We start from the raw sequence: 72,089 nt of genomic DNA, 5'->3' as shown, positions 1-72,089 counted from the left end.
CTGCTCTGTTGCAATGGACTGACTGCCTCACATTCACCACCACACGTAAATATAGCGGTCACGCCAAAGATGGTAAAGCAGTACTAGTATCGATAAACGCTGCTGCTGCCACTGACAGAGGCAAGTCAGCGACTCGTTATGGCACTCACTCAGGGAGCAATAAGACGCCACTCGATTGTGAGAAAATGCCAAAGAAGAAATGGCATGAACGCAAGCCGGACACGGCTCACTGTTCTTAGCGTAAGTTAATTTAAGTTAGTTTAAGTAGTGTGTAAGTCTAGGGACCGATGACTTCAGCAGTTTGGTCCCTGAGGAATTCGCACACATTTGAACAGTTTTTGCTATTTTGGTGATAAAATTTGAGGTCGTGAGTTGGATTTTTGGCTAAAGGGGGTACAGGAATGAGTGAGAGATTCACTGTTTAAAACTATGCAACTAAATACCATCAAAATAAATAACAAAATGCAATACTTGAACCAACAAGCAAACGTGTTTCCAAACTCAGTGCTGTCAATATAGTCATGTAATTATCATGTTAAAGGAGAAACGTAGATGTATACCGCAGTTTTATAGGGTTCTGTCTCCACTTTTGCATAATTTCTTCAGCGTTGTTAAATGTGCTCACTTCCCTTACATGACAATACCCAACTGTTGTGTGGTTTCGTAGTTTTGTGTGTCCAGTTATTCTGTTAAAGGCCTCCCACAGTATCCTATATGTAACGTAAGAGTTGGTTATCAATGTTCATTACTAACGACGTCTTACATCAGCGACTTCCGTGACGCATTTTATTCCATCCCTGAAAAGAGTGAGCAAGATGCTTTCATTCTGAAACACCAAACATTATTAAGAGGAAGAAGAAGCAAGGGATTAAAGGAAAAATCCACTACTTTTAAATACAGTATTTTCAACCAATGAGGTAATATTCTGTAAGTCTATCGTGAAACATTACTTAAAGTGTTGACACCAATAACCAATCACAGGATCACAGGGGTTTTCAGAAATTTCCAGGAAGTTAACTCTCACGGCCCAGTAGAAGCCCGAGGCATAAATCACAAGGACATAAAATTTGGCCCACTTAGAAAAGCGGTGAGGACCTGCACTTACTGTCTAAATTCCAGTGAATTGTATATCCCATGTTTACGTGCCAACAGATCTCTGCAGCAGCATACATTGGAGACTATTAAATGCAGATAAAGACGATCAAGAGAAAGTCATTCAAGCCTTTTTCAGAAAAGTTCTTTGTACACAGTGTAACACAAGAATTTCTTACCGAACTGCAGATGAGTGTAGCAAATGTATTGAACTGGGGAACAGAAGAATCTCATTGGAACAAAATGATACTGCAAAGATAGGACTGAAAGTTAAATTGAAGCAACACAAGAAACAAGCTTAAGCTTGTTTCCAGCACTTGTGTGTAAAGCCAACTGATTGGTTTTCCTTGAGCTCTGACTGTTAAAAGAACTTTGTTCTCCCTAAGGTAAAGCACCAATTTGACTGCTACTCCAGACAGCTTTATTGCTGTTCAAGGCTTGTCAAGTGATTGTCTAAATTTTGCTATTGTATCAATATATTACTGGACGGAAGAAGAAGGCAAGAAATCCTCCAAGGAGGTGGCTCCCATTGTATTCAATTAATTGAAAGCTGTTGATCTCTCAGATCACGACACCATCCTCCAGGTGGCGGATAGTTGTGCAATGTAAAACAAGTGTATCAATATGTTAACAGTGGTGAACAACAAACAATCCTGTTGGACGAATATCCGCAACTGAGAATTATACTAGAGGTTGAAAATACCGCTTGAGTTGTAAATTTATTTTATTATCACAACAGGTTTCGGGCTCTCACAAGCCCATCCTCAGGAGCACTCATAGGTAGCAAACCGCTCCTTGTACACGTCCACCGTGGCGCTTGGGGGCCACAACACAGTTGCGACACCTGAGAATGGATTTATGAGAGCCCGAAACCGGTCGTGATAATAAAAGAAATTTACAACAGAGGCGGTATTTTCAACGTCTAGTGGCGAACAAGTTCCCAGATACTTACGCACCAGCAAACAAAACGAAGATTGGCCACTATGTCTTCCCTTCAGACAGTGTGTTTGACCTAATAGAAAGAAATTAATGATCCTGAGCATTACAAAGGTTTTGAGTAGTATGGAAATCCGAAACTGATTCGAATGGAGACAGTAAAATAGTTCAAATGGCTCTGAGCACTATGGGACTTAACATCTGTGGTCATCAGTCCCCTAGAACTTAGAACTACTTAAACCTAACTAACCTAAGGACGTCACACACATCCATGCCCGAGGCAGGATTCTAACCTGCGACCGTAGCGGTCACGCGGTTCCAACTGAAGCGCTTAGAACCGCACGGCCACACCGGCCGGCAGAGAGACAGTATTTCAAGATTGGGATCTCATATCGGCATGTCAGCTCCAGTACAGGCTATCGGCTCGCACGAACTCAGGCAAAGGTGTGATCAAAGAAAAAACTTCTTACAGCATAGATATGGGACAGAGAGACCAATTTCCAAATTTAACAGCAAACCGGAAGAGATAACTAGGGAGAACCGATAGAAGTACTCAAGGTACCCTCCGCCACACACCGTCAGGTGGCTTGCGGAGTATGGATGTAGATGTAGATGTAGATAAACTATCAGTACATTCACATTGTTATGCCAATCAAGGCAGAAAAACTTCATTATGTTGACAGGTCGCTACTGAAACGTTTTGAGATAGACTGAAAGAATCTTCCACTTGTTGTTACAAAAATGTACTGTGGAGACCAATACGTGACTCAGATTTGCCTGATGATTGATGTGAATGAGAAACACAGCAGGTTAATATTGACAGTTATCTCGTTTTAATATCTATTTGAGATCAGAGATAGATTTTCATATATAAATTGAAATTTGAAGTGCTTCTGACAATTTCCTCATAATCTGAAAATACAAACAAGTTTCTTTATTACACAAAATCCTGTAAATGAACAAAACTTGCAGTTTTTACTTTTTCCAACGATAAAATAGACTTTAAAACTTAATTTTCTTTCACTTCATGTTCAAATACCGACAATTATCCAGCTGATGCTGTTGTAAAAGATTCACAGCACTAGGAGGTGAATTCCTCTGCGTCAAAACCGGACACCTGCAAGCATGTTCGCATCAAATGTGACACGCTCACATTTGGGTTTCTAAGATGGAGATCTGTATTTTCAAATACAATTTTAAATGGTTGATCTAATAAAACCGGTATTGGGTACTTCTAAGAACTATTTCTGCAATATTAAAGTTGATGATGCCTTAAGCAGTGTGGAAATATATTGGCTCCACACTTCGTAATAAAAATGACGTTTATCTTAATTTCTTGCAAATGACAGATGTCTATCTTTAATAATAAAGTACTCAATTACGCTACAATCCGGGTGACATAAATACCGAAAAAAGTGAACTTTTTGTGCTTACTGATCGTGCATAACGGTGTTGCCCATATGATATCTAATCCGAGAAGCAATGCAGGGGTATAATTTTTTTGCTCGTAAATATCATTATGGAAGTCGTTCCTTGTGAAGTTCTTTTAATGAGATTTAGGTATCGGAGGAAATTTATTGGTTTATTGGTTCACTTCAAACTCCAGCTTGGAGAGACCTTGGCCACCAAGTGCGAAAAATTTCCACCAGTTACCACGTTGGTGCTTGCCGAAATACTCTACTGATTTGAGGAACGTAAGAACGGCAACATCGCCCTCATAAAGAATCGTTTTGGCTTTATGCTAACTACTTAAGTCACATCATTTGACCAATCACAGGGCTTTTAAGAAAGGACATAAACACATATATCTCCCAATTTCAGCCCAGAATCAACCATTAAAACGGAATAGCCAATCAGTGTGCCGCCGCCTTATAGGTAATATTCACAGCTACTGAAAAGATGTGAATTTGGCGGCATTTCTAAAGTATCCGATTGACCCGGTTTGCGTAAATTGGTGCACATGTTCAAAAGCCTCTGAACGATATGAATTTTCGCAGTGTTCAAAAGTAGCCGACAGATCTGAATAATGCACCTAACGACCTGAATTTCGCTTAAAGTGGCGCTCATGTTCAAAAGCATCTGGATGATCAGAATTTTCCTTCAAGTTTAAAGCATCCGAAGGATACGTGTACCATGCTCAAAACTATGCAAACGACTTGTATTATTTATCGAAATAAGTAAGCTTCACCTGAATTGTGTAAATTGCTTCCACGTTCAAAAAGAACGGACTGAATATTTTGTGCCATATTCTAAAGTATACGCACAGGTTGAATTACTTTGATGAGCAGTTAATATCTATGAGTGAATTGTAGTTAGGCGCCGGCCGGTGTGGCCGTGCGGTTCTAAGCGCTTCAGTTGGAACCGCGTGACCGCTACGGTCGCAGGTTCGAATCCTGCCTCGGGCATGGATGTGTGTGATGTCCTTAGATTAGTTAGGTTTAAGTAGTTCTAAGTTCTAGGGGACTGATGACCTCAGATGTTGAGTCCCATAGTGCTCAGAGCCATTTGAACCATTTTTTGTAGTTAGGCGCAGACATAGTCACAAAAGGCAGTGAATACTTGAGAAGGGAAGAGTACGTGGAAAATTGGAAAATGAAACATTTCTGCTATCGTGACGTTATTAAAGTATAACACTAAATCGACTGCACACAGCGCAGGTCCTGCCGACAGCAACGACAGCTTCCTGTGAAGACAGCAGGCTGTTGGCAGCGGCCTGGCGAGCAGCAGGCGATATCGTCCAGTTATCAGAGAGCAAGCTTCGCTTATCACCACTCGATGACATGCATGGGCAGCAGGAGTTAATTTCCCTGCGAAATTATAGTTACTGCTATAAAACCCTCCGCGTAAGGAATTTCGTTTATTACGGAGCATAGAGGAAAGAGCGTGACACATGCATTTGAGTTGGTATTACCGGTTACTTGAACCTATCTGATGGCGCTACTGCATTCGAAATTGTGTCTCTTGTTCCTTGACTGTGCAAGACGCGGAAGTCCACACGTGATTCACTCCGCCAAATATGACGATTCCGTGAATGCAGACAACGACAAGAGAGTACTTGTTTTCTGACATATGACAATTTGCTGCCTAATCGCTTACGCTTGTCGGAACAAATTTGAACTAGAGAGAAAGTTCTTATTCATTGTTAGCAACATGAAGCTTTTCTTTTTTCATGCAAGTTTCAACTCCTCTACAAGAGTACCCTTCAAGAGCTTATGAAGGTATGCTGAAGAAGTAGTGTTACTGAGTAAAATTCCTGCGCCTACATTTGGCAGGCCATGTCACTGAATAAAGAGTTTTCTAGCATTATGATGAAGAAGAATTGTTGGTTAAATTTCTTTCGGCCAACATCTGTGTACTTTCCTAACTGAATATAAGCAAAATGATCTGAGCAAATGATGTAGAATGTTTACCAAAAACACTGTTTTTCCCTGGAAGTTGATTGTATTCATCGCTCGCTGTGGATGGCTGTTACCTTCCTTAACAGCGGGAAGCGGCGAAACCGGAAGCCTGTAGCCATCTTCTCTACTGAGGTGGATTCGTTCCAGGTAATCTCAATCACTTCTCCAAATTTCCTTCTACAAAAGTTTGTTTCCTCGACCAGAACACGTATATTCTTGAAATAAATGAGTTAGCTGTATTTCCGCATAGCCGCGCGGGATTAGCCGAGCGGTCTGGGGCGCTGCAGTCATGGACTGTGCGGCTGGTCCCGGCGGAGGTTCGAGTCCTCCAGCGGCCATTTCACACACATTTAAACATTTTTTTTAGTTCCGCATATTTCATACATAGCTTTAGTTGTGTGTGGGGTTTGTGACTCTTCATATGTTCTTTTGTAGTCCTTCCCGTTTCGTCTAAATACACTCTGCTGCAGCTACAGCCCATTTCATAGACTACCATAGTGTGGAGCTAATAAAGGGCGTCTTCTCAGCTTTGGCGAAAATCTTGTATTTTATTCTGACTGAAAAAAATGGTCTGCATAGCATTTTTCCATTGAATTCTGGTAATGCTCTCTGTAACTGGAGCAACGAATGGTAACCGTAATAGAGTGAGGAGTTGGTTCCGCTTCCTTCCTGTTAGCATAATTAATATTAAGCCCTAATATTGTCAAATCATCATAACCATTGGCCTTCATTTTCTTCTTTAAGAATTATACCCCTAATACCAAGGCATTATTGTGCCTGATAAGAGAGATGAAGGCAGAGTGTTGGGCAGTGCTTGCTTCTGAGCTGTGTGGTGTTGGGAAGTGGCACCTAAATACCTATTTGGGCTAGTAGGCCTTTTTTACACACTGTGTCCCAGACTGTTGTCAAACGTTCCATGTCCCGTTACGTGAAGAACCTCTCTACCTACAAGGTCTTATGAATATACTGACGGTGTAGCTATAGGTTCGACCTTGTCACCAGGACAAGCGGAAATTTTAATGGAACATTTTAAACAACTGACATTAAGTACTGCGCCACTAAAGCCTTCTTGTTGACTGCACTCTGTGGATGACCCAGTTTTTATGTGGCCACACAACAAAGAAGAACTTGACTGATTACAAAAACTCTTAATTGGGACTCACAGTAAACTCAGCTTTACCTTGTGGAGTGAGGTCGATCTCTTGTTCCTAGAAGGGTTGGTGTATAGGAGAAATGATAACACTCTAGAAGTTTATAGAAAGACTCCTACTATAATTAGGTATTTAGATGACACTTCGCACCACTACACAGGCCAGAAGCATACTCAGCTCTCTGCCTTCACAAGCCTTCTGTATTAGTGTCCATATCAGTTTGGAGTCAGAGCTGTATTACTTAAAGAAGAGAATGTAGGCCAGTGGAAACGAAGTTTGTCCATTGGTAGGGCTTTTGGATGTAATATTAATTATGCTGTTGGGGATGGAAAGTGAACCGCACGATGATGGAGGTTGAGAGTGGTGCTGGTGATATAAATCGACCTGCGGACATTTTTGGTACAGAGGTGTGGTCGCCGCTAAAATGGAGGCCATTGACGCCAGGAAGACATAGTGAACTACAAAAACTCAGCTAGCTGCCCTCAGCAGGACCGTCTGCGCAGGGATGTGCACAGGCAGTGTCACCTGTTGACGTCACCTCGACGGCAGTGTAACTGACATGAACTGCACATCGCGGCCGATTAATTGCTGCAATGTCGAGGCTGCTTGCCCGCTTCGGGCCACGTAATATATCACAGGGAAGGACAGGACTCAAACCATAGCCCCCATCACTATTGGCGTCGAAGGCGTATACCAACTCGGCTGGTAGTCAGCGACAAGGCGGTCCAAAAGGACCTGACTGCAGCACGAGGGTAGTAAGGCAACTACCAGTCTGCACTCGAACACATATCCCAACAGGAAGGTGGATGTTTTCAGTACATAATCTCTTACTGGTTAACTCGGCAGTGTCAATAGGCTTGCATATAATCTTCTGCTCCGGTGGATGCCTGTAGCTCTTGGAACCTAAGTCCAGAGTACGTGACTAGGCACATCACTGTGTACTGCGAACGGTCGTCGTCTCTCGCTGGTGGCGTAGTTTGGCATCGCATACACACCTGGATATCGTTGGTGAACGTCTGAGCACGCTGGGAGAGATGGTCTGACTTTCTCCAGGGCTTCAGGCCGAAAACCAAATCATTTAGAACGTTCGCTCCCTAGCGAGAAGCAAAAATTTACTTAATTCACTTAATTCACCTGGCCTGCTTTTCTCGTCCGGTCGGCTTTCTTAGACACCCTGTCTTAGCTGAAAAGTGTCTCAACTTCACTTTTCAGAAGCGGTGGCGATCGTAATTTGCTGCATCGCAGCACTCTGCGTAGGTACTCATGCACTCTGAATATGTCTTCTACTTCACGACAGTACCTGACTACCTATGACTTCATTTTGCTCCGATTAGGTCTTGCTGGAACAATGTTAATAGGCCATCTCAGTGTACTATATTAGCAATCGTTTCTGGAGTTACTGAAAGTATCTGCAGAATTCTACGGAAAGGTGGTGTAAAAACCACTTTTTCAGCCACAATAAATGCTAGACGTATTCGACACAAGAAGGACGCACCAGATTACCTCTACACTATGGGATTCTACGAAATGATATGTAGCTGTGGCAGAGTGTACACAGGTGAAACGGGAAGAAACATAAAAGGACACATTAAAGAACACAAACATCACATGCGATTAAAGAAGCTGAGTGTGAAATATATGCTAGCTGAACTTCGAGAGAACTGCAGCCAAGACACTGATTTTAGAAATGTTCATGTGCTGGCTTAGGAACCACTCTTTTGTAGAAGAAAAGTCAGGGAAGCTATTGAGATTCCGTAGAACGGATGTATCTTCAGTATAGAAGACGGCTGCACTCTTCCGGCTTCGTGGCTTCCCGCCATCAAGGAAGGGAATATGAACCTGTGGTACAGGAGAAATATAAACAATGTGCATAAAGCCACCCCTGTGGACAATAATACTGTTGATAAACATATCCCTCTTCCTCTGCCCATGTAGCTTCTATCTGATGACTATGACAAACCAACAACAACTGAAAGGTTTCTAAGCAGTAACTCTTTATCAGCAGAATGCGGTGGCCCACCTTTGGCAGACGCAGAAACTTTACCGAATAAGCCAACTCCTTCAGCATAAGTGCGGCATAACACCTTTTTGTAAGAGAAAATGGCAATGGTCCTTGAAGGTGTTCGGCTAACCGTGAACACTAAAGGATCCTGCGGAAGATCCCACTAGAGAAGCTGAAACATCTATGGTTTAGAAGAAACATAACACGGGGTAGCAAACCAGAAGATTAAGCTTTAGTGACAATGATCACAAAAGCCTGAAGACTCGCAGTTTTGAACAGGTCGCTTGGTAGGAAGGTGAGCTAAGAAAACGAAGGCTACCAATTTGAGTTTAATATTATTAATGCTGAACTGCTCTTCAACGGTTTCTTTGGGCACATGGATAACAAACATGTCTTACGTATATACTACTTCGTAAATCGAACCAGAAGTCATCGGAAAGATATGCGACCATAAGAACAACAACTCTGAAAATGAGTTTATAAATGCTGGTAAACATACAGATCCAGACGATATTGATTCTTTCCTTTGCTCATGACGCGTTTCAGGCATAGCCCATCATCAGGTGACTTGATAACAAATAGTAAAGAGAATTGCAAATAATGGTACCACATAGTACAGCTTTACCGAGGAAATGAGGTTACGTAAATCTCAAATGAAATTAATTGTCCACATTTTTGAAGAATTTGATTACACTGACATTTGTGCAGACATTATTCATTGTCTGTCAGTTTTTGCAAGTACATGACCGTAGATGTTATGTACTTACGTTCTTCAAAATTGTACACAATTAATTTCATTTGAGATTTATATAACCTCCTTAGTTTTGCAAAGCTGTACTGTATGATATCATTATTTGCACTTCTCTTTATTATCTAGCACCAGGTCATCTGATGATGGACTATGCCTGAAATGAGTCATGAGCAGAACAAAAGATTAAATATAATATGCATCTGTTTTACTTATACGATTTACCTGAATTTTTAAGTTCATGTGTATTACTATTGACAATCTTACATCTTTCACCTGCTGATAACTTGCTGTAGTGCAGGGGTGCTTTTTACTCATTATGAAGTATCCGGGACTTTTAACATTTCCACAAAAAACACGCGAGCATATGGTTCATTCTCTACGTTTAAGAACACAATGAATTCAACACAAATGATCTCTGTTGACCGTCACCAGACAAATAACAAACCTTGTAACTATTTCCTAACGTTAAAGTAAGCTCACGACTGAACGTTAGTACTTAGAATACAAGTCTTCGTTGAGGAAGCGACACAATGAAAGCTTCTACAGTAACAGTTCTTTCTCCACTAGTTTGACTACCAAATGATTAAGTCTTCGCTTTCCTAGCGCGGAGCACGTTGGAACAGCCAAGTTACGGTCTCTACACAGTTTCTACGTTCTTGCCAAATGAGTGACAGAATACCAACAAGTTCGCGAGACGTTCTGAGGTTCCTTGGTCGAGGCAGCGCCGGGTCAGGAACAGACTTCTTATCTTGGCCGGCTGATCGGCGAGGGCGCGGTCCCAAAAACCTGCACGGTGGAGGTACACGTCCTCCTGATTGGCTGGACTTGGCACAAGCGGATGCAGCAAAAGGTTCGAGGCAAGAGCGGCCGCTCTTGCTGATTTAGACGCCCTCCCTGCTTTGGTATACGTGTACGCGAAAGCCGCCTGCAGGTCGCGCTGCAAGTGGCGGAGCTCGGACGTCGCGTAGTCTCAGGGGCTGAGATGGCAACCACCTTGACGGCGGTGTGTTGCAGAGTAGCGTCGGGCCTGATGGCTTTTGCGACACGCCACATTCAGTGCTGCAGAATCTGTTAGCAACAGGTGTAGTCTCCTCGAAAAATATACCAGATCGTGACGAAGTTCAGAGCCTTCAGACACACGTGAAACTCTCCAGAAATGTAACTCTGACATATGTTACCATTAACAGTATTGTGCCTTTCATTGTGGTATACAAAGCTCCTTCCAATTTTTGCTTGTCACCCACGGTCTCAGTATTTCCTCCAGTTGTAGTCTTCTTCAATTCATATTATGCACCACCTGCTCTGTTCATCTTGTTCGTAGCCTTCCTGGTGGTCTTCTTCGAGATTCTGTCCATTATAGAGCTTTTTTTCATAGTTTTTTTATCATTCGTTTAATGTGGTCAAGCCATTTATGTTATTTCCTTTCATAGTTCCTTTTAAGGGACTGATCTCAAAAGTTTTTCGCATTGTTTCATTTCTTATCCTTTTCATTATCGCCTGATCCAGGATCCATCATACAAAGCTCAAAGCTAAAGTCTTCTTTGTCAAAGTCTGACTCATAGATCAAAATTGGTAGATAATAAGATCTTTGCTTCTACAGATATTTTATGATTGCTGATGATGTGTGATATACCAGGTGATTATAATGAAACTGAGAGTGCTCCGAGTCCTGCAGTGTGGGTTGCATACTTCGCAGGACGCTGAAACATCATAGGTACAGTAATTAATCGGTTCGCTTCTGGATTACATTGAACAAAATAGCTTTACTTTCTGCCACCATGTGGAAATATTGGGCTGTAAGCAGTGAGAATGTGGTGAGGGTGCAGGAAAAGGGAAGGAACGATCAAGCACATGATAATGGTGGTTCTGGGACGTTTACTATGATATGGTCACAAGGTAAAAAATGTGTACGGCATGGTCTCTCGACTAAGCATCTGTAACACCGTCGGTATAGTTTCTCGCAGCACGTCCGTTGGTATCAGACCTACGAGGCCTGTTCAGAAAGTAAGCTCCGATTGATTGCCAAATTGAAACCACAGTGAACATCAGTAATGTTTTACTTGTAACAATTAGCTACACCTTTCAGCTACTTCTCTACGTAGTCGCCGTTCTGACTTAGACTTTTGTCACAGCGTTGTACCAACTTTTCAATAGCCTCATCATAGAAGGCAGCCGCCAGTGCTTTCCGCCAATTCTCCACGCTGGCCTACACCTCGTTGTCTGTGTCAAAATGTTGTCTTCAAAGACAGCGGTTCATGTGACCAGAGATGAAACTCAGGGGGAGACAATTGCGGACTGTATTGTGGGTAATCTAACATTTCCATTTGAAAACGATGCAGGAGAATCTTCATTGCCCCTGCAGAATGCGGCTGAGAATTGTCTTGAAGAAGAAACAGCACGACAGTTATGTAATGTTAGCTGCATAGCTTCAGGTGAAATTTCTCACCAGGCCCTCGTACTTGGCGGCAGACACTATTTTCTAGACATCTTTACGCACTCACTGCGAGCTCAGAAATGAGAAGAGCGACGTGATGCTAACTGGGGTTATACTAGAGACACTACCCAACACATCTGTGCAAAGCTTTATCGGATTTTCATAGTCGTTTCCATTTCGCGACCGATCGGAGCTTACTTTCTGAACGCCCCTCGTATATGTCCGCCTATGCTACCCTTCATATCGGGAAGTTTCTGGATACATAGCTGATAGAAACGCATTTTCAGATATCCTCACAGCCAGAAATATATGAATTTAGGTAGGGGGATCTGGAAGACAACGTCTCTTTAAATTGCGGTCTTACCCGACGGTTACTCGAAGAAAATCTTCCACGTGGCAAGCAACACATCGTGAACACCCATCCTACATGAAAATAGTGGTGTGGACATAGTTACGTTCTTGCAACGCTGGAATCATGTGTTCTACAAGGAACTTCCTATAGCGTGCTGATGTCATTGTACACCTAAAGGGCCTCGAAGAAAATCGGACCGAGAATGAAGGAGCTTGTGTAATCAGACCGCAAAGTGATATAAGCTGAGTGCAGTGTACGGTCCTGTATAATACACTCCTGGAAATTGAAATAAGAACACCGTGAATTCATTGTCCCAGGAAGGGGAAACTTTATTGACACATTCCTGGGGTCAGATACATCACATGATCACACTGACAGAACCACAGGCACATAGACACAGGCAACAGAGCATGCACAATGTCGGCACTAGTACAGTGTATATCCACCTTTCGCAGTAATGCAGGCTGCTATTCTCCCATGGAGACGATCGTAGAGATGCTGGATGTAGTCCTGTGGAACGGCTTGCCATGCCATTTCCACCTGGCGCCTCAGTTGGACCAGCGTTCGTGCTGGACGTGCAGACCGCGTGAGACGACGCTTCATCCAGTCCCAAACATGCTCAATGGGAGACAGATCCGGAGATCTTGCTGGCCAGGGTAGTTGACTTACACCTTCTAGAGCACGTTGGGTGGCACGGGATACATGCGGACGTGCATTGTCCTGTTGGAACAGCAAGTTCCCTTGCCGGTCTAGGAATGGTAGAACGATGGGTTCGATGACGGTTTGGATGTACCGTGCACTATTCAGTGTCCCCTCGACGATCACCAGTGGTGTACGGCCAGTGTAGGAGATCGCTCCCCACACCATGATGCCGGGTGTTGGCCCTGTGTGCCTCGGTCGTATGCAGTCCTGATTGTGGCGCTCACCTGCACGGCGCCAAACACGCATACGACCATCATTGGCACCAAGGCAGAAGCGACTCTCATCGCTGAAGACGACACGTCTCCATTCGTCCCTCCATTCACGCCTGTCGCGACACCACTGGAGGCGGGCTGCACGATGTTGGGGCGTGAGCGGAAGACGGCCTAACGGTGTGCGGGACCGTAGCCCAGCTTCATGGAGACGGTTGCGAATGGTCCTCGCCGATACCCCAGGAGCAACAGTGTCCCTAATTAGCTGGGAAGTGGCGGTGCGGTCCCCTACGGCACTGCGTAGGATCCTACGGTCTTGGCGTGCATCCGTGCGTCGCTGCGGTCCGGTCCCAGGTCGACGGGCACGTGCACCTTCCGCCGACCACTGGCGACAACATCGATGTACTGTGGAGACCTCACGCCCCACGTGTTGAGCAATTCGGCGGTACGTCCACCCGGCCTCCCGCATGCCCACTATACGCCCTCGCTCAAAGTCCGTCAACTGCACATACGGTTCACGTCCACGCTGTCGCGGCATGCTACCAGTGTTAAAGACTGCGATGGAGCTCCGTATGCCACGGCAAACTGGCTGACACTGACGGCGGCGGTGCACAAATGCTGCGCAGCTAGCGCCATTCGACGGCCAACACCGCGGGTCCTGGTGTGTCCGCTGTGCCGTGCGTGTGATCATTGCTTGTACAGCCCTCTCGCAGTGTCCGGAGCAAGTATGGTGGGTCTGACACACCGGTGTCAATGTGTTCTTTTTTCCATTTCCAGGAGTGTATGTGGTGAAATACAATCCCATAAGTGACAGTCTTGTCATTGACTGCACCATACAGAGTAAAATGTACCTCGTTCATCCAAAGAATATTCCCCAGTCACATATTATACATTTCCATGCATACCAATAATCGATGTGCAAAGTCACGGAGCCATACAGTATCTTGAGGCTTCATTTGGTGCACATACTGAGTCTTGTAGTGCTACCAGGTTAAAATGCACTGCAGAAATCTTTTGAACTGATGACCAGGGGAAAGGCAATTTCCGTGACACAGGTCGAGCACTGGCTGCAGAATTTGAGGAATGTCCTGTACGGTTGGCTGTAGCTACAACAACTTCATGAACAACTACCATGGGAAGGGGCAGCCGCCTGGTCCCTGTTGTAGCACCTAACTGACTTGATTCTCTGGAGAGAGCACACTTCCTTGTCGATCCCTTCTATCTGTTCTAAGCCATTCTGATTCTTTGTCATCTATTATTTTACAGTTCAAGCATTTGTTATACATGATTCTGGTTTTGAGCTGAATTCTTTGTAACAGTTCCAGTCTATTCAGACGTTGCTCTAGCGCTTTCCTTCCAAGAGTCTCATAAGCCTTATTTATGACTATGAATGCAACTACAATGTGATTAACTTCTCATGGACGGGATTCACAGTTATGTAGAATTTTTTAAACAACATAAAATTCCTCTTTAACTGTAAAGATTATTTATTTCACAGTCGCAATTTTCAAGTGGTACTGCAAATGATTTAGTTTCAATACAAGTCAGACTTTAAAATGTAACGTCAAAAATAATTTCTACAATCAAATTTCCTTAAAAAAATCAGCTACAATGTCTTTCTCAAATTTATCCACTAATTCCTTGTTTGGCTCAGCGACGATTTTTTTTCCACATTCAATGATACAGAATCTTGAAATAGGTGTGAAGGGAGAGCAGTACTTGCCATCCAATACTCGATCAGAGCGGCGAAGACTGAATATCGAGAGACAAGTCTCAGTAGGCTGAATATCATGGACATCATCGACTGTTTGCATAAATACAGATCTAACAATATTGTAATATTAATGAAGTTTTTTGCAAGAAATTAGGAAACAACTGACTTTGTCCTTCGAAGCCTCAGATATAATAATCTGTTTGTACTTGGTTTGCAGTAATGCATGAACCATTTGTTTGCAAATTACCTTAAATTAAATGCAAATAATGAACTTGAATGGGTTTCTGCTGAATATACAATCATGCGCAAAACTGTCCGAACGACCTGAATTGTGATCCGCCTGATTTGCAAGCAACCAACATAACGTAGCTGTCTAGCGGTCCCTCTAATCGCTTTGCGGAACAGTCGTTCGACTATACAAAATGGATACCACGAGAGATCACTAGACAACACTGTTCTTTAAGGCAATCAGTGCGCTGAAACATCACACCATGATACTGCAAAAACTATAAAAACACGTAATTAGAGATGAGTTAGACCCTAACACTTGTACAGGTTACAATGATTTTTTCAAAAGATTTACCGTCTCATTACAATCTGAAACAACTAACTATGGCAAATAAACTATGTAGCAATCCTTAAACAAAGTAAATGTTTGCATGAACAAGACATTCTGAGACAATGTCTGGACTAATAAAGATCTGTGACAGCTCTTTATAAACCGAAATACACTCCTGGAAATTGAAATAAGAACACCGTGAATCCATTGTCCCAGGAAGGGGAAACTTTATTGACACATTCCTGGGGTCAGATACATCACATGATCACACTGACAGAACTACAGGCACATAGACACAGGCAACAGAGCATGCACAATGTCGGCACTAGTACAGTGTATATCCACCTTTCGCAGCAATGCAGGCTGCTATTCTCCCATGGAGACGATCGTAGAGATGCTGGATGTAGTCCTGTGGAACGGCTTGCCATGCCATTTCCACCTGGCGCCTCAGTTGGACCAGCGTTCGTGCTGGACGTGCAGACCGCGTGAGACGACGCTTCATCCAGTCCCAAACATGCTCAATGGGGGACAGATCCGGAGATCTTGCTGGCCAGGGTAGTTGACTTACACCTTCTAGAGCACGTTGGGTGGCACGGGATACATGCGGACGTGCATTGTCCTGTTGGAACAGCAAGTTCCCTTGCCGGTCTAGGAATGGTAGAACGATGGGTTCGATGACGGTTTGGATGTACCGTGCACTATTCAGTGTCCACTCGACGATCACCAGTGGTGTACGGCCAGTGTAGGAGATCGCTCCCCACACCATGATGCCGGGTGTTGGCCCTGTGTGCCTCGGTCGTATGCAGTCCTGATTGTGGCGCTCACCTGCACGGCGCCAAACACGCATACGACCATCATTGGCACCAAGGCAGAAGCGACTCTCATCGCTGAAGACGACACGTCTCCATTCGTCCCTCCATTCACGCCTGTCGCGACACCACTGGAGGCGGGCTGCACGATGTTGGGGCGTGAGCGGAAGACGGCCTAAGGGTGTGCGGGACCGTAGCCCAGCTTCATGGAGACGGTTGCGAATGGTCCTCGCCGATACCCCAGGAGCAACAGCGTCCCTAATTTGCTGGGAAGTGGCGGTGCGGTCCCCTACGGCACTGCGTAGGATCCTACGGTCTTGGCGTGCATCCGTGCGTCGCTGCGGTCCGGTCCCAGGTCGACGGGCACGTGCACCTTCCGCCGACCACTGGCGACAACATCGATGTACTGTGGAGACCTCATGCCCCACGTGTTGAGCAATTCGGCGGTACGTCCACCCGGCCTCCCGCATGCCCACTATACGCCCTCGCTCAAAGTCCGTCAACTGCACATACGGTTCACGTCCACGCTGTCGCGGCATGCTACCAGTGTTAAAGACTGCGATGGAGCTCCGTATGCCACGGCAAACTGGCTGACACTGACGGCGGCGGTGCACAAATGCTGCGCAGCTAGCGCCATTCGACGGCCAACACCGCGGGTCCTGGTGTGTCCGCTGTGCCGTGCGTGTGATCATTGCTTGTACAGCCCTCTCGCAGTGTCCGGAGCAAGTATGGTGGGTCTGACACACCGGTGTCAATGTGTTCTTTTTTCCATTTCCAGGAGTGTATTATTGGAGTGCCCAGCATGTTATCGGATTGTTAAATAAGTAAAATCAGATGTTAGAAATCGAATTTACTTAGCAGCAGCGAGCTGTATCAAAACGAGATGATGGTACAATTTGCTAGGCTTCCCCGGGAATCGAACCCGGCGCGTACTGTGGCTGTTTTCCATCCATAAATAGACGTCAAGTATCAACTGCTTACTCACCAGTAGCGAGATGCTTACGTGTTTCACCAGAAGTAACGGTATCTATCGTTATTGTTGACTATTCATGAACAGATATTAGATATGCAAATTATTTTTCGGTGGTAGGTCAGTGTGCGCACGCTAGGGCTTAAAATGAAATTATGAATGTGTTTGTGCTGGACCAGGATTGCAAGGCAGATACGTTCCATTTCTAGAGATCCGAATTCGAATTCCAGTCGAGGACCAAAAATTGCAACGTCTCAAGTTCAAATATGAAATATGAAACTGGGAACGAAATAACAATTACTAAATTAAATGAAATAAACCGTCTGGTGCTAGTTTACTGGCGAAAGCGTTTGTGCCTTCGGCGGCTGCCGCCTTTGTTATGGCGCCATTTAAACAGGGTCTGACGCTGTTGGTAGTGAAGGGGTATTGTGTTTAATTTTGAACTAATGTGCGACCTACCATTCTGGACGTGGCGTTACCAAAGGTGAATTAGATCTTTTCGTGAATGTTAAAAACGACGCCATGAGTGGGAATCGAACCTATACCCCGAAATTATCAAACTACGATCAACCCAGCAGACTACTGCAACTCACCTATGTAGCATTTGTTGTGGGGGAAGACTAACCAAAGACTGTGTTTTATTGGCACTACACTTAGAAAATGTGACAGATCTACTTAGGACTCTGCCTATACTACACTCGTCCACTCTCTTTTAGAATACTGCTGCGCGGTATGGGATCCTTACCATACAGGGCTGACGGAGTACATCGAAAAAGTTCAAAGAAGGGCCGCACGTTTTGTATTATTGCGAAATGTAGGAGAGATTGTCACAGAAATGATACAGGATTTGGGCTGGACATCAGTAAAACAAAGGCGTTTTTCGTTGCGACGGAATCTTCTCACGAAATTCCAATCACCAACTTTCTCCTCCGAATGCGAAAACATTTTGTTAACACCGACCTACACTGGGAGAAACGATCACCACGATAAAATAAGGGAAATCAGACCTCGCACGGGAAGATATAGGTGTTCGTTCTTTCCGCGGGCTACAAAAGAATGGAATAATAGAGAATTGTGAAAGTGGTTCGATGAACCTTCTGCCAGGCACTTAGTGATTTGCGGAGTATCCATGTAGGTGCAGATGTAGATGTAGATGTAGCAAGCGGCGCTAGCGCCAACGCCGGCCCTGCCCTTTCTGTGTTGCGCGAGCTTGTCCTATGGTTACAAGCTGAAGAGATTTTTCGCGTTAGCAGGCGTCTTCTGCTTGTCACCAGGCTAATGGAGAATTGGCAACATTGCAGCATAGATTTGACAGCAATGTGGCCTTCGAATTACTTCCTGGACTGGCGCAAAAGTTTCCTTCTAAATTCACTCACTAATATATTATCATTCTCATTAAATATCCTGAATGATTCGCCCTTAGAGGATGATAGAGAAGGTATCAAATGAATAATTTTGATTCCAGGAAGTTCGTTTCAACAGAAACTGCAGCTGGTTTCGCTATTTACGTCGCTGTTTAGCTGACGAATCTATAATTGAGGAGACAAGGAGGCAAGGTTTGTTGCAGATGGTTGCTAGCGTAGGGGTAAAGTGTTTGGACATGAAATTGCAAACTGCGCATGCTATCTGTTCAAATACTGGAGGCGACAATACTTTCTCCCCCTCTGTAAAATAGTGTCTCGAAGGCAGATCAACAATCAGTAAAGACATCGAATAAAACCCTCTCCGCCATTATATCGCTCTCTATTCTCTAGTCCGTGGGTGTATAGACACAACATTTACAGAATTGCACGCATGTTAGTCCCTTTTTTTCTGCTTCTGTCAATAATACTGACTAAAGTGAGGCACAATGATTTTTTAACTTTCTCTTGCTAATTTGTAATGATATGGGATATTTTGCCTTAACAAGGTAGACCTTTTTGTACCGTTATCATGTTACGTTTTACTCAATTTTTACTACTATATTGCATACTGCATATGGTCTTTTCGGTAGTTTATTAAACACAACACACAAAAATGAGGGAGATATTAATCAGCAGCAATGTAACTCCCATACGATTCACAACAGTCTGACCAAGTCATCTGTAAAGCATACACTTGACATTTAACGGCAGACATTAACATACCCGCATTTTGAATAGTGTTTTACCTCCAGATTTCGCATTTTACAAGCATCATTGCTAAGCGCGAAAAAATAAAGAAAAGCAACACGATTTCTGCTCTCAAATAAAGTTTTCAGCAATTAATTTAATTTTAATGTAATTGGAGATTTCCGACATTAAATCGAAAAGTATTCCCTATACATGGAAGGAACTACATAATTTCTATATTTGGGCAGATGGTTCTAAAAATGATCAAAGAGCATATACCTCTCCCTCGATCACATGTGTAGTAGCAGCATAATGAAGATAATAATAGCAATCATGACAGTAATCATCGAATTATCTGGTAACATCACACGCTGCAGTTGTGTTTCTCGAACTAAAACATTACTTGTTACAGAAAAAAAATTCATATTGGCATCAAATCGGAGCTATGAACACTAGAACGGTTCGTATATCACTCAGTCATGAGATTAGAGTAATACCCGCATTAGAAACTAGCAGGTAAATCGAGAGAGCCGGATTTTTTCACAGCTTCTAGGCGCGTCGTTGGACACAACAACACATTCAGGACGTTGCCAACTGCGAGTTGTAGTGGTCTGGGTTGATCGTAGTTTGATAATTTCGGGGTATAGGATCGATTCTCACTCATGGCGTCAATTTTTAACATTCACGAAAAGATCTAATTCACCTTTGGTAACGCCACGTCCAGAATGGTAGGTCGCACGGTGCTTCAGAATCCGCATTAAACACAATATCCCTTCACTACCAACAGCGCCAGACCCTGTTTAAATGGCACCATAACAAACGTGGCAGCCGCCGAAGGCACAAACTCTGTCGCCAGTAAACTAGCACCAAACAGGTTTATTTCATTTAATTTAGTAATTGTTATTTCGTTCCCAGTTTCATATTTAATTTGAACTTGAGACGTTGCAATTTTTGGCCCTCGACTGGAATTCGAATTCGGATCTCTAGGAATGGAACGTATCTGCCTTGCAATCCTGGCCCAGCACAAACACATTCATAATTTCATTTTAAGCCCTAGCATGCGCACACTGACCTAATACCGAAAAATAATTTGCATATTTAATGTCTGTTCATGAATAGTCAACAATAACGATAGGTACCGTCATTTCTAGTGAAACATGCAAGCATTTCGCTACTGGTGAGCAAGCAGTTGATACTTAACGTCTATTTATGGATGGGAAACAGCGACAGTACCCGCCGAGTTCGATTCCCAGGCAAGCAAAAAAAAATTGTACCATCATCTCATATTGATTAAACTCGCTGCTGGTAAATAAATTAGATTTCTAAAACTTGATTCTACTTAGTTAACTATCCGATAACGTGTTGGGTAGAAAATCCCGTCACAACATTTTAAATCTCAGCATTCCAATTTTCAGCACGTGCATACTTGGTTACTTGTGAAGGACAGTATATTAAACGTCTTTCATGGTTAGTTAACAGGGCGACAATAGTTTTGATGTAGTAGAAATAATTTCATTTCGCTTCAAGTTCAGATGTGTTAACTAAGACTGGTGAAAACCTTTATATTTCACGTCTCTTTACGGCTAGTCAGCATTGATGATCGTTGCCTTGATCAAATCCCGGGCGGGTGCGAAATCGTATTTTAGTTAGTAGTGGCTACGTCTGCTGGGTTTCTGTCCAGATCCAGAACAAAAAATTTCGTCATGTCATTTATAGTTCAAACAAGTGGGCAAACAATTCTTCATGAATAATTAGTCCATTGACGTTACTGATTATACTCCATTAATATTGCGGTTTCAATAGACCGTTTACCTCTGTTTATCGCGTTTTCTTTAACTAGATCCTTTAACGACCAGTTTATGCAACAACCAATCGTCACTGGGACATTTAGCAGGTGCGGGAAAACCTTATACAGAGGAAAAATACTTCGAACTGTCATAGACCTTTATTAGTCCAGACATTGTCTCAGAATGTCTTGTTCATTCAAACATTTACTTTGTTTAAGGATTGCTACATATTTTATTTGCCATAGTTATTTGTTTCAGATTGTAATGAGATGGTAACGCTTTTGAAAATCATTGTAAGCTGTTCAAGTGTTAGGGACTAACTCATCTCTAATTACGTGTTTTTATAGTTTTTACAGTATCATGGTGTGATGTTTCAGCGCACTGATTGCCTTAAAGAACAGTGTTGTCTAGTCGTCTCTCGTGGTGTCCATTTTGTTGGTCGAACGACTGTAGCGCAAAGCGATTAGAGGACCCGCTAGACAGCTACGTTATGTTGGTTGCATGCAAATCAGGCGGATCACAATTCAGGTCGTTCGGATATTTTTACGCATGATAGTAGATGTAAAAGTCAAAAATGTGCTGTTGCGATAGCTTACCTTGTTGGGTTCATACTCTTAGACCTTAGACACTTCTCGAATATCTACATCTTAGATAACAGAATGTATCAAATTAATCAGTCTCTTAAAATCAATATTTCCCTAGTATGCAACTTTTGCTTGATGAAAAAAGTGATTATCTAAATACAAAGTAAGTTTGTTTAATGTCATCTAAAATCAGTGTTGGGTGGTACTGCGTTAATGTTATTGACAAGCTTTTGAAGGGACTGGATACTTTTCAAGAGAGAGAGATTGTGGTTGAGCAGTGAAAGAAATGTTTCAATAGCGCGTTAATGTTACTGAAAATAAAGTAGTCTTTGCAGGACTGTACACAAAACTGTCGAAAAGAGGCAGCAGATAAACACTGACTCAAAGGACAATATGTTTGAAGTGGTCAATTCTAGGAAGTTTCTAACCTCTAAATGATCATACGTACCATGTATCGTGAAGACCATGTAACACTTTAAGGAAGTAGACACACATAGCAGTCAGTCGTAATTCCATTAGTTTTTTATTATTCTAGATTTCGTCTATAAATAGCCATCTTCAGAGTATTTTCGTTACAGGTAAACAGACTCATGTCACCTCATATTCTTACAGGTGTGTAGGCTGAAGGACACTTTGCTAGCATACCATTTGCTGGTGTATAGGCTGAAGGACACTTTGCTAGCATACCATTTGCTGCAGAGCTGAAGCGTGTGAACTTATTAGAAAAACTGAACCAAAGTCTATGGTATCCAGTATTCTGATTATAAGTGGATGACTGTGGAAGACAAGAAAAGTGAGAAGGGATTCTGAGTTGTACCATTTACGGTGCTCCTTCTCCTCGTTATAGTGTATGATGTGAGCGTTGTCTCTGTTATTATTATTTCAAAGAAAACTTAGATGCACACTCCGTTGACTGTGTGCAGTTCCAGCCAGTCAGCACCCAGGTACTTGAGCAACGGTAGCAGGGCCATAATACACCGGCAGCGAAAGAATGCCGGGACGCACAGCTGCAGAACACGAAAATGTTATTGTTATACGCCAGTCTTGTTATGTGTTCTAAATCAACGGATTTAATATTGTGTTATGAACCAGGCCAGTTTTGAATTATTGAACTGAATCTTAACTAGAACTGAATTACTTAGAGGATGAAGTTAACGGCGTATTACGTGTGTTTTGTCTTTTTCAGACTATGTGCAGGAATCGGTTACAGCATTTACACATTTGTGATGGCTAGTTTTTTGTCACTGAAATGACAGTATTCTCCAGTGTTTATTTATTGAAGATTTGTGTTGAACACTTTCATGTAATTCAATGTAGGGGAACAATAACAAACAGAGCCAAATGCTTATTCTTTGTACCTGATAGATGTTGTCGGAGACTTATGTAGATCGTGAACAGGGACGACAATGAATTTAACAGAGACAGAGGCTGACTTTAATCAGGTCCATCATTTTTATTAGCTATTAGCGTAGCGCCCCACTACTCCTTTCGTGTTGACTGTATGGTCTGCACACTTTTTGTTTCTTTTTATTTTATGGAATATTAATGTTGTTATACACATTGCTCATGTGTAAAGTAACCCACCACTGTAAAGTAAAACACCACGCAAACAGTGTAAAAGCGAACTCGATTTTACATAGTTTTAACTTCGATATTATCGTAATATCGACATATTTTGACAAAAAATTTTATCCCTTTAGTGGCGGAATTTCGAAAAATCCCTTCTTAAAACATACCTACAGTATAAGGTCAACACATTCTACAAATTTCAAATTTCTATACGTAGCTGTTAGGGGTGGGTGATGATGAGTCAGTGAATTAGCCAGGCATTATTTCGTCCCATTAGTGGCTGAATATCCAAAAGCAATGGAACACGAATTTTTTTATTTGTAATCGAGTAGCCAAATACAAATTTTCATAGATTTAGCTTCAAAAACGCTCTCATGATTAAATATTTTCATAAATTTTTTCATTTCCCATTTCAGCCCTGGAGGGGTTGAATTTACAAAAACACTGAAACCCTTTTTTTCCAACCGAGAAGTCAAATGTAAATTTTCATAGATTTAGCAACAAAATGCTTTTATAATGAAATATTTCCATAGAACTCTAAACTCCTCTTTCACCCCGTTAGAGTTAGAATTTCAAAAAATCCCTCCTTAAACGATGCCTGCAGTATAAGCTCAACACCCTCTAACTTTAAATGTTTTAATATAAAGAAATATTTTCATAAAAATTTTCATCTCCTATTTCACTTCTTTAGGGATAGAATTTCCAAAAACACTGAAACATTTTTTTTAATTTCTAACTGAGAAGTCAGACATCAATTTTCATAGACGTAGCTTTAAAATACGTTAGTAATATTTTAATAATGATCTATTTAAAAAAATCTTTGACGCACTGTTTCATCCCATAGGGGCTGAAATTCCAAAAAGACTGAAAGACCTTTTTTGTTTTGTTTCTGATCAAGAAACCAAGTACCAATTTTAGTAGTTCTAGCTTCGAAATTGCCTTGATAGCCACATATTTTCACAAAGCCTTTTATCCTCAATTTCACTCGCTTAGGGGTGGTACATCGATAAATACCTTCTTAAGTGACGCCTACAATATAAGAAATTTCAAATTTTTATCCATAGTGGTTTCGGCTGGGCGGTGATGAGTCACTGAGACGACACATTCCCTTTTTAATCCTCGTCGCAAACAGCGCAAACAGAGAGATGTTACAAGTTTAAGGTGTGTATCTGCGTATTTCTCTGTAGCCCTCAAACTAAAGATCTAATTTTAATGCAAGCTTTCTTATTTGATAGCTGCTTTAATCGGTATGGTTCTTAGCTATGTTCCATGAAAGCCTGTTCTACCGTCAAAATTTCATCAGCTGAAATAAGTAAACATGTTTTCCGCCAGTGCACTCTCTTGATATAGGTTACATAATATATAAGAGCTACCAGAAGTTATGTAGTATAGGACTATAGGACTCAAAAAGATCTAAATGAAAGTCTGCGAGAACATATGTTGGTCTTTTATGGTTGACCGACAACAATGATTTTTGTCGTTTGGAGTTGCTCGTTTCAGCAGAGAAAGGGATATTATGACTCAATTAGTTCTTTCTGAGATCTGCAATGCAGTAGTTAAAAGGAGGTGAAAATCTTTCATGGGGAACTGGAATGCGATTGTAGAAGTTGTAGAAGAAAGGTTTAGGGGAGAATATGGGCTTGGTACAAGGGATGAGAGAGGAGAAAGTCTGAGTTCTGCACTATATTTCGGCTAGTAATAGCGGATACTTTGTACAAGAATCACAAAAGCACGAGGTATACTTGGAAAATGTTCGGAGATACAGGAAGATTCCTGTTAGATTACACCATGGTCAAGCAGGAATTCCGGAATCAGATACTGGATTATAAGGCGAACTCAACAGCAGAAATAGATCAAACTGTAGTTTAACAGACTAGTCAGGAAGAATCCACGTGTAAACAAGTGTGATACGGGGTAGTAAGGAATGAAGAAATGCGCTTGAACTTTCTGAGGGGTAAAGAATAGCTGAGTAAGCAGTTCAGTTGAAGAACAATGGACATCTCTGAAAAGGGCAATCACAGAGGTTGAAAAGAAAAACTTTGATACAAGGAAAGTAACTGCGAAGAAACCATGGGTAATACAAGAAATACTTCATTTGATGGACGTGAGATGGAAGTACAAAAATGTTCAGGGAAATTCAGGAATACAGAAATGTAGGTCACTTAGGTATGAAATAAATAGGAAGTGCAGCGAAGCTAAGGCGAAATCTCTGCATGAAAAACGTGTCGAAATGGAAAAAGAAATGGTGGTCGGAACGATTGACTCAGTATGTAGGAAATCCAAAACAACCTTCGGTGGAATTAAAAGTGCGATGGGAATCCCACTTTTAAATGCAGAGGAGAGAGCGGTTAGATGGAAAGAGTGCCTCTGTGAGGGGTGGTGGTGGTGGTGCGGGGGGACTCACTTGGTTACATGACAGAAGAAGAAACAGGAATGGATATAAAAGAGATAGGAGATACAGTATTAGAATCAGTATTTAAAAGAGCATTGGAAGACTTAACATCGAACAAGGCAGAAAGGATGGATAAGATACCATCAGAATTTTTAAAATCATTGGGGGAAGTGGAAACGAAACGACTATTCACATTCGAGTGTAGAATGTATGAGACTGGCGATATAGCACCAGTCTTTCGCAAAAACTTCATCCACACAATTCCGAAAATTTTAGAGAGCAGACAAATGCGAGAATTATTGCACTGTAAGCTTAACAGCTCATGCATCCATACTGCTGACAATAGTAATATACAGATGAATGGAAAAAGAGGACCTGTTAGCTGATGATCAGTTTGGTTTTGGGAAAGGTAAAGACACCAGAGAGGCAGTTATGACGTCGCGGTTGATAATGGAAGTAAGACTAAAGGAAGAGCAAGACACATTCATAGGATTCGTTGACACGGAAAAAGCGTTAGACAGTGTCAAATGGCGCTAGACGTTGAAATTCTGAAAAAAAAACCAGGGGTAATCTATAAAGAAAGAAGGGTACTATACAATATGTACAAGAGGAAAGAGGGAACAGTAAGAGTGGAAGGTTCAAATGGTTTAAATGGCTCTGAGCACTATGGGACTTAACATCTGAGGTCATCAGTCCTCTAGAACTACTTAAACCTAACTAACGTAAGGACATCACACACATCCATGCCCGAGGCAGGATTCGAACCTGCGACCGTAGCGGTCGCGCGGTTCCAGACTGAAGCGCCTAGAACCGCTCGACCACACCGGCCGGCCAAGAGTGGAAGAAAGAGATTTTCGTATTAAAAAGGATGCAAGGCGGACATGTCGTCTTTCGCCCGTAGTGTTCAATCTATACATAGGAAAAACAATGACAGAAATAAGAGAAAGTCTCAGGAGTGGTATTAAAATTCAAGGTGAAATGATAGAAATGTTAAGATTCTTGGACATTGCTATCCTGAGTGAAAATGAAGAAGTATTACAGGATCTGCTAAGTGGATTGATCAGTCTAATGAGTACAGGATAAGGACTGACAATAAATCGAAGATAGATGAATGTAAAGAGAAGCAGCGGAAACGAGAACACCGAGAAACTTAACATGAGGATTCGTGATCAAGAAGGAGATGAAGATAAGAAATTCGGCAACATAATCCACGACGGACGGAATAAGGACGACATATAACGCAGACTAGCATTGGGAAAAATGGCATTCCTGGCCAAGAGAAGTCTATCAGACATAGGACTTAATTTGAGGAAGAAATATCAGAGAATGAATGTTTGAAGTAAGGCATTGTATGGCGGTGAAACGTAGGTTGTGGGAAAATCGGAACAAACTGGAAGCGTTACAAAAAATGTGGTGCTACAGAAGAACGCTGAATAGTAAGTTAACTGATAAGGAATGAGCAGGGGAAGGGATCACGGAAAAATTTCCACTGTACTAGGGGGAACTGTAGAGGGTAAAAACTGTAGAGAAAGACAGAGATTGGATCACACCAAACAAATAACTGAGGATCTAGCTTGAAAGTGCAAGAGATTGGAAAAGAATTCGTGGCGGGCCACGTCAAACCAGTCAGAAGACTGACAACTCAAAAAAAAAAAAAAGGTCAGAGCGAAGTCATAAGATTTTTCCCTCCGAATAGTTTCGGCAGCGTAGTGCAAGAACATCCCACTTTGTTCATTTATTACTTATGTTAGAACCTAAATCAGCTAAATGTATGCTAAAAGATAGTCAACGAAGCCACGTGTGCATTAAAAAAAGATACAATCAAATCGCATAAGTGGAAATGATCTCACGTCACAATTTCATGTTTCGTCCCGGAAAATATTCGCGTGCATGTGGGGATAGTGTGTCGATAATACTGTGTTTATCAGTAAAATATAAAGTTTAAAAAGCATGAAATAAAACTTAAATTAAAAATATAAATAAACCCCCACACAAAATACTTCTAAAATCTAAACAAACAATACGTATTGCTCCTTTAAGTTTAGTATAAGTAGTAATGTTTTCACCGAATCCTTGTCGCGTCGGGGGACCGCTAAGTAATTAAAGAAATAGGAAGTTAACAGCAACTACCGTTTCTAGAACAGTATGCTTTCAATAATTACTTATTATATAAAACATGAAAACCAATCCAGCTTTAGTTAGCCTAACAGCTTTAAGGAATAGTGTTACCCATATGTTTTACATCATCATATTTTAAATAATTACGTACGAATTTAGTTCCATGCATTAATCTACATAGTGAGGGCTACATCCTGCAGTTGTGTGATGATATTGTACTAAATCACGCTTCACTAAACGCCGATCGTGAGTTGCGTGGTGTGTGACCAAGTGCGGCGGCCCGAACGGGCAGTCGCTTGGTGGCAGGCCTCTTTGATGTAAACTGAGAATTTTTCAGAATAAATGAATTAAGACTTAAACTCAACGATTTGATATTTATCTACTTTGACTAGGTGGCTTACTTGTATTTAAATTTCATATTTCATCATTTTTAGATGTGTTCTGTTTTTGTTTTACTTACTTAGCTGCACACAGCCAGAAGAGCGGTGGTTATGACTGTGAAATACATCAAAGAGTCGACCACCGCAGGTATTCATAATCAGTTCCAGGCGGTGTGAGATTTTCTGAGAAAGGACTCACACGGTAATATCTCTGTAAATGTAAATATAAGTGTTTGAAAAAGTTTCATTTTTAGGTCAAGATTGAAGAGGTCTTCATATTTTAGTGGGCCATTGGGAGATGCTGATGCCTTTTGCACATTGAGGTTAAGTGCTCAGTATATTTTAGATTTTCATGTGTTATTACTCCTAGTCTGAAGGCGAGAATTTGATATTTGGCCCATTTAGGGTTAAAGATGGTACCGAGACCTGATAATTCAGGTTAATGAGCAAAGAATGAGCAATCAATTGGCTGAGGTTTAGCTGTATATTCTGCGCCATTTCGATTGTGCACACATGTCTGTACTGAGATTCTCGATAGCAGTCTTCAGATATGTTGTCTTCGTACTTAGATACAGCTGGGGGCTATCGGCGTACATGCACTATTTACAGTAGGACAAAGCTAGTGACACATCATTGAAATTCAGTGAAAATAGTATCGAACCTGACACCAAATCCTGGAGCAGGGCTGTTACTACCTGCTTCCATTGTGATTTTGCGGTGCCAGACATTCCGCATTCCAGGGGACACGTCAGGTCTGAACAAAACCATTGCACTGCACTTAACGAGAAACTTAGGCTGCTAAGATTGACGAATAAAATGTCGAAGCCGCGAGTATCAAAGATTTTGTTGATGTCTAAAAACCAGATGATAATCGCCACTGTATATCCACGGCAAGCTTCAGGTTCCCTGTTACATTCATTAAAGTAGAAGTTGTGCTGTGATGTTTACGAAAACGTAATTGGTATTCGGCTTGTAAGTTATTATTAAGTGGTTAGGTAGTTTGCTTGATAGTCGTGGAATATACAGAGTGAATATTAATAAAACCGACAAACTGCAGGGACAGATTGCTGACTGGGGATGGAGGAAAGAAGGTCCTATGACCTGGAAATGCATCGTTGACACGGTAGATGGGCTGACGAATGGCAGTTCTTTTGATGACATGCCGTGTTGCTCGTCTGTGCCAGGCTGTGTGATTAACTCAGCGTACTGTAAGCAGCAGGACGATCCCGTATTCATGTCGGGAACACGCCGAGATAGTGTTTGTGCACAGCAAAGGGGATCAAAACGGTCGAGGGGCAGCACGGCAATACCAAAAGAACTACCCTCACAGAGAATATCCGCATCAAAAAACATTTCAAGCTCTTTTACGGCGTTTGAGTGATCAAGTGTCCTTTCAGACAGGAATGTGCAGGGAGGAGGTAGGCTTTGTGTACACCATATTTGGAGGACTGACTCCTAAAGGATATTAAGACGAACCCCTAGTACAAGCTCCAGGCAAGTGACCCGCCAACATGGGGTAAGCCAAAGTACTGTTATGTGTATCCTGGATAACATCCGCTACAATCCCTATCACCTGCAATTCCATGGAGGCCACTTTGAACATCTGTTGTGACATGGATGCGATGCAGCTCTGCACTGTGTTCTAGGACGATTTGTTGTCGTTGCATGCACACAGTCCGTTTCCGGACACACGTTCATAGCACATTTTTCCCTCCATTTTCAATAAGGAATCCGTTTCTGCGTTTGTCGGTTTTATTAATGCTCACCTCGTATATTCTAATGCCTCGTAAAGTACGAGAAGAATGCAAATAGGTCGGGAATCAGAAGGTTCTGTGGCAAGGCCCTTTTCAGGTAGTGCCTTAAGTAGTCCCTGTTTTGAGGCCTCAGGAAAAACATTTCTGGTTAAGGAGAGGGTGAACATATCTGTTATAGTGGGCAGTGGTGGGTCAACTTCATCATCTGGACTGTGATGCCACCGTATTCAGTAGATGCTGATCTGATACACATGATTGTTTTTTTCACTTTAGTCAGATTCATCATTACAATTAGCCATTGTCCATTCATTGGTGATCTCACCTGGATCGTTCTAAATATTCTTTGAGCGTCCAGGATCGGGAGTGTGTGAAGTTGGACAGACAGTGCAAGATCATTCGATAATCACCTCCCGATTGCCGGATCACCACCCAGTCTGTCATGTCTGAACAAAATAATATGACAAAGTGAAGCCCGTACAGCATTTAAAAAGGGCATCAGAACACTTTCCAAGTTCTGAGCCCATGTTATCGTTAAGTATCCTTGTCAAGGGCAGGTGAATGATGACAAAGCAAAGCACTGCGTTTTCTCCCGGATGAGGCAATCGGGACCGACTGACCTCCACGTCATCGTCTTCCAAAAAAGAGTAATTGGATGCTGTATGGAGGAGCGTGGGATTAGCACACTGCTCTCACGGCCGTTGTCGGCTTCCTTCTCCATGGAGGCGCTACTTCACCCTTAAGTAACTTCTCAACAGCCATCACGAGGGTGAGTGAACCCCGTCCCAGCACTACCCACCAAGGAAAAATCTCTCGCGGTGCTGAGAATCGAACCCAAGTCCTCCGTAGAGCAGCCAGATACGTTGACTACTGAGTTATGCAGGTGGACAGGGAATAAACGCCAAGTCACACTGGACGTTACGTTATCGTTACGTCACGGCACCGTCACGTAAGTTGTATTCACACTGTCCGTCACGCGTCGCGTCACGGCGTGTCAGATCAATGCAAGTCACGTGATATCAACTCTCATGGCTGTTTTTTCTTTTATTTTGTTTCTTTTCTTATTTTTTTACGTGGGAACTGCGATCTTTGCAAGATGATTTTCAACTGTTTAAAATCGTGAAGTGCGCAGACACAATGCGATTGCTTATACATGTGAATGCTGGAGGCAACATTTGTACGAAATGACATTTATTGAACTCAAATGGTTTACAGATTGCAAGGAAAGCTTGTATTTCAGAGAAGGAAGACAGAAATGCGAAGCAACACAAAAAAGACTTTAGGTCCGAAAAATTTCACTAAATAGTACTGAAAGGAAAACTTCACACACTGTACACAGAGAAATCTGCATTTTATATTTTAGAAAGTCGAAGCACCAGTTTTATTCATTTGTTACCACAAACTGCATTCAGAATTATTAAAAGGAACAGAATGTTACGAGCTGCCATCATATCCCACGAAAAATTGATTGAGGTTTAGTTTCCAGTGCAGTGCAAATTTCTGTGCAATAGTCATATCTTCCTTCAAGATGTATTGGTTTCCTTTACATCTTCTATTTGATTTTTAATAGTTCAAGTGCCGTATTTGCACTGTGGTTCAGTTAGTGAAACCACATAGATATTGACCACTGATGCTGCAACGCTGATTCTAATACAGCCCATAGAGCTACTTAAAAATAAATACTTCACAAGAATAGAATTTTACCACTATTGCAGTGTCTGAAAGTTTCAGTCCATTTCTTTATGAAACGTTACAAATACCTGACAACATACAAATAAATTCCACTTACTAATCAATTCGATTCAAGCACAGCACTTTTTTTCACTTCAAGTTGCAACCATGTTGCAGTCAATTTAATTGTAAAATATCAAGTACGGTACTAGTATGTATCAAAATCTACTATATAAATGTAGTAGATGGCAAGTAATTTAGTAAGCTCATGTCTTAAAGTTCAGAACGCCGTCTCAGTTCTTCAAATAATCTTTCATCATTTGTTATAAAATTACAGTTTTCAACAAAATAAATAAAGAAATGAAACAGTTTATAAAAAGTTACAAAAAAACTAACAACAAACAACTGATACCAACCACGAAAAGGAATATGAAGATGCGCGCAAGGCCGTATATCGTCGGGAAATGAGCTTGGTGGTCATTTGATCAACAGGAGATGGATGACGTCAGTTGTCAAAACATTTTTTTCCCAAGAAGCCTTGTGGGTGCCGTGACGTGACGCGACTTGATAGCCAGTGTGGATGCCACCATTTGAAATGCATTGCAGAATGTTATGAGGTGAGGTGACGTGACGTAATGTGACGGCCAATGTAAACTGGCCTTAATAAGTAGTTAATAATTAATATAAAAGGAAATAAAATAATTCATGTCATCATATATCATTAAAGCACAATATATAATTTGATAGAATGAACAATATCAATTTTATAATAATATGAATAACATTATTTATATATGTAATCTACTGGCCATTGATCATCGATTTACCTCTTTTTCTGATACTGGTGGTTCTTTGTATTTGTCTTTGAAATTGCTCAGAATTTATAGGTGAAATTCAGAACAAGCAAATGACGCAATGAAATACTCATGCAGTGGCTTGGTCGTTATGAGGGCCTATTAACTGAGTATATGTTAGCGTGTGATCTGTGTCCTGAGAGAGTGAATCATACTCAGAGTACATTGTAAAGTGCAGCCAGCCATTTTGTGGGACGGAGGAGACAAAATACATTTCACGATCATTCTGTTATTTAAAGAGAGAGTTATTTTGATATTTTTGGATTTTATAAATTTGTTCATTTAGCAAGATGTTCATAAAAGCTCTTAAGTTATGTTTGGTCAAAGGTGGAAAATGCGGGATTGCGCGGTTTAATACCAATATCGGATTGGCTATGTCGTGTATCAGACAATCAAGGACGGTAGGTTCGCGCGCATTGTGTGGGCTAAAGAATTGCTTTGTGAAGTCTAAAGAGTTTAGATTGCATCCAAGCCATGATCATGTTCGGACGTAGATATAAGGAACTATGAATAGACGGGAAAACTATACTGGACAACGGTTAAAAATGACCGTGAAGTGCAGCAAAGTTGACGCGTATGTGTGAAAAAGAGAAACATGTGAAACTCTGATTTTAGTATGTAAAGCGAACGCAAACTGAACATTCGAAGTGGTCAAATTGTTCAATATTTCAGACAGATTCTCTCAAAGACGATCTGTTTCTTAATCATTTCGTTAACGTATTTGTTAATTACGATAGTAGTCTGTAGCCATTGATTATGATTATGAGTGAATGACGAAACAGTAGTCTAAGATGGCGCTGTTTCATACCAAACAAGTTACAATATATTGAAGTTTTTAGTCGCAAAAATACCTTTCAATTAATTGTTCAGCTATCAAGATACAGAAAAACATTTGTTGCACCCGTTGGATTCGTATAATACTACTAGTTCTACTACAGTTTTTCCAGTAGAGGAACATGATTTATTTTTAATAGGGGAGGCATGCTCACAGGACTGCGGAAGAAGAAGTCACCGCTAGGTGAGTGTGACACTTTTTCTGTGGGACGAACCACGCCGTTGCATTTTATTGATTTAGAAAGAGAAGATGAAATGTTTTAGGTCACTTCATATCCCGTCAGATTAATGTGAGTTATCAGGACATTGCATGGTTCCAACATTAAGAATCTCACACCACGGATCTCACACGAACGGATGTCATAAGATAGTTCGAAAGATCTGGTTCATCCTGCGGACAGAAAATTGCACGTCAATGCTATAAAGTGCAAAGTGGCATCCTCTCACGCGTTAATGAAACGTGATTTGGCAAATGATTGCAAATATAATATTCAACGTTATAATTTGCAGCTACTGGCAGACGGTCAGTGTGGGTTGTAATTATAATATGGCAGCGAAACTTGGTAGATGTTTTATTGCTTTAATGCGGAATTGATCTACAATGGAAAAAATTGTTCCAGTTTTGGCCACCAGGTGTAAATCTGGCGATGAGAATCCAAGAAAGACGTATAGAAAAGTTTCCATGTGTAATGTATTAGGAACAGGACGAGGTCAAGAAAGGCCAAACAAGTGAGAAACGCATAATGTTGATTTTATTATTAACTGCTGCTTACACAGTTTGTTCAGTATGCGGACTAGAGGTTTGTAATGGGTGGCCAAAACTGGAACTACGTTCCTGCCTGCGCAAGTCGATTGCGCATTAACGAATAAGGTTTTCTACCAAGGTTTGCCGCCATACAATTATCATAGCCCACAATGGACCTCTGTGAGTTGCTGCACTTCAGTTGCATCCACCCAGAACATATCTTATCAGCCTCATGGAAGTCCCCTGTCAAGTGTTCAAGTGGTTTGTCTGCCACAGCCGAGATAACTTTCGAAATATGATGTCAGATATGATAACATCCGCTCTACAGAGAGCCCGGAAACGGTAGTCAACACAAGTGCAGCGTAGGGCATATGAATATATCAGTCGAGGACTTTCAAATACACCAGTGGACATCAAAGTTCCTGCAACAAACGTCAAAATGTCATAAAGCGTACCACGTGCTCTGATACGCAAATTAATTGCACTTCATTACAACTGCACAAAGCATGTATTGCTAACGTTTTATACTTTCAGTATGAGAGAAAATGGTATTTGGGTATTGTTTTATTGTGAGAAGATCATGTTATGGCTTGGACAGGGAGGAGAAAGGGCCATCAGCTCGTATAGGGGGGGGGGGGGGGGGGGGAGGCAAAGTAGCGGAAGAACTGGAAACATCCTGTCTGCAGCATCAGGCCATGGTTATTAAATCAGGTAACTCAGATGTCATCGGAGGTTTGTAGATACTTACACAGAATTTCAAATCAATTGGACAAGTAGGAGTGGCTCGAAATAGAGTTATAAGGTTTTATCTAAACAAATATTGATGCAATGTTAAACAAAATTTTGTCAAATACACTGTAACAGTAAAACAAAAAAGAAAAAGTCGCACCATGAAGGAATTACGCGAATGGAACAGAAATTCGTTGATGTGATGTACACACACAGGCAAAGAAATGATTACAATTTCGGAAAAAATGGATATTGGATAATTCGTACAAGAGAAAAAGTTCACAAACTGACCAAATCAATAACGGGTTGGTCGACCTAATGCAAGCAGTTATTCGGCTTGGCACTGATTGTCGAAGTTGTTGGATGTCCCCATGAGGAATATATTGCAAAATTCAGTCTGACTGGCGTGTTAGACCTTCGATAAAGCTCCAATTGTAGGCGATTGGGGAGAGATCCTGCGACCTTGCTGATCAAGGTAGGGATTGGTGAGCACGAAGACATGCAAAGACACTTTCACCGTGTGCGGGCGGGCATTATCTTGCTGAAATGTAAGCTCAAGATGGCTTACCATGGAAGGCAACAAGACGGTTAATAGACTATCGTGGATGTTTTCTTTTTTCCTAAGAGACTGAAGTTCGGTCAGATGTACTAACAAACATCACATTTACATAAACTGAATTGACTGGTTAATTTGTTAAAATGGAATAACGTTTATCACGAAGTGGATTAAGCAGGGAAAAGACCCACCGTGACTAAGAAGGAAATTCGGAAAATGCTGAGGAAGCAAAGGCCATTGTACTCTCGGTTCAAAAGAGAACAGGCTATGGTGACAGGAAAAGATTATCGAAGATCTGTGAAAAGATCGATGTGCGAAACATACACCTCCCATCGTAGTACCTTAGCAAAAGATCTGGCCGGGAACCAGATAAAATCCTGGCACTACGTAAAATCGCTAAGCACGTTTAAGGTTTTCATCCAGTCACTTGTTAATCAGTCTGGTGTGCCAAATTGAGATAGCAAAACGAGAGCTGAAGTTTCAAATACCGCGTTTACGAAATCTTTCACGCAGTTGAATGGTGCAAACATACCGTCGTTAGACCGCCAAACAGACTCCCGTATGGAGACATACTAATAATCATTCCCAGCGTTGAGAAACAACTGAAACAGTTGAAAACAAATAACTCAACAGGTCCAGATGGAATCCCAATTCGGTTTTACAAAGAGTACTCTACGGCATTGGCCTCTTAATTAGCTTGCATTTATCGTGAATTTATTGTCCAAGGTAAAGCCCCAAGTGGCTGGAAAAAAGTGCAGGTGACTCATGTATATAAAAGGGTAAAAGAAGGAATCCCGCAAATTTACATACCAATATCCTTAACATCGGTTTTCTGGAAATTTCTCTCAATATTCTCAGTCTGAATATAATAAATTTTCTTGAGACCTTACGTCCACGAATCAGCACGATTTTATGAAGCATCGCTGCTGCGAAGTCAGCTTGCCCGTTTCTCACACTATATACCTTGTGAGCTATTGATGGAAGGCCACAGGCAGATACCATATTTCTAGATTTCCGAAAAGTATTTGACAGGGTACGGCACTGCTGACTGTTAAAGAAGGTATGAGCATCTTGAATACATGCCCAGATAATATCAGTGTCTCGAAGCCATGTTAAGTAATAGAACCAGCTACGTTGTCCTCGACGGCGACTGTTCGTCAGAGACAAGGGTTTCGCCTGGAGTGCCTCAGTGAAGGGAGACAAGATCGCTATTACTTTCTGTATAAATAAATGGTATGGCAGACAGGGTGGCGATAATCTGCGGTTGTTTGCTTATAATACTGTGGCGTACAAATAAGGTATCGAATATGAGTGAGCCGGCCGCGGTGGCCGTGCGGTTCTGGCGCTGCAGTCCGGAACCGCGGGGCTGCTACGGTCGCAGGTTCGAATCCTGCCTCGGGCATAGGTGTGTGTGATGTCCTTAGGTTAGTTAGGTTTAAGTAGTTCTAAGTTCTAGGGGACTTATGACCTAAGATGTTGCGTCCCATAGTGCTCAGAGCCATTTGAATCATTTGAATATGAGTGACTTTTAGAGGATTCAAGATGACTTGACTAAATTTATGGTAAGACTTCCAATCCATATGTGGCTTACAGCAAACCAGTGCTTAACAGTATTGGTTCAAAACAGTCTTGGTTGCAATTTTAGTTTTTTATTTTTCAACTAGACGTTTCGCTTTATTTAGGCATCTTCAGATTATCTTAATTTGGTATTTCTTAGAAGGAACCTTTAATCAGTGTAGCCAAAGGGCATCCTCGAATATATCAGGCCAACATCGCCTTCGTTAAACCCAGTAAAAACTTTTCTAGATGGTTGGTGTGATGAATAGTAGCTGGCATTCAATTTAGAAAAATGTAAGTTAGTGAGGATGAGTAGGAAAATAAACCCTTAATGTTCGATTACAGTATGAGTAACGTCCTACCTGAGTCACGTCGCATAAATAACAGGGCGTATCATTACAAAGTGATATGAAATAAAACGGGCATTGGGGGATGGTAGTAGGGAAGGCGAATAGTCTACTTGAGATTATTGAGAGAATTTCGGGAAAGTGTCGTTCGTCTATGAAGGACACCGTATATACGACGCTAGTCCGACCTGTTCTTCAGTACTGCTCGAGTGTTTGGGATCCACAACAGTTCAAATTAAAACAAGACGTCAAAGCAAATCAGAGGCAGCATGAATCTCTGGATACACCACAAAAGTTTTTATTTCTGTGAAAAGAATCTCTATACTGTTTCAGGAAATTCTTTCAGACGTTGAAAGTGAAACGAAACAAACTGAACGATTTGATTTTCCAGTTGTTCTAACAGTAAAACTATCTCACAGTTTTCACCAAATAGATCGTCATTGCCTGTAAAATAATTCAGCGTTCAGTTCTCTGAGACTGTATCCTTGCAAATGCTTCAGGTGATGAGGACACTAAAGTTGCCTACATGGTAGTTGAAGACGCATCGGGTTCTTGCAGATCCCGCTGTAACGCCAAGAATGCCTCCCATTACTCGAGGCCAAACTCTCGTATCAGCCGCAAGGTGAAGAAATCGTATGCGTCACCACGAGCAGAGTGCCAATAGGGTCTTCTGGACCTGTATCAACCATCTGGGCAGCCATATCTATGGAGGACTAGAGCAGTACAACCAAACCTGGCCCATAGAGGAAAACGTGTACAGTTGTTACTCGTACGTCAGCAAAGAGCAAGACAATGTTGGCGTGGCCGAGCGTTACTGGCTCTTCTCCGATGGCCGGTACGTTTACATTCCTCAATACGTGCCTCTTTTTATAGAACAGAACACGAATACGCCAGAGGATGCATTATGTTTCACTTCCAAGAGGTGTGGCCGAGCAGTTCTAGGCCCTTCAGTCTGGAACCGCGCTAGCGCTACGGTCGCATGTTCGAATCCTGCCTCGGGCATGGATGTGTATGATGTCCTTACGTTATTTATGTTTAAGTAGTTCAAAGTTCTAGGGGACTGATGACCTCAGACGTTAAGTCCCATAGTGCTCAGAGCAAATTGAAATTTTTTTTCACTTCCAAGAACAAAGCACCTTACCCAATTGAATGGTTCAAATGGTTCAAATGGCTCTGAGCACTATGGGACTCAACATCGGAGGTCATCAGTCCCCTATAACTTAGAACTACTTAAACCTAACTAACCTAAGGACATCACACACATCCATTCCCGAGGCTGGATTTGAACCTGCGACCGTAGCAGTCACGCGGTTCCGGACTGATGTGCCTAGAACCGCACGGCCACCGCGGCCGGCCCAATTGAACGGTCTGAGAGTGTTACGGAGATAACACTCTGCAAATACGAAAATGAAAGGGTAGCACACGAGAAGGCCATCGCAGATCACCTAGGCAAACCCGTAGACATTCTAGACGAGCGCATAACCACGCATCCTATACGGTCGACGTGGGCGCGTTACAAGAGAGATATCAACGACACGACAGTGAGGCAGTTCGCCAACGAGATAGTAGATCACGGCTTCAACAACAGCCAGACTGAGATAGACGACAAGTGGGAGACTTGTTACGGCAGCCTCACGTTCGACCCCGCCTAATTCCCTGACGCTGTTGGGTTCCGTGTCACACTGTGGGTGCATCTATTCGTCAACTCTGACTGCAAACCGCATTACTCGAGGGCGCTTGAGAAGGGCTGGTTCGTCAGTGACTCCGAGGGCAGCACCAACACCAGCTGGTGGAACGGTGATGGCGGTATCGTCAACTTTAACAACGCAACAACTAAAGGCCAATGGGCTTGCCTGCACTGGGTAAGTAGCGCTGATGCGAGCTTTCCGTTTCTGTGGCTAACTATCCTGCTGCATTTTGCTTATTTTACAAATTATGGTTGGGATGTGATACATATAGTGAGTGTAACAATTAAAGATTACGTTAGGACACGTTCTGTGTCGTCATCTTTGTATGTGGAATTGTTTAAACTGTTAGGAAGGAATTGAACACATTAGCTGCCAGCGGGCATTCATTTGTATCAGTGGGGTATGTTGAAACTTTGTGCCACACTGTGATTCGAACCTGGATCTCCTGCTTACTTGGTAGTTGCCCCGACCACTATGAGACGTGGATTCAGTGGACGCAAGAATCAGATGGACTACCCTACTACGATTCCCGTCAGTTCCAAATTATCAACTTACACTATACACTACTGAAGCACTGGGCCTCCTCATTATCCTCATTACTCCGTGCATTTCGCCGATTCCCGTAAAAATTCGAGCTTGGTGTGCACCTGCACTGGAGGCATCAGTTACCGTCTTCACCTGAATTATGTAAATGTGATGTCTGTTCTATTACACATGTCCGGAGGTTATCGGCCGTCTTTGCCTAAGTTATACAAATTTAGTTTCTGTTTTTTCGTACATGTCCGAAAGAATGGACACCACATACACACAATTAAGGCGAAGACGGTCAGCGACCTCTTCAGTGCAGGTACACTCCAAGCTCGAACACTTATGGGAAGCAGCGAGATCTCGCGAGTAATGAGGCCAATGAGCAGGGTGACGACATCAGCAGTGTGTGGTGGAAGTTGATAGTTTGGGTCCGACTGGAATTGTGGTAGGGTACGGCATTCGGTTGTGGTGACCACTGTGTCTGGATGACGTAGTGGTCAGGACATCTGCCTAATACGCAGGAGACCCTGATTCGATTCCCAGTCGTGGACAAATTTTTAACATGTCCCATTGATGTAAATAAATTCCCACTGGTAGCTAATGCCATTAATTCTGTTGTGACCTGATTCATAGTCACTGCATGATCAAAATGTCTCTGTACTTTTGGACTGGTCTGAAGAACTGACATCACATATATTCAGCTTTAACTGATTTGTAAAGTAGTCGTGTTGCGGTTGAGTAATTTAAAATGTATACTAGTAAATCGTGCAGTTAAAAGTTTTCTGCTTTTGTACAGTGGAAATTAATCCTAAATGTTCCCCATTACCTAAATACATATCTGGGTCAAGAAAATTTCACATACTCATTGTGTTGTCTGAAACGCATTGTTGACCTCTGACTACATCTTACGTAAATGTGAAATGTATATGGTATTTTTTTTGAGGAGATGATTTTAAGAAATTTGAATTGCTTAAACAGCACCAGCCTTTCTACAGAACACGCTCCATAATACATGCCAGTTAGATCTTGTTCAAGTTAGAAAATCAACTAACACAGTTTTTACAGGCTCTGCACGTGTCTCCAGAATTAGGATAGGAAACGTTAAGCACTTAATTAAGGTAGTGGATTATATAGGAACTATCGTTAAGGTATGTGACAGGAAAATAACATGTATGAAACAGACAAAGACATTGATAATGTCGGATAACGGGATTAGTCGAAATCATCTTGATTTTATATGATTTTCTTACGCATACGAAGTGATACGAAACATATCAGTTCGTGTGCATTAGCCTTGCACTGATCTCCATCTGTGTGAAATCCAGTTTCCGTAGCTTCAACATGACACCTGGCCTTATAATCATCCAAATAGACTTACATCTAGTTTTTCACACGTCCACACAAACGTAACTTGGCCTCCCACTAATCGACTGTAGGATTTCCCTGTAAACGCCACCAGTATACACATCGCCATATGCTTTACAATATTTGATAATTTTCAAATCTATAAAATCTGTCCTCCATGTGAGTCATAATTTTATGTCTATACAGGGTGGTCAGAAACAGCTCGAAAAGCTTGTAGGGTGTTTCAGGTTAATTCGTGCCGAGACATGATCGTTAAGGGAAAAAACGTTCGATACGCTGCGTCGTTTCCTAGTTAAACAGCGTTGAAGTTAACCAGTCAGGTCTTTTCGCGAAAAAATTCAAGTGCCCCGCAAGAGACGCTCTCACCAAACGTGTTCTTCGTGTAGTTTGCTACAACCGAAAAAGAGGATACAAGTATTGGACATGGGAAGGTAGTAAGGATCGAACCCGAGCCAAAAGCTGAACAGTATCCTGTGCTTTCATGTACGCTATGAGAACAGCTGACACCAATTTTATTTGGTGGGCTGATTATGTGCGAGCAAACGGCCTGATTGGCTAACTTCAATGCTAATTAACTCGGAAACGGTGCAACGTAGCGAATTTTCTTCTTAAGACTTATTTCTCAGCACACCCTGCCATGCAACGCCATTGCAAGCTTTACGGACTGTTTCTGACCACCTCGCACTAGAATGTGATGTGTCATAATCTTATCTACATTTTTATGGTCTCAAATACCTTCCAGAAACTTAAGACTGAGACGGGAATAGACTCGTTCAAGTTCGACGCCGGCGAGACCAGCTGGCTACCACAGCCTCCAGTACTGAGGCAACAGAAGATGAACCCCGTGCAGTACTCTATGGACTACGTGCAGACTGCCGCCCAGTTCGGGGCGATGGTGGAGGTTCGCGTCGGCCAACACAGCCAGCAGTTCCCGTACTACGTCCGGATGCTCGACAAGGACAGCAGGTGGGGCTTCGACAACGGCCTGGCTTCGCTGGTGACGACGCTGCTATGGTGGGCTACCCCTTCGTCCTGCCAGACATGGTGGGCGGCAACGGCTACGGCAGCGAGGCGCCCACCAAGGAGCTCTTCATACGCTGGCTGCAGGCCACCGTCTTCATGCCGGCCATTCAGTTCTCCTGCGCGTCCTGGGAATTTGACGACGAGGTACGTAGCATTACATGTACAAATCCGCTTGTTCTCTTTCTCAATGACTCGTTAAAAGTTGTTTGCATTAGTTTTAGTATCCACAGCTAAGAAAACTGTCAGACTTTCGAAACTTATAACCACGTAATCAGACTAAAATGTGTGAATGTCGCTGTAAATTAATTCTTCAATTTATATTGTAGGGTAACATTATTGTTAGGCCCATAATTGGTGTATACTCTGACGAAGGAGGTAACTTCAGATAGTAACGTGTAAGTTAGTGTGCCAGGCGAAACAGCCGTTATTGAACGCTACACCATAATTCGAAGTGATACAGGCACATTACACTATGCTTTTACACACTCAGCAATTCTTCGTAGAAACAACAATCGGAATATTAAACCAGTCGTTCAGTCTCTCGACGGTTAAAATACGTTCCAATGGAATCAGTCATTTGTAATCCACAGATTTTCTTTCAGTTTGCCGAGAGGATGGGAATCACATGGTGCAAGATCTGAATTTCAAAAGCCACACGCCTAGTGGCACTAGTCACAATGCTTCCACACTTTCACTACTGCTGGACTCGACATTGCATTTTCTCAGTACACCGCTAGACTTTAGCGGTCAGTCTGTGTGCAGTTTAAACGTATTGCACTCAACGGTCCTATAGTCTCACTCGGTTCAACTTTGGGGTACGTTTACATTCGCTACGACACTTCAACCACACACTGGGATGCACCCGTTATCGTTATTGCAGTAGAACTGCGTCTGCAGGAATTCCAGAACACGTACCCTCTTCAGAAAATGTGCCTCTCTTGCTGCACATTTATCGTAGTGTGGGATGTCACATGTAACTTACGTAATGGAGTTCCCACGTAAATAAAGAAACAGACTGATTTGATATATATAACTCTCTCATATCATTGGTAGAAATTGGCTTCATAAGTGCTGCTAAGAAGGAATATTATAAACTTTACCGTAAAGGTAATTCGTGAGAATGTGTACGCGAGAGGACTAATGGACCCTTGTCAGTTGTGGCAACTGCGAATGTCATGTACCGTTAATGTCTTTCGTCGGTTTCAGTGGTGCATTATGGCCAACCAGAATGCTTAAATGAAAAATAGCAGCGTTAAAATAAATTATCCATCCAACAGAAATGACTAGCATGTCAGATGAGCGGTACAAAATGGTTCAAATGGCTCTGAGCACTGTGGGGCTCAACTTCTGAGGTCATCAGTCCCCTAGAAGTTAGAACTACTTGAACCTAACTAACCTAAGGACATCACACACATCCATGCCCGAGGCAGGATTCGAACCTGCGACCGTAGCGGTCGCGCGGTTCCAGCCTCTAGCGCCTAGAACCGCTCGGCCACCTCGGCCGGCCAGATGAGCGGGTACATCACTGATCACCGACAGATAGTCCAAAACAAACCGACGGTGTCTTCGTCCAAGCTTAGGGTGGACCAAAAAGAAACTTCAGCTCTCTCGACACCATAGCAATTTATACTGCTACAGTCTGGACGCCATTGTCCATCTCTGCATAATGACGCTTTTATTTCACAAATCTGAAATCATACCTGATGTCTCCTTGCGCCATGACACCAAGAACAGCTCGTATGTGTCTGTCGTCTCTTACGATATTGCAGTGCCTGTGTTATTCGGAATTACGGTGCAATGTTCCTTCCGACTTGCGTGCGTGTCCGAAGGAACAGGCACTGCGACGACTACAGCGGTTATGAAGCACATGAAATGTATGCGCAGTTGCGGATATGGATAACCATTAGCTGTATAATGGAATGATAATGCAAATCTGTGATGGACCGGGACTCGAACCACGATTTCCCGCTTCTAGCGAGCGGTCACCTTAGCGTTTGGCTACCCGAGCACGGCTCATGGACAGACTCAATCTACCGTCGTCAACCATGTGTCTACAACCTGCACTCGTAGATCCATTACATACAGGAGAGACATTTTAATTGAAAGTCGCTTGCCCGGTGTCGGCGGATAAATGAAATATTGCAGTGCTTGTGTTGATCAGAAATACGGCACCACAATATCGTACTTATCCGCCGACAATGGGCAAGCGACTTTGAAGTAACATTAGTCCCCTGTACGGGAATATACCGGGTGATCAAAAAGCCAGTACAAATTTGAAAACTGAATAAATCACGGAATAATGTAGATAGAGATGTACAAATTGACACACATGTTTAGAATAATATGGGGTTTTATTAGAACCAAAAAAATACATAAGTTGAAAAAATGTCCGACAGATGGTGCTTCATCTGATCAGAATACCAATAATTAGCATAACAAAGTACGACAAAGCAAAGATGATGTTCTTTATAGGAAATGCTCAATATGTCCACCATCATTCCTCAACAAGCTTTAGTCGAGGAATAATGTTGTGAACAGCACTGTAAAGCATGTCCGGAGTTATGGTTAGGCATTGGCGTCGGATGTTGTCTTTCAGCATCCCTAGAGATGTCGGTCGACCACGATACACTTGCGACTTCAGGTAATACAAAAGCCAAGTGTGACGAAAGTGGCGGCTGAGCACACGATCGTCACCGAACGACGCGCCCAAGAGATGATTCACGCGTCTAGCAATATGGGGTAGAGCGCCATCCTGTATAAACATCGTACGTTCCAGCAGGTGTTTATCAGCCAGGCTGGGAATGATGTGATTCTGTAACATATCGGCGTATCTCTCACCCGTCACGGTAGCAGTTACTAGCAGTTACAAAACCAGAATCACGCATTTTCTCGAAGAAAAAGGCCCGATAACTGTAGATGTGGTAAATCCAACCCATGCCGTGACTTTCTCGTCGTGAAATGGAGTTTCCACGACAGTTATAGGATTTTCGGTAGCCCAAATTCTGCAGTTGTGGGCGTTGACAGACCCTCGGAGCGTGAAATGAGCTTCGTCGGTCCACAACACGTTACTCAACCAATCGTCATCTTTCGGCATCTTCTGAAACGCCCACACCGCAAATGCCCTCCGCTTCACTAAATCGCCAGGTAACAGTTCATGATGAAGATGGGTTTTGTACGGATAGCATAGGAGGGTACGCCTAAGTGCCAACCAAACAGTAGTGTATGGAATGCCGGTGCGACGTGCGACTGCACGAGCGCTGACTTCCCCGTGCATAGACGAACCCGCTACAGTCTCAATTTCTTCCTGAACCGTCTCAGCAGCATTACGCCTTGTGCTCGGTCGGCCACTACGGGGTGTATCGTCTAAACAACCCGTGGCTTCGAACTTCGAAATCATTCCTGCCTCAGATGCATTTGTCAACTGACCTTTACCCGTTCGAATCCCCTTCCTATGGCGATAGGATCGTAACGCTGAACTAGCACATTCCCCATTCTGATAATACAGCTTCACTAAAAGCGCCTTTTCAGGTAGTTTCAACATGCTACGACTGCTCGCGCATCTGATTCTCTCTCTCATTACAGCTCCTTTTACACACGGTTGTCATGCGCAGTCAATGACGTTTTGCTGTCCAGCGCCATCTGTCGGAAATTTTGTGAAATTAGTTTTTTTTAATGTTCTAATAAAACCCCATGTCATTCCAAGCATGTGTATCAATTTTTACCTCTCTATCTCCATTATTCCGTGGTTTATTAAGTTTTAAAATTTATACTGACTTTCTGATCACCCAGTACATAACGGACGTACACTTATACATGGTTGACGACATATGGAAGTTTTGTTGTCGCCGTGAGTTGTTCTCGGATAGCCACATGGTAAGGCGTTTGATCGCAATAAGCAAGAAATCGGGGTTTAGAGGATGCAGACACAACAGCGCCTTTCTTAGCAACCATATACATCGCTCACTTGACGAAAGTTCTGTTCTTAAAGAATCGAAAGTAGCACAGGTCACACCAATATTCAAGAAAGGGAATAGGGGTAACCCATTGAATTACAGACCCATATCACTGACCTCAATTTGCAGTAGGATTCTGGAGCATACACTGTACTCGAACATTATGAATCACCTTGAAGAAAATGACCTATTGATACATAACTAACACGGATTCAGAAAGTATCGTTCTTGTGCAACACAGCTAGCTCTTTATTCCCATGAAGTAATGAGTGCTGTCGACAAGGAATCTCAGATCGATTCCATTTAATCAAATTGTGTGCATATGGAGTATCGTCTCAGTTGTGTGACTGGATTCGTGATTTCCTCTCAGAGAGCTCACAGTTCGTAGTGATAGACGGTAAATCATCGAGTAGAACAAAAGTGATATCTGGCGTTGGACAAGGTAGTGTCATAGGCCCTCTGCTGTTCCTGATTTACATCAATGATCTAGGTCAGGGCCGTACAAACACGGAAAACCGCACGCGTGCAAAGCGAGGTGCAGCTAGTGCCTGCACAGTGTATCGGTTCAACTCGGCACACTTCGCCTCAACTCGGTTTGCTAGGTGAGGCCGACGCTGTGCGCTGCCGAATGCGCTGCCAGACGGCTTAGTCAACATTAGAATACGTAAGCGCAAGACAATTACCGGTATAATGGAACCATCTGGTCCAAAAAAAGGGAAAATTGCCGAAAGTCAATTTAAACCGGAATGGGAACTCTCCTACTTTTTTGTGCGTTGTGACGATAAATCCAAATGTCTAATCTGCGGTACACTAATTACGTGTGTCAGAAAATCGTCTATTGAAAGGCACTACAGCAAAATGCATTCAGAAAAGTATAGTGATACAACAGGGGATGCCAGAGAGGAAGAATTACGGAAGTTGCAAACTCTTGCAGAAGAGAATTCTGTATCTACAAACGAGGTTTGTTGCAAGTACTGTAGCAAGTGTATTTTGGTTAAAGGGCATGCGAAGCGAAATAACATTTGTTTAGATTCTTAAGTTTTCGTTTTCGCATAAATTATTTCTAACATATCTTTTTTTCTCTATTTTAGGGTGAAGAAGATGAGGGGTGTTGCGAAAGGACTCTCAGAGCTACTTACAAAGTTGCTCTACGTTTAGCAAGAGCTGGGAGGCCATTTATGGACGGGCCATTAATAAAAAACATTATGTTGGACGTAGTAGACACAATGAATCCCACATTAGCTCCCGCGTACAGCAGAATACCACTTTCCAGAATGACAATACATCGGAGAATCAATGACATTGCTGAGAATTTGCATGAACAACTGGCACCCAAAATTGAAAACTTCATAGCTTACTCCATCGCACTTGATGAGTCCACCGATATCAACGACATGGCTCAGTTAGCAATATTTTTGCGTGGCTGGACGACGACCTACATGTAACGGAAGAGCCCCTGGATATGATTTAGTTGAAGGATACTGTTACAGGGGCGGATGTTTTAGCAGCTGTTGAAATGGCAGCTGAAGGAATAGGACTCCCTTGGGAAAAGCTGTTTTCCGTAACCACAGACGGGGACCAGCAATGTGCGGTAAAGCAAAAGGGTTTATTGGCCTACTGCGGAAAAAACTTAACATGCCGAATTTACCTTCCGTTCATTGTTTTGCACACCAAGAGGCTCTTTGTGCGAATGTTATCGGTCTTCAAGATGTGATGAAGGTAGTGGTGCGTATCGTGAACTACATTCGTTCTCATGGACTCACTCATCGTCAATTCAAAAAAATTTTGATGCCCTTTGAAGAGGAGTATCCAGATATTCCCTACCACGCTGAGGTGCACTGGCTCAGCAAAGGGAAAGTGATTCCCCGAATTTTTCGACTACGCCACACTGTGGCTCAGTTTTTGGAGAGGAAAGGACGTCCGGAGCCACTTTTTCATGACCCTGAATGGGGTGCTGATTTAGGATTTTTAGCAGACATTATGGCTCTCCTAAAAGATTTAAGCCTGAAACTCCAAAAAGAAAACAATCTCATCAACGATATGATCAGCAAAATGAACACTTTCCAGTATAAACTGAAGCTTCTCAAAAACAACCTTTCACAGAAAAATAGACAACACTTTCCTGAACTAGGTAAGCGAGATATAAAGTGTACCTTTATTAAAACAGCCTGATTTTTATAACCGCTCTAATCAAAACGGTACTATGTTTTTGTTTGAGAGCATCTGTGCAGGAAGGTGCGCGCTTTGAGAAATACGTAGAGGTGCTACAATCCCTTGAAAATGCGTTTAACGACCGATTCCAGGTATTGTGCCGGTATATGACATACAGCTAAATAAAGGAGATTGCGTCACATATGCAAGTGTAATATTACATTAAAATCAATAGTACACATTACATGTTTATTCAGATCTATCGCGTTTTAGTACTTCGAAACAACGGCTTACATTACTTTCATTTATTAACATTAGCTTTGTTATTGTTTCAGGAAATTACCTACCTACAGCCAATTCTCGATGTTTTTGTGAAACCTTTTTCGATGGATATTGAAAGTGCGCCTTCAGATTTACATTTCGCACTAATTGATTTGCAAAGCGTTGTTCACCGAAAGGATGTGTTTTACAATACATAAGGTTTGCTCCATTTCTACCAGAATTTCCCGAAGGAAGAATTTCCCAAGTTACACAGAGAAACAGCGAAGATTATATCTATGTTTGATTCCACTTGTGTGTATGAAAGGTTTTTTTCTGTTTTGTCTTGTACAAAAACTAGATTGCGTGCGAGTATTTCTAATTGTAATTTCAAAAATTCTCTCAGAATTGCTGTCAGCCAATCTCTTATTCCAGATCTTAGTAGCATAATTTCAAATAAAATAAAAAGCAGATAGGAAGATACATTTTTGTTGAAACCAAATTTAAAATTGTTACCATTACAGTTATTATATAAATCTCTTTTGTACCGGTACACCAAACTAAGCTCTCCACCTAGTGTACATTAGTATTTGGCAAAGACGAAGACAACAGGGTAAGAGCTTTGAAACAGGTCGAGACAGGCGGCGCGAGAGACACAAGCTAAGGAAGTGAGAGGCAGCGCTGTTGCGCAAAGCCGAGGAGTGTGTGTGTGTGTGTGTGGGGGGGGGGGGTCTGCACCGTCGTCAACATAGCACAGCCGTCTTCTGCACTCTGCACTGTGCGATGCACCGGCGCATGCACCTTGTGCGGCCCTGATCTAGGTGATAATCTGAGCAGCTCCCGTAGAGTGTATGCAGATGACGCTGTAATTTACCGTCTACTAAAACCATCAGACGACCAATTCCAATCACGAAATGATCTAGAAAGAATTTCTGTATGGTGCGAAAAGTGGTAATTAGCACTAAACAAAGAAAAGTGCTAGGTCATCCACATGGTTACTCAAAGGAATCCGATCAATTTCGGGTATACGATAAATCGCACAAAGCGAAGGGCTGTCAATTCGACTAAATACCTAGGAATTACAATTACGACCAACTTAAACTGGAAGGACCACATAGATAATATTGTGGGGAAGGCGAACAAAGTTTGTTCTTTTCTGGCAGAACACTTCGAAGACGCGAAAAACCCACTAAAGAGACAGCCTACATTACACTTGTCTGTCCTCTGCCGGAATATTGCTGCGCGGTGTGGGATCCTTACCAGGTAGGATTGACGGAGGACATCGAAAAAGTGCAAAGAAGCTCGTTTCGTGTTATCGCGCAATAGTGGTGAGAGGGTCAGTGATATGATACGCGATTTGGGGTGGCAGTCCCTGAAACAAAGGCGGTTTTCTTTGCGGCGAGATCTATTTACAAATCACCAACTTTCTCTTCCGAATGCGAAAATTGTTGACACCTACCTACATAGGGAGAAATGATCATCATAATAAAATAAATCAGAGCTCGAACGGAAAGATTTAGGTGTACCTTTTTCCCACTCGCCATTCGAGAGTGGAATGGTAGAGAAGTAGTATCGAAATGATTCGATGAACCCTCTCCCAGGCACTTAAGTGTGAATTGCCGAGTAACCATGCAGATGTAGATGTAGATGTTCTAGTCCCGGTCGATCACAGATTTTCATTGTCGTCATTCCACTATAGAGTTGATGGTTGTTCATATTCACATCTGTGAGTATATTTCATGTGACTCTAAACACTTTCGTTTTTTTTTTTTTTTTCAAAATCATGATCACTGGATGTGTCAACTGCAGAAGGGAATCTTCGTGAGGATAAGGCGAGAAACAGCCAATCAGTTGCAGAAATGAAAGGTTTTAGTCAAACCCCTTTATGTTGTAGTGGCTGGTTATGCATGGGACAGTCACTGACCATTGTTCCAGCATGACACATTATATTTTATGGAGTCCGTTATATACTCTGATGGTAGGCACAGGTATGATTGGGTTCTGATGTGCGTTGTGTTCAACAAGGCAGTCGTTTGTTATGGTGATCAGACGTGGTCAACCGTACAACTATTTTAGGTGCCATCACTTTCCCATACAGTGTGATATAGGTAGACTGTCAATTCCAAATGGCTCACCAATGTGAATACTGCATGGGTCAGCTAGCTGGGAAGATGCCATTTGCAGACTTTGTCAGGCGCTGATAATACTGTGTCACCTCCATGTTCTCGACAGTGATCACTTAACATCTGATAGTCTTTATTTACCGTCCCATATCTAATAACGTCACTAAACATGAATAACACCACAGCAATCTTGTGGCCTACCTGTTCCAGAGAAATGCAAGTCTGATCATTTACATACCAGCTTATGGTGTGCAGGTGTACGAGGTTACACTGACATCCAATCTTGTCTTCAGAGTGCTTCACTTTTTTGTCTGTTTGCGCACTAATGTCATTCTATATTCAATTTAGTGTATAACTGTGGTACCATTAATGATTTGGTGAATAATTCTTCACGTCCTCAAATGGTTCAAATGGCTCTGAGCACTATGAGAACATCTGAGGTCATCAGTCCCCTAGAACTTAGAACTTCTTAAACCCAACTAACCTAAGGACATCACACACATCCAAGCCCGAGGCAGGATTCGAGCCTGCAACCGTAGCAGTCACGCGGTTCCAGACTGAAGCGCCTAGAACCGCACGGGCACAACGGCCGGCTGCACGTCCTCATCGAGTATCTTCATCGGTATGCGATGATAACCACCCAGGGGACATGATAATCTTTCCGCGTCAAAATTCACGAGACTACTTTGCCAGGACGCAGGAAACTCAGACTTCAGCACTGTTTTGGAACCGACAGCACAAGGTCAGACCTGGGAAGAAAATCAGCATTTTCTTTCAAAGGAGGCATCCCAGAATTCGCAAGGGTCCATTTAGGGGAACCACAAAAATGTACACTCCTGGAAATTGAAATAAGAACACCGTGAATTCATTGTCCCAGGAAGGGGAAACTTAATTGACACATTCCTGGGGTCCGATACATCACATGATCACACTGACAGAACCACAGGCACATAGACACAGGCAACAGAGCATGCACAATGTCGGCACTAGTACAGTGTATATCCACCTTTCGCAGCAATGCAGGCTGCTATTCTCCCATGGAGACGATCGTAGAGATGCTGGATGTAGTCCTGTGGAACGGCTTGCCATGCCATTTCCACCTGGCGCCTCAGTTGGACCAGCGTTCGTGCTGGACGTGCAGACCGCGTGAGACGACGCTTCATCCAGTCCCAAACATGCTCAATGGGGGACAGATCCGGAGATCTTGCTGGCCAGGGTAGTTGACTTACACCTTCTAGAGCACGTTGGGTGGCACGGGATACATGCGGACGTGCATTGTCCTGGTGGAACAGCAAGTTCCCTTGCCGGTCTAGGAATGGTAGAACGATGGGTTCGATGACGGTTTGGATGTACCGTGCACTATTCAGTGTCCCCTCGACGATCACCAGTGGTGTACGGCCAGTGTAGGAGATCGCTCCCCACACCATGATGCCGGGTGTTGGCCCTGTGTGCCTCAGTCGTATGCAGTGCTGATTGTGGCGCTCAACTGCACGGCGCCAAACACGCATACGACCATCATTGGCACCAAGGCAGAAGCGACTCTCATCGCTGAAGACGACACGTCTCCATTCGTCCATTCACGCCTGTCGCGACACCACTGGAGGCGGGCTGCACGATGTTGGGGCGTGAGCGGAAGACGGCCTAATGGTGTGCGGGACCGTAGCCCAGCTTCATGGAGACGGTTGCGAATGGTCCTCGCCGATACCCCAGGAGCAACAGTGTCCCTAATTTGCTGGGAAGTGGCGGTGCGGTCCCCTACGGCACTGCGTAGGATCCTACGGTCTTGGCGTGCATCCGTGCGTCGCTGCGGTCCGGTCCCAGGTCGACAGGCACGTGCACCTTCCGCCGACCACTGGCGACAACATCGATGTACTGTGGAGACCTCACGCCCCACGTGTTGAGCAATTCGGCGGTACGTCCACCCGGCCTCCCGCATGCCCACTATACGCCCTCGCTCAAAGTCCGTCAACTGCACATACGGTTCACGTCCACGCTGTCGCGGCATGCTACCAGTGTTAAAGACTGCGATGGAGCTCCGTATGCCACGGCAAACTGGCTGACACCGACGGCGGCGGTGCACAAATGCTGCGCAGCTAGCGCCATTCGACGGCCAACACCGCGGTTCCTGGTGTGTCCGCTGTGCCGTGCGTGTGATCATTGCTTGTACAGCCCTCTCGTAGTGTCCGGAGCAAGTATGGTGGGTCTGACACACCGGTGTCAATGTGTTCTTTTTTCCATTTCCAGGAGTGTATATCTAGATGGATGGCCTTGGGATAGTAGTCCACTGACTGACCACTGAGGTACGTCACCTAGTACGTTATTAGACATCTCCAAAACTGGTTGGTAGATGAACACGAAGCATCCTTATCAGCGTAAAAAACATATAATATGAAAACAAGGAAACTAATTATTGTTAGGCATATAGTTTCTTACGTGACTTTTGTTTGTATCTTTTAGTTAAGTTTATGGGAAAATATGCTGATGTAGAAGGGTCACCCAGAAAGCATTCTGCACTTCCCTTTTCCCAGTATTTTTCCCCTAAGAACTGTACTCATTTATAGTCTGTGGAGTGTGGGTGAATTGACTACTGTCGATGCTGTTGCAGACGATGGAGCTTAGTCCGCTCGTGGAGCTTCACGCTCGCTATGTGGAGCTGATGCGGTATAGGACGCCGACTCCGTCAACTCCCCAATCTGGTGGGTCGACCCCACCGACGACACGGTCCTCGGCACAAACTCAGGTATGGAGGGCGAGGCTTCCCTCTGACATCGCGTGTGCTTGTGCGTGCGTGTGCGTGCGTGCGCGCGTGTGTGTGTGTGTGTGTGTGTGTGTGTGTGTGTGTGTGTGTGTGTGTGTCTGTATGTGAGGATGTGTGCATGTGTGTGTGTTTGTATGTATGTATGAATGTGTGTGTGTGCCCGCAGCCTGCTGCTACCCCTCCTCACCTCGCGTCCGTCCTGTGTCGTCTGTAAACTACCATGCTACCATGCCTCTTTAATTTGTTTGAAAGTACCTTGTAAAGAGAATATGGACAAACTTCATGGAAACGACACAAAAACGCACAGAGTTTTTCCAATATTATCTCAAATATATCTATAAAAAAACTTAATTAAATAGTAATGGTACCAGCAACAGTAAATTAACATACGCTTACTTTTCTCAATTACTGTGGTTTTTCTTTAAGAATACTTACTCAAAACTGCTTCGTCAGTCCATTTGGCACAAAGTACAGGTGTATCTTGTCTTGTGAAATGAAGCTAGAGGCTAGAAACTCATTAAATGCTTGTGAAAAACAAACAAAGCATTTCCTTCCCTTTTATCAATTTTTATCTGAAGACTTTGGTCGTTTGCAAGCCTCACAAACAATAACGTTTGTTGAAAACTTCAGCAACCAATTGCACAAAAGAAATTTTATTTCCTTACCGATTTCAGGAACTTACAGCCCATTTTCAGAAGAATTTACAGGAAAATAAACCACAAATAAATACAAGCTGGATAAGAATATTAATATTTAAGGAAAAGAAATTAAAAATGTGATGTAAGTGGATGGTACATACCCAGAAATATCGCATTATCAATCAGCGTTAAAAATAATCAGGTGTATGTAGTGTATTACTATTTTCCTAAGAACATACAAGAATACAATGTAATGCAATAACAAAATGCATTAAAGCAGATAGAGCTCGTAAGTGCCGAAATGTGGATCATAGCGCATGTACAAATGTGGTATAAGGAAGCGAAACAACCAGTGCAGACGTCATGTCAGAAGTGAAACTAATCAAATAACGTTATGCATACCTTGATGTTGCTCTCACGGTGCGGATGGAAGGTAAAGTGCGCTAAATTAATAAAACAAAAAGTTACACAAGTGTTGTTGGCATGAAACATATACGAAAAAGTAAGTGCGAATAACAAACGTATTATTAATAAATAAAATCCTAATTATAAATAAAATACGTTAATACAAATGACATGTGGCTCTATGGGTGCGAAGTTTAGAAACACATCTTAAACATTTGTCATGAGGTCAGTAACGTGGTAACAGGTATCATGTCGGCGAAAACAAAATACAGACTGAATCATGGGACTGGAAGCTGTAAATGAAGTAAGTGGAGAAACAATTCTTAATATGCACCTAATGTGAAAGTTGTTTTTCTTAGGACCGTAACATACTGCATACACCTGTTTATTTTTGACGCCCAATAATACTGTGATAATTCAAAATATGTGCTGTCTTTTTCTCTCTAAATTTTTAAGCTGTTATTTCTTGAATTTCAATATTCTCAATATTCTCAATTGTACTTATTTGTGGTAAATTTTTCTGTACAGTCTTCTGAAGAACGACACTAGGTGCCTGAAACCGGTAAAGAAATCAAATCTTTTTTGCAACTGGTTGCTGATTTTCAACAAATGTAGTTATTGTTGTTAAAGAAGGGTAAAGTACTGAACAATAATAGACCATCTCTCAGCACAGAGACCTACAATTCTTACAAACTGTTGTGACCAAGTGGTCTGTTCGTTAACCTCAGTCGCAGCGAGTGGTTAATAGCTATCTCCTTTAAGGTTAGTGCTAAAAACTGAGGTGACTAAGTATGCTCTGGAAAAGACACTTGTACTAGGCACGGCTATTAGCTCTTTCGGGGTTGATGTTATGTGTATGTATGTAAGTAACGCGCAGTTCTGAGCGTTGGAACGTGTACATCTCATATCTGTTTAATGCTAGTATGTATAAAAGTGCTCTCGGAATTTGGAGAATAATACTACTGACTATAGGGTGTATATATAGAAGGCTATGAGCGATGAAATAAGGCAGTGTGTGTTTATAGTGTGTCTGTTTCATGAAAATCAGATCAAATCACCATCTTCTCCATTCTAAGAATATCTGATTGGCTCTGAGCACAATGATACTTAACATCTGAGGTCATCAGTCCCATAGAACTTAGAACTACTTAAACCTAACTAACATAAGGACATCACACACATCCATGCCCTAGGCAGGATTCGAACCTGCGACCGTAGCAGTCGCGCGGTTCCGGGAGGAAGCGCCTAGAACCGCTCGGCCACCGCGACCGACTAAGAATGTCTGAAGTAACTAACTGTGTTTTCTTATACATCATAGGCATTGTATTCAGACATTACGATGAACTTAATTAATTCTGCTACTTTGTGCATAATGCGTATGTATTGGGACGTATATACTCCAGAAAACTCCTCAAAATGAAGAAGATTGGTATGTCCCACCTCAAAGCCATCTTCAAATGTTATGTTGAAAGCTTTTTTACGAACTAACAATGAAATAGAGACGCAGTACTTACATGTCACACATAGAATAATTAACAGGCCAGAAGGGCTTTAGTCACAAAATATATAAAAAAGGAAAGCAAGAAAGCGAGCCACTATGGGCTGCTCGAATCTGTGTAGCCATAGGTTGCAACCTATGGATATTTTCCAGTTGTAAATCTTGAGGTATAATTATTTATACAGGTATTGCACTACAGATTTTCGCTGCACTACGTTCAGAACCTCGAAGAAGATTCTTTAGTTCACTTAGCAACACTGTCCTTTCGAGTATTCTTCGTTGATAAACTGTTATTAGTAGTATCGAATGGAAGTCCTTGTAATTGTGCTGCACTGACTGGTTATATACCTCATGTCTATATACTTCGCATTAGAAACTTTTTGTACCACGGCAGCACGGAATACTAAATACACCGGCGAGTCGCTCCACGTATTTACCTTCGTCATGTATGAATAGGAAGACCCGCCACTCGTTTCCCTTGGGTAAATGGTATGCGTAATCTGTACTAAGCATATGCACATTCAATTGATAACATGACAAATTCTGTTACCTTCATACGTCTCTATTTCGGAAGATATTGGGAACACAGTGTTCGTTTCTATGTTGTTTTCTATTCAGCATTGTCAAAATTATACGGGCGTCTGCTTTTAGAGTGTATCATGTTCTCCATGGAATGCTCGTAATCCAGTGACTTACTTTCAAAAATCATGAACAAAGTTTTGTTTAGCTGGTAAACAGAAATGCATTACACATATTTTCGCAACACAGGATTTTTTTTCTTTCTCTAACGGATACAGTACGGATACAGTTACTGAGACGTGGGATACACCCTCAAGGATATTTAAGCTCAATAAAGACAAGGCAATAATTACCAATAAAACACAAACTCCAGTTTGTAATTTCGAACAGTTTATTGAACAGTTGCATGACAACGGCAAACTGCCGTTACCCCAGAATAATATACATAATTGCCCTAGGATGTGAAGCATTACTAAACAGACAAAATGTCTACGGGCGTCAAAGCCCACCCCAAACAATAAATAGTTTTATAAGCCTCTTAAGACCCATACAAACTTTAAATGATTTACTGAGAAAACTTCCACAGAAGCAGGACACCTTTTAAGATATGAGCAGAAACAACTCAAAATTTCTCTTTCTGAATAAGGTATAAAAAACCAGTACAATGAAAGGCATCTTTCACGTATTGCAAAATTTCAGTAACAAGTAATGGCACATCAGAGGTGCGCGGAAGCTACAACTCAGATCGAGCCTGAATGAAAGCTGAAAGGAACGATGAAGAAGGGAAGACGGGCGCTTCGGCATCACCAGGAACAAATAATAAAATACTCAGCTTAAAGTCGCCGAAAACCTGGAGTCTATTGATAAACACAGCGACCGCGCTATCGGTTACAATTCAAACTGGCCGCCACCAAGGTGTCGTCCCCCCAGTTAAACGACCAGCTACAACGGACGACGCACACCGCTGATTGTACCACTGAAACAACAACATAAAACCACACAGCAACTGGGCAGTATCCAGAGTAACACAGTCCTTAAAATATTAGAAACATTTCGAAATAGGAATAGGCCACAAGAGACCCGACTGACAATAAGCTCCGTTTAGTCAAGCCCACAACGCGTGTGTGGTGTATTTCTTTCCAGCTACGTAGACGGGACGAGGTTCTCCTCACTCGGCTTCGGATAGGCCACAGTCCTATGACGCATCGCTTCCTGCTCCGGCGAGAGGACCCTCCAGTGTGTGGTACTTGTGGCGTCCGGGTCACTGTGCGCCACGTTATATTGGATTGCGTTTTATTTTCTGATCAGCGGGCCGCGACTGACTTGCCGGTGGATCTGCCGTCTCTTTTAGGAAATATTCAAACGAATGTGGTTAAAGTTTTAAGGTTCGGTGACTTGTCCAATGTTTTTACCAAGATATTAGGGAGAGAGTCTCAATTTGCTCGCAAGATGACTGGTTCGCCCATATTTTACGTCAATGGCCAGCCAGCTAGTGACAATTTCCTGTGGCATCCTTGACGCTCTTTTCACGGTTTCCTTGCGTTTTATTTTCTTATACAGTATTCTGCATCTTTCCCCGCTTTCTTTACGTGTATGCTTCCATTTTACTAAATTTGTTCACAGTCCGCTGATGACCTCGACTTTGAGCGCCCGTAAGCCCCAACACACACACGCAAACACACACACACACACACACACACACACACACACACACACACACACACACACTCACACACAAGCCACTCACATTCAGAATTAACCACTTTAAATATCTGCACTAACTTGTCTTTTATAATATGTGCAGACATGCTTGTTATTGCCAGAGCAGGAAGTGATAACATACTCAAATGTATAAGAAGCCAGTTACAGAGTCAAATCACGCTCTCGTAACTTAACTCATAACATAACCCCAGAGCCCATCATATATATATATATATATATATATATATATATATATATATATATATATATATATATATATATATTGCACACAGCCACAGCCGGCCGAAGGGGCCGTGCGGTTCTAGGCACTGCAGTCTGGAACCGCGAGACCGCTACGGTCGCAGGTTCGAATCATGCCTCGGGCATGGATGTGTGTGATGTCCTTAGGTTAGTTAGGTTTAACTAGTTCTAAGTTCTAGGGGACTAATGACCTCAGCAGTTGAGTCCCATAGTGCTCAGAGCCATTTTTATATTGCACACAATCAATTTTTCATCATTAAGCACCTGCTTCTTTACCTCTGAACACATTACCTAAATACTAGCACACAACCAGAAAATCGAACCTGTGGTTATTTCGGAGTGCACAGACATGCGCTTAGATAAACACCCCTTGCCCGTATCTCAAGTGCGTCCAAAACAAGCAAAAATCAATCACACAGGTCACCACTGTTCAATAAGTTGTGCACCAGTGGTCAATACGAAACAGATAACATGACGCCCAAGCACTGGGAGCGCCGTTAACTGCAAACAGCATGAAATTCAATATGCATATATACAGTAGGACTTTAAGAACCTAAATACTCCCACCGTTTGATTCAGTAGCGTATCCGGTTGCAGACTGATACATTCCAAAGCCACCACCACAGACGAGATTGTTGCCCTCTCACTAGACGCAGTACGCACTCGCCGACCGCACGCACGTTTCCGTTCGCAGCCCCACTGCCCACGTGACAGAAACAGGCAGAGCATGCGCAAGGAGTGACCTCTGACAACCAGACTGCACACCGGAGCGCCAACCAAACGACCAAAACCAGCCCTCTCCCCACAGCGTCGTGCGCTTAAACAGCCGAGAAGTCACCAAAGAGGAAAACCGCTGCTACGCGACAGCAGAGTCGACTGCAGAGATCTTAAATGAATACAGAGAAACGACTGGCGTCAACGGCACTACGTATCAGCTACGAAGTTTTGAAGTTTAGTTGCAGTACGAAACGGATTTAGTATCATGTCAGTGAGGTCTATCTCACCTTCATAGATCTGTTAAACGTAGAGCACTGAACACTACAAGAGGAACCTATTAAAACTAAAAGCGTTATAGTATCGTATCAGTGCGGTTGTAGAGTTGCTTACTTTTGTGGAGTGAATAGCTGATATGTACACTGAGAGAGACAGACCAGATTTACTTACTATAAAATAACGTTTAGTGAAGGAAATAAATCCTTACCAAGGAACTACGCCTTAAGCAGTTTGCACAACGGGAACGATGGCTATGACGAACAGCAGTATGAACCACAGAATCAGCTCCTATCGGTAACAAAATAGTTAAGATATTGTCAGTACAATTAAAATGAAATCAACATCAACTATTGATTATGGGTAGTTTCGTTTTATGTGTCTGGGGCAATTATATCACATGAAAGAATAGCATCCTTGCAAATATTTTGGTCGATCCTCGTTTATCATAAGTTCATCTTCATTGACCATTGTTCCATTTTGTCCTCCTGTCGTTGACGATTATTTACACAGTAACGCCCTTGTTTGAATTCGGTTGCAAGCTGTATGTGGTTAAGGTGTATGTAGGATTATATCGAGATTCAATATTATTCACTCACTTATTTTTAATTGGGATACTAAGCACATTTCGTAGACGTGTACTGTTGAAACGGTAATTGCAAAGATATGACACGGACTGGAAACTCGAAGATAACCTCTAATAGCTGAAATGAGTTAGAACCAAAGTAACAAACTAGCATGTAATGGAAAACGGTGACTAGGCCAGAATTGCTGATGGCCACAAAGTGTTCAGGGCAAAGAGAATTCATTGTGACGTCATTAAGAGTCAGTACTTTTGTTACCAAAGATATGAGACTACGCAGACAGTTGTGAATGTACGTGTTTTCCGTACAGAATTCCTGCTGGGAGAGGACCTGTTGGTGGTGCCGGTGCTGGAAGAAGGCGCCATCAGCCGCGACATCTACCTGCCGACGGGCAACTGGACGGACGAGGTTGACGCGGAACACCCCATAATAGAGGGACCCGTCTGGCTCACCAACTACTCGGCTCCGCTCAGCGCCCTGCCATACTTCTCGAGTATCTCTAGTTCTTAGGCATTACAGTTCGTAATTGTAAACTGGCTTTGGGATCTGAAATAAAGTCTTATTACGCAATCTGGCAATATTGTTGTGAATTTATTCACCAACTTACTTGTTGAGAATTTAATAATCAATACATTTTGATTTCCAGACGCTCATCACAGGATCGATTGTTTCATTATGCAACATTTCTCAGTTCGATCTCATGTGGAGCAATCAGTATACATCACAAAAGGAAGTGTACAATGTGTCTGCCGCTAAAACTCCGGAACGAGTTCCGGTCGATCAAGGGAGTTATATTTTGTGGTATACTTCTGTCCCCTAATCTTGAAGATGGTTTCCGTTTTCACCTTTTAAGGGTTTGCGTTTGAAGATATAAGGGCTGGGAAGTTTCCCTCTTTAGAAGTTTCTAGAAAATTATAGTGTGTTAGAGAACATTCCAGAACATTCGAGGGTATTTGAGAGCATTCCACAACATTTCAGAATTTTAGAGAACGTTTCACAATGATCCGGGATGTTATAGAACGTTAGAGAATTGTCTGGAGCCTTCGGAATGATTCCACAATGATCGGGAAGATCCCGGAACATCCCAGATCATTGTAGAACATTGCAGAACACTTTCTAGTGTTGTGAATGTTACGGAACACTGTGGACCATTCGAAGCCTTTATGGTATGATCTGGAATTCGCCATTGGTGGGACCTCCCTTTCATAGAGGTATGTAAATCTCTACTTATACTCTCAAGGTTTTTTCGGCATACACTTCCAACTATCCCCAAGTCAACACCAGCAGACTGGAGCAACACAAGCTTAAAAAAGTCACATGTATGTCCCCACACACAAATGTGGCGACTAACAAAAGCGAAAGACGAAACAACAGCACATTTAGCTCAACAACTTTTACAAATAGACGAAGTCACGTTTCCTACTGACCAGATGGCCGGCGTCGTTAAGCTCAACAGTGATTTGTGAAACGTAGCCACTGCTGGAAACGAGCTTATCGACCAAATTTATCCGAAAATTGTTCACAACTACACCAGTCCGGGCTGGCTATTTGAAACGGCAATTTTGGCAACTAAAAATAAAATTGTCGACGATATCAACTTTAATATTCAAAAGGGAATTTCCGGTGAAGAGAGAATATACAAATCGATCGACATTATGGTAAACGTTGAAGAAGGTGTGAACTTCCCTACAGAATTTTTAAACTCTTTGCAACTACCAGAAATGCCATTTCAGTGCCTTCGACTTAAAAGTGGATCTACGATCGTAGTACTCAGAACTCTAAACTCACCAAAACTATGTAATGGAACAAGATTGATCGGAAAGTAGCTATCGAATAACATCATCGTAACCGAACTTATCACTGGACAGTACAAAAGACACCTACCATTTATCCCCAAAATACCAGTGATCTACACCGAACTGCCATTCCAATATAAATACTTCAATTTCCAATCAAATTAGCCTACAGTTTTACAATTAACAAAGCACAAGGACAAAATTTAAAATATTGCAGCATCATTCTCAAAGACTTCTCCTCCTCTCATGGTCAGGTATAAATAGCTTGCCCTCGAGTACGAAAATCGAAAAATTTGTACATGTATGCCCCAGATAACGAATTGAAAAACTTTGTTTCTAAAAGTTGTAAATAGAATACGTTTTCAATAAATTTTGTTTACGTATTATACTTCAACAAGCATTGTAAATAGTGAAAACGTGTTTTCAATAAAAAAAATTTACCCCTTATACTATAATGTTTATTTTCTTTTCCAACTTTCACACAATGTCATATCAACTCCCCAGCTTGTTTCATATAATTGTCAGAAAAAATTTCACTATTCACCCACATAAGTTGACTGTCGACTTTATTCAGTGATAATGTCCTTAAACAGAATTATCGACTTCCAAGTGACTTATAAGCCGTAAGAAATAAGTAGTAGGGAGATGGGGGGTGCTGATGCAATTCTGATATCAAATAAATATGAAATTGATATGCAAATTAATTAACTCAATCAGTTAATTTTCCCTGCAACCACGCCCAACCGCACCCCCTCCCCTCCCCTCCCCTCCCCCCACGCACACACACTCCTGGATGACATCATGTCTATCCCTCAGCCTGCACGTGGATCCCCACACCCTCTCCCCAGACAACCACTTTACCCTCCCTCACCTACCATAATGGCAGGAATTTCTAATTTTGATGGGAATTTCGAATTTTTGCGGAAATTTCGAGTTTTGTTCAGAATTTCGAATTTTGGTGGGAATTTCGTTGTCCCAGGGCTGTTATCAGGTCCCACCCCATGCCCTTCCACAGAAATTGGCTAGAAATTTAAAATGGCAGTTCCCTTTCCAGGTCTTGAACCCTGGTACTACTACACAGAAAGCCCAAGTGCACATCCTAATACAATTATACCACCATAGGCGCTTGGAGCTAGGAAGAAATTAAAAATGGTGTCACTGCCGGCACTTGAACACTGGTCCTTCTGGACGGAAAGCCCAAATGCACCTCCTAACACATGGAAACTGCAGAGATGCGACACAGGAATTTTAGGTTAGTATACTTTCTTCCTTTTGGTTAGGGAACTGAAGTAGTGATCGGTCCTAATTAGTTAATTAATCATAAAGATGGGCCTTAATTACACAACTGTATGCATAGCGCTACAAAAAGACTGACTAAAATGGTAATACAGCTGAAAAACTGACGATGCCAAACAACTGGTGTTATACCACTGGGAAAAAAATTTCATAATACCACTTGGAACTAGTGGCAGACACACTCAGACTAGCCCTCACCTATAAGCCTGTGGGAAAAAGGCTTGCATGTAAGGTACTACCTCTATTCTTTTTGGCAAGAAATATGTTCGAAGAGAGAGGAATTTAATAAGTGTATTACCTATAAGCATACAGCTGAGGATTGTATCTATCTCTGATGTCAGAGTTCGTTACAGGCGGCTGCATAACAATCACCCCGCTGCACATTTAATAGAGGCCAATACACGCTATAAAAACTGATGGAAAATGCATCCTAATAACGCATCGAAATTGTCTTGAAAAAAGAAAAAAAAAACAGCATTCGTAATGAACGGGTCATAATACAACACATGTACTGGGGAAAATTATTGTCCTGAAAGGTTGTAGAGGAGGTGGTACTTGAATGTTTGTTCTTCTAGATGTACGATCACAAACTGCCGAAAATTAAAGGCCATCTTACCTTCCCTCATACTCCCCCCCCCTCACTTCTTCCCTCCCTGCCACCATCTACGGGGGTACACGGGCTTTTTCAAATGGTCAGGTGCTACTGCCGACCACCTCGCGGTTTTTCTGCGAGCCATCATCATTTTGCCAGCAGACGAGAGGCAATCCAACATAAAAGCATGTATACCCAACTGAGCCGGTACGGCTCGCTACTTTTTTTTTTTTTTTGGTTTTTGAAATCACCCACCTTCTCACTGCTTTCCGGAACGCCAATATCGAGATCGGATTGGAGTTTCTGGTCGCCGCATGAATGCCGTACATTTGCCACGCCGGACATTTGCCACGCCGGAAATTTGTCACACTTGCCCCTTCGCCAGGTAGCCTGAGTAGCGATACCTCAGGTAAGGGACGCCCTTCCTCGTGCTTCTTCTGTCAACTTTCAAACCGCCGTCTCCACATCTTACTCGATACAACCAGTACGTAAGGGACCTTCTTCTCCGACATCTTGGCGAAATACAGAGCTTCTTTTCCGAAATCGAAATATTTATAAGTTTTGGGAAACGAAAGCAATACCGATGATTATGTCAGTATGTAATTAATTCTGCCAAGTATAAATATAGATTCCTCTGTCTGTACGGTAGCTTCCTTTCACGCTTACTGATTGCGGTAGAAACAGCCCATTGGCATGGGAACAAGAAGAAAGGAACGATGTAAAGAGAATGAGAATGTAAGCTAATCATTTCGTTCTGATCACTGCATTTGTGCCTACTTTAATTACTACAACTGCGTGCCCAAAAGACAATAAGGAAGGAATGTGAATGTTTGAAAAGAAGAACGACATACTCCATATTAATTTACCCTCTAAAATCCGATATCCCTTACGCCGAAACATTAGTTAGTAAAGAGTAGCGGAACAATGTTCAAAACATGACTAAAAATACGTTCACTAAATAGAGATAAGAACATCTATGATTGACATGTCCTCTAAAGTCAACGTACAATTTTAAAATGTTAGAAATAAGGAAATGAAGTTATACAGATTGCTATGCTTGTAACGTACGTTGTTGTTCTGCATTGTTTAGCTCTGCTATTTACAGGGTCACAGAGAAAGCATCCTAGGTTTTGGAGGGAAAAGCCGTAATTGTAATGATCTGTATTACTACAGAAACAAGAATCACAACTAAACGAAAAATAATGTAATGTGTCCAGAATGAGACAATGTAATGTGTGTTTCAGCTCACAAGAGACATTGAAGCAGATAGTTTCTGTGACTTAGTATGGGCAGAGGTTATATTCTACAACAATAAATTAATAACTGGCTCCTTTTACCGACGCCCTGTCTCAGATGTAACAGTTGCTGAACAGTTCAAAGAAAACTTGAGTCTCATCACAAATAGGTACTCTACTCATACAATTGTAGTTGGCAGTGACTTCAATCTACCTTCCGTATGTTGACAAAAATACATTTTCAGACCCTATTGTAGTTAGAAAACAACTTCCGTAATTGTTCTAAATGCTTTTCTAACTTATTTTGAACAATTAGTTCACGAGGCCATTCAAATTGTAAATGGTTACGAAAACGCACTTGACCTCTTAGCCACAAATAATCCGGAGCATCACGACGGATACAGGGATTAGTGAACACAAAATCGAGCGAGGCTCAATTTCGTAACAAAGAAATTCACCAAAACTAAACGCGAAAAATATCTATTTCTAAAAGCAGCTAAAAATTCGGTTGACGTCTTTCTAAGAGACAGTCTCGAATCCTTCCAAACTATGTAAGTGAACACCATATGTGGCTTAAGTTGAAGGAAATAGTATCAACAGAACTCGAGAGAGTCATACCAAATAAATTAATAAGAGACTGAACTGATCCCCCATGGTACACAAAACACGACAGAAAGCTGCTGCAGGAGCACCGAAAAAGGCACTATAATTTAGACGAACGCAAAATCTCCAAGATTGGCGAAGTTTTACTGGGGCTCGAAATTTGGAGCGGATTTCAATGCGAGATGCATTTAATAGTTTCCACAACGAAAGTCTCTCTAGAAATGTGGCAGAAAATCCAAAGAGATTCTGGTCCTATGTTAAGTAAACCAGCGGAAAGGCTCGGTAAGTACCTTTACTGCTTGACAGCTATGAGGAGGAGGAGAGGGAGACAAGGGATCCAACCCTTCGGAGCAGGTAAAATGGTGGCTGGCAAATGTCCACCCCCCCTGCATATCTTTGGCGAGTTGGCTTCCCGCCCGCTGCGTGGCGACATTAGGAGGAAGGAGGAGGTTGCGGTGGTGTGAGCTCTGTTCGGCGCGTGAGGTGGGACGTCAGCGTCGGAGGGCAACGCCGCTTGGTCGGTGGTCCCCGCGGAAGCAGTCGGTTGGGGACGGGGCTCGAAGATCCTAGTGTCAAGGGCAGGTGCTGCCCCGATGGTGGTCATCGTGTCGTCATTCAGGGGTTGAGAAGTGATTTCTTGGTTCTGCCCTCGGATTCCGACAAAGAATTACGGCAAGTTTGGTGTATGAAGTGAACATAAAAATTCTAAAAAAGTGCACGTTGGCGGCGCGTATATCAGACTTCTGAGTAGTACTGCAGTCTACAGTTAGAGCGTTGATTAGGAAGAGAGTGTTGATATCGGCGTTGTCATCTATTTGGCTGCTTTAAGGTAAATGACTGTTTTGGATCGAGGTGGACCCAAGTGAGGAACCAAAGCATTGCTTGTCTTATTAAGAAACCTAATCGGCCCCCAACGTGTTAAACTCTGTAATCTACAGTTATAACGAGTAATTGACAATCTGGAAGTGTCCACGAGTGAGCTTTGGAGGTACTTTTAAGTGTATGTAGTAATGGAAAGGTTGATTGTGGAGCTTTTCAGTCGGACGCATATGAATCGTGTTAATTGCACTTCACTTCTTATGGCATTTTACGGTTCTACTTGTCGTGGCGAAATCGCCGATAGTATTTTCATAATTTAGTTTGGGACGTCATTCTGTGATTTGGTGTGGCACTTCCAAGAGTTAAAAGCACAAATATTTTCTTACTGCCTTTTCTGAGGCGCCTCGCAACATTTGTTGATTTATCTCTTGTCTACCCCACCGTAGTGCTGTTTGGTGCGGTGCGGTACAGTCGAAGTGTTCAGTAGTAACGCATTTACTCCCTCGTGCGTTTTAAGGTTTGCGAGCCGCATCGATATCGCCGTATAATCCGAGCATGCAATTTTGTGTAAGTTGGTAACCCCCTGTTAAGGTTTTGTACATCGTGGAAAATTTTCCTGTGACGCATGTGATCCTGAAGGACAGCACGGTACACAACAGCTCATGACCACGACGAAATCAAAAGACATGTATTGTATAATTTTTTAACGGATGTAACCACTGAGATTAAGAGTTGATTTGTGTTTTTTTTAATTTCATTTGAAAGGGAAAGATTTACATACATGGTTAATTATAACATCTGTGCTTAATTATTTGTCATAATTCGTTGGGTGTCGTATGCATCACATGTAAGGAGGTTTGCGGTGTAAAGCGTTTAAAAGGAAGGAAAATATTTTGTGATACAGTGCACATCGTAGAGGCTGCGGGGTTTGAGTGTACGTTGACAGTAATCAGATTTTATTGCATTTAAGTTGATGTTGAAATTAAAATTTTGTGATCAATATTTTATTGCCTTTTGAGATCACAGGTGATATCTAGGAAAATTTTGGTATTGCCGTATGACGTTAGAATCTTTTATTTAACCTTGCATTATGCAATTAGTATTTTTTTCCTTTGCTTGAAAAGAGATTTTAAGTTTTAAGCGTTGTAAATTGATTCTCAGAGCTGTTCTTTGATCTGTTATTATTCAATAGATTGTTGGTTAAATAATGCTTCAGGAACTTTCATTATGAAACTATATTGAGGATCTTGCTGTTTATGGTAACGAATGTTCACTTAATATTTTAAAATCAAGTTATTAAAGTTGTAAAATTTTGAAGGGAAAAAAACTTTTAGTAGAGAGACGGTGCCTGCCCGTACTCGCCACGACTTCGACGTATTCAAGGTATTGGCATGTGGGCGTTGTCTGATGTTTTGCCCGGTATCTGTCCCTGCTAGCGCCTGCCGGGCCATGTCGCCAACTAATCAAGCAGAGATAAACGAAGGACGCCCCATTTCCACAGGCCTCGTCCTGGTCGTGACACAGCTACCTTGCGCGACCACCCACGCACGCGCTGGATCGTACTCCACACCGCGCCACACAGGTGACTGCCACTTTGAGGAGCGAAAACAATTAATTGTAAAACCTGTATTTAATGTCAACGGATCTCTTATAATCGAGCATCTTTTAACAAGGAAACAACAATCGTAACGATAATAAATGCTCTCTTTCCACGAATACAGGGACGATCCATTTTATTTTAGTTTTATGAGCAAAATCGGTATAGTTTTACGTTCGACTGCAGGATGCAATTCGCATCTCATTATTTTGCGACATCCAACGAAGCGCACCACCGCTGTTTACAACTGATCAGACTACAAAGACATGCCCACCCTGTGTAATACCAGGAAAGAAAGTCTTCCACAATTTTTCTGCGAAAACTGCCGGTCACCACAGAATGTCCTAGTTATTTCTAAACCGCCATCGGAGTAAACAAAAAGCGAGAATTTAAGCTGTGAAGATAAAAAAATCTAAATTAAGCAACATCTTTCAGCCTGGTGGACAAATTACGTGACTTGAGAGCGTCTCTCAAACTCAAATCAGTCTCTGTAAATAAACTGTGATGTACGTATGTATTAAAAACATTTCAGACACGTTAAACAACATTAGAGAATATAATCTTTCACGCCATTAATTCACACGCCGGAAAAAAACACAATCATTTTACGTTCGACAACAACAAAGTATAATTCAAGAGGACGTTGCTGTTTTGTATACTATGGCAAGTCTCGTTTCAGCAGTCAGTCACACCTGCGTTTAAGAAACAAATCGTGAGAGCCTGTCTTGTAGTAGAATCTCCTACAAAATTTTACTCCATCTCTCTCTCTTCCGTTGCATAAAAGCCAGGTACCACATGCATGCCTACATTTGTCATTTTTTGCTCCATAACTCCCCCTGTGGAACGTGTCTGTAAAGTTTCTGTTATACAGCAGATTCTTGCGTCCTAGTTTTGTAATCAATTTGATCATATCAGCCTGTTTCACTTATCTACTCACGTGTCGGGAAAGAAGACTATCATTTTTAGGCTCCACAACTAGCTATAATTCTAGTGGTGTCTATAATTAGAGATTATGAAGTATGAAATAACAAGGGTCTTGCAATATCACATATTTTTAGTCACACAATCGTAGCAGTAATAATAAAAACAGTCATGATTCCATGAAAATAGATATATCTGATTTCTGTAAGTTTTGTGAACAAAGTCGGTTTAGTTTTGAGGGAACTATTGGCATCCAACCATTAACCAGTATTACCACTCACTGTAACAGATCTTCCTATACAATTTTACCACGTCTCTCTTCCGATATATTTAAAAAGCAAATACCGCCGGCATGTTGTCATCGACCTTATTACATATACACGTATCGCCCAATTGGAGCATGTGGCCAGTGAAGTCTTGCACCATAGGAACCAAGGGAAAGGATGTTGTTTGGTGGCCGGTATCCTGTTTCCACAACAAAACTACACACATGTATTAACAGGGCTATTTATTTACTTGAATAGGAAGCCACTTGTCTTTGAGAGAGTCCATGTGTTGCGGCACAAGCTCTTCCCCAATAGTCCACTGCTGGTGAAGTACAAGTCCCGCTATGCGATGAATGACACACGCCAATCTGGAGTGCGGGTTGGTGGGCCAGTGACTGAGCAGCTGAGCTAGTGGCTGAGACTGAGACGGAGCTAGTGACTCAGACTGATAGCCTCCAGTCAGAGGCGGCGACCTCAATACTTGTGATCGAAAGGAAGAGTATGAAAGGAGGCGGACAGGCGCAGCACTAAGCCATGATTTGTTGTTACTGCTGAAGAATGTAGACAGTACAAAATTGTTAAGGCTTTCGTGGCGACTTGTTGACAAACTGCCTATTGGCTTCTGTCTCGGGTTCTTCGGCCGACGTTATGATTTTTCTGACGTTTCGCCAGAACGAGTGGCTGGCATTGTCAAAGCTTCACCCTCCATTGCCGGTGGTGAACTGGAGGCGAGATCGCGGCCGCAGACTGTATGTACCTGGCGCGCCAACGTCCGAGGGCTTCTCCGCGGTCATTTCCGGCGCGGTTCTCCTCTTGCTATCTGCGACGGTCGTTCGCTGCAGTACGGGAAGCCAGGATCCGTTTACCTTAAGTCTTTCCTCTTTCTTGTTGAAACTGTTCGCGTGTTTTTGGATTTCTACAGCTTCTCTGAACAAGCGCGTGTGATAGTGCTTCTCTACAGCCAGAACTTCCGTGCCGGCGAATTTTATGACGTGGTCGGTCTCATTCAGTGCATGCTCTGCCACGGCCGATTTCTCCACCTGCCCCAACCTGCACTGTCGCTTATGCTCTTTGATCCTGGTGTTAATTGATCGTCCAGTGGCAGAGCACGCACTGAATGTGACCGACCACGTCATAAAATTCGCCGACACGGAAGTTCTGGCTGTAGAGAAGCACTATGACACGCGCTTGTTCAGAGAAGCTGTAGAAATCCAAAAACACGCGAACAGTTTCAACAAGAAAGAGGAAAGCCTTAAGGTAAACGGATCCTGGTTTCCCGTACTGCAGCGAACGACCGTGGCAGGTAGCAAGAGGAGAACCGCACCGGAAATGACCGCGGAGAAGCCCTCGGACGTTGGCGCGCCAGGTACATATAGTCTGCGGCCGCGAGCTCGCCTCCAGTTCACCACCGGCAATGGAGGGTGAAGCTTTGACAATGCCAGCCACTCGTTCTGGCGAAACGTCAGAAAGCCGGCCGCGGTGGTCTCGCGGTTCTAGGCGCGCAGTCCGGAACCGTGCGACTGCTACGGTCGCAGGTTCGAATCCTGCCTCGGGCATGGATGTGTGTGATGTCCTTAGGTTAGTTAGGTTTAAGTAGTTCTAAGTTCTAGGGGACTGATGACCACAGCAGTTGAGTCCCATAGTGCTCAGAGCCATTTGAACCATTTGAAACGTCAGAAAAATCATTAGATGAACGTCGGCCGAAGAACTCGAGACAGAAGCCAATAGGCAGTTTGTCAATGTAGACAGTATTGTCACGAAATATCGGTAACATAACTTGCATCAAAGATGTTATGCCCTTCAGCAGGATGAATTTAAATGTGCCTTACATCCCATACAGAAACGTTTTGCGAAAAGTTTTTCACTGTTTGTGGGACTACAGCATTGTCGAAAATAACGTATGAGTGGTTGAAATTGAGACTTCACGATTGTTAATATGCAGTCATATTTGTATGTTTGTACAGTTGTCAGCGGAGCACAGTTGTGGTTCGCATGTATAACGCAAATTTTTCGTCTATAAATTATGTTGTATAGTGAGGGCGAAACTCTCATGGTCCATGATGCTAAGTACCGTCGACACACTGCGAACTAAAGAATAACTTATTACCATGGTTAAAAAGTACCCGAAACCTACAGTTTTTAGATGTCCTGTGATGGTTGTGGGGACGTACCAGAGTTGGAAGGCGTAAATAAAAGTAGTGAAGCTAATCTTGTAAGCAATAAGAGCATATACTTATGGGGAAAAACATCGAAGCATCAGCAGAAATCAATTCTGTACACATGTCAACTCGCTGTTGAACATCCCTACATGATAGAGTGGAAGTCTGATGAACGTGAAGAACTATGCCAGACTTTCAGCTTCCAACAAGTGTGTCGCTACATGAGCCCGAAGACAAGCTCTCTGATGTGCCGGATTTGTTTCCAACTACGAGTTTCCAATCTGCACCACTCATCTAGGTACGAGGCGAGTGTTGCTATATTTTTCATGATCTTCCTATCCAATATGCATTCAAGTAGATCATCGGGAAGAGGGGAATTCATAGGATTTTTTAGTAGGCTAGTGTACAGGACACGCAGTCATCCTCATATAAAATCAAACAAAGAATCGGTAAGCCGGCAATGACATTACACAAACGGAAAAATATGAAAAACATGAAAAAATGAGATAAAATAGGTTTAAATTAAGAAAACCTGGTATAACTACGACATAAAATTGACGAAACATGTAAAATCGCCAAAAAAACCTGCAAAATTGCTTAAATTAACGAAGAATAAAATTATAGAAAAAATACCACGAAATACAGGGAACTGAGGTGAGTTGAGGGTACCCAGACACTGAAGACCAAGGAAAGCTTAAAAATTTTACTCTGGCTGCGTTCACTTTTAACTCTCCCCCCTCCCCCTGTAAACTAAATTTTTGTAACACATACTCCAACAAAAGCGACATAAGCATTACACACACAGCTGCCTTGTTAAAGCATACAAAACACATGTATCCCAATCCATAACTGTGTTCTCACTCACGCACAAAACTACGACTAGTTCTCACAAACAATGTTATTCCTCAAATATTAAGGAGAAGAATCAATGCGTTTATTAGACTCAAGACATTCCCTAGAGTGTTCTGTAGGAGAGTGGACCGATGTCACATGCAGCACCTTCAATAGTATGAGAGGGGTGTACTTTAGAGATGTGACGTTAGGAGGAAATTGCCGTATTATCCTACACATGAGCAAAACTGTCTAACATCAGACGAGGACTTCTTCGTGCAAAATGAATGCTACCAGAGCTGTGGTGGTGCTACTGTAAACAGCAACAAGACTGTTTAGTCTCCTTTGGCTACTGATCATGAGATCATGGTGCTTGCTCCCTCATAAGAAGATGCTGCTTCTTTTTGTACATTTTCATGCAGCAGAATAGGGGTGGTACCCCACTGTATCAGCTATCGAAAATATTTATGTCGGATTTTCTTCGCTCT

General features: G+C 42.5%; 1 pseudogene; it reads left to right on the top strand.

Moving 5' to 3' along the window:
* Positions 1-37,678: 37,678 nt before the first annotated feature.
* LOC126199432 (myogenesis-regulating glycosidase-like) lies at positions 37,679-59,996 on the top strand (annotated as a pseudogene).
* The last annotated feature ends 12,093 nt before the right edge of the window (positions 59,997-72,089 follow it).

Source organism: Schistocerca nitens, chromosome 8, assembly GCF_023898315.1.
Source record: "Schistocerca nitens isolate TAMUIC-IGC-003100 chromosome 8, iqSchNite1.1, whole genome shotgun sequence".
NCBI lineage: Eukaryota > Metazoa > Arthropoda > Insecta > Orthoptera > Acrididae > Schistocerca > Schistocerca nitens.
This window is presented reverse-complemented; position numbering and strand designations above follow the sequence as displayed.